The sequence below is a fragment of the Uranotaenia lowii genome, chromosome 3 (assembly GCF_029784155.1).
Source record: "Uranotaenia lowii strain MFRU-FL chromosome 3, ASM2978415v1, whole genome shotgun sequence".
Lineage (NCBI taxonomy): Eukaryota > Metazoa > Arthropoda > Insecta > Diptera > Culicidae > Uranotaenia > Uranotaenia lowii.
The window spans coordinates 343602059-343674147 of NC_073693.1; the positions used below are offsets into that span (position 1 = coordinate 343602059).

Consider the following 72089-nt stretch of genomic DNA (forward strand, 5'->3'; position numbering starts at 1 on the left):
TTTGTCATTTTTGTCATTTTTGTCATTTTTGTCATTTTTGGCATTTTTGTCATTTTTGTCATTTTTGTCATTTTTGTCATTTTTGTCATTTTTGTCATTTTTGTCATTTTTGTCATTTTTGTCATTTTTGTCATTTTTGTCATTTTTGTCATTTTTGTCATTTTTGTCATTTTTGTCATTTTTGTCATTTTTGTCATTTTTGTCGTTTTTGTCATTTTTGTCATTTTTGTCATTTTTGTCATTTTTGTCATTTTTGTCATTTTTGTCATTTTTGTCATTTTTGTCATTTTTGTCATTTTTGTCATTTTTGTCATTTTTGTCATTTTTGTCATTTTTGTCATTTTTGTCATTTTTGTCATTTTTGTCATTTTTGTCATTTTTGTCATTTTTGTCATTTTTGTCATTTTTGTCATTTTTGTCATTTTTGTCATTTTTGTCATTTTTGTCATTTTTGTCATTTTTGTCATTTTTGTCATTTTTGTCATTTTTGTCATTTTTGTCATTTTTGTCATTTTTGTCATTTTTGTCATTTTTGTCATTTTTGTCATTTTTGTCATTTTTGTCATTTTTGTCATTTTTGTCATTTTTGTCATTTTTGTCATTTTTGTCATTTTTGTCATTTTTGTCATTTTTGTCATTTTTGTCATTTTTGTCATTTTTGTCATTTTTGTCATTTTTGTCATTTTTGTCATTTTTGTATTTTTTGTCATTTTTGTCATTTTCGTCATTTTTCTCATTTTTGTCGCCATTTGTTCCGCCATTTGAGCCATTTAGTTCCGCTCAAGATCATTTACCCTACATTGAAAAAAATCATAAAGCTTCTCTCTAACAAGATTTCACAAAAACTCATATTTCAGAATTCAAACCTGTTGCATGAACGCTAGAAGGTTTAGTTGAAATTCCGCACTTTTTCAGCACGGAGACACTAAGAATTTCTGAACGATTTCAGTTACTCTTATTAACACAAATTCAGATGTTTTTGAATCGATAACCAAAAAGTGTGCCTAATAACAACATGATTTTGAAGCATAACTCACCCGAAAACAAACGCAAACGCCGGCTTCAAATCACAGAAAACACTCCACATTCCAGCTAATCCACTTGAGAGCATCAATTGACGTCATCAACCGAAAACAAACAAACATTGTGGATCGGAGGAAAATTCGGCCCACTCCTTTAGGGTCCAAATTCACAACAAGTAGGATGTACACGCACACATAAATCCCAATCCCATCAGCAGCGCTCACGTGGCTGGCCACTGTATATCGTGGAGTCCGACTAAACCAAAAGTCAATTGGCTGTGCAATGGATCGATCTGATGCCATCAACCTTCAACCGGGGAGCCTCGTGCCTCGATCGATCAAGCTGGACACGCACAATTTGCGATCTTCCTTCTCACATTCCTTAAGCAATTTGCTTCATCACTTCTTTTGATGATGAATCTTTTCGCCCCTTCTACATCCAAAAGGGGTCCCCAAGTTTCGCTCTAGAACCGATGTTGACAAGTTTCGCAGCGATCTGAAACTCTAAAGTTGGGCTTCGTCCCCGAGTTACAAGATATTCAACCGCTCGGTACCATGATAAGGTAATCTTACAACTTTTCGAGTGGATGGGGGAGAGAGTAAGGGAATGAGTAAAATTAAACACACCTGTGGGTTCAATGGATGCTTTTTAATATTTTTTTTCCTCCTCTTCTCTTGGAGTACCCTGAGCAGCAGGTTCAGATTGCGGGATTCCGGATCGGTATGCGCGAGCAAATTCCTGATGTGCAAAACACTTCACTCTCACACAGACACGCACTTGGAGCCTATAGGAATTTCCACGAGAGTAGTTTTTCCAGAGGTTTAGGACAATTGAGTTTTCACATTATTTCAGAATTTTTAGTATTTAGTTTTCAGTTGATCAGGGAACAAATTTGTCAAGGATTGATAAATCCAATCATTCCAATCATCGATCAATGGATAAACAAAATCCATCAAAAGCAAAACAACATGATCAGTACAACTTTCCGCTCACTCACACCCGAAAACCTACAAGAAACCGATGCTTGTTGTCAATCTTTACCGATCGCGTTGTCCAGTCCATTCTTGGGACGACCACTAACACAATCACACGAGTCCCGAGTAATCAATAACAAACATGTTTCACCAAAACAACCGCACGAAAAAAAAAGGTCCAAATACAGGACCCATAATCCCAGAATCCCGTAAGGCACTTTCCAATTCGATTTTCCCCGAACCGGAACACATCTTCACAAACACGATTCTTCAATGAAGGATTCGATCACTTTTCACTGGAAAATTAAATCCGAAACACACAGAAATAAAAACAAAACTAAACCGAACCTAACCGAGCAGCCGAACAACGTTCGAGGGGCTCACCAATACCCATGCTGGACAGTTGGATCGAAAAGAACGGGGGAGCGAGTGAAGTCCGACAAACGATTAAGACCCCCAAGAGTTGGTGGAAACGTGGTGCCTCCCCGAAATCCCTAAGAACTGGTGAAGAAATCGACCGTTCGTGGAGATCTTGGCTAAGGCTCTGAAGCGTGATCTGGCGGTGGTAGTTGGAACTAGTAGAATTTTTCCGGGCGAATTGGTTCTTGTCTTCGGTAAGCTAACCAAACATCGACTGGGTTCGATGTTCTTTCAAAAGACTTGATTGCAGGAAAAGACGACGAACCTGAGCTAGGAAATTTTATCTTTGCTGTGCTAACTGCCAATGTTGAATCTTTTAAAACCGTTTAAAATGGAATTTTTGATACAGTAAACTGCGAATGGAGGAGAAGTTGTAAGGGGATAAAACCCTCACCCCCAACACCCCCTCACCCACTCCCTTTTATGCTTATAATAAAATATAGAAAAGTAGTCTCATATAAAAATATTGATAACAAAAGAGGCAACAGAATTCCCATTTTCCGAGGTGCCAAGAGTTGAATAGCTAATTTTGATTAACTTAATGGCGCAGATTTCAAATATGCAATTGTTCTATCAGTTTTTGTTTTTATGATTCAAGAGTGAAGTGGGGAAAAATCAACTTAAAACTTTTAGCACTTCTTTTTCAAAACTGCAGAACATTACTAGGAACTCAAATAAAATGTTTTAAATTGATGATCCATTTTCTCGACGACTGTGGGTGATTTGGTCTAATATCTTTAGCATCAAAAGCTCAAAAATGTTTTTCAATTATGTCAGAGGTACCGTCAACTGGGACAACATGCAACAATTTTCAACTTCAATGGCTTCTAAACCTGATGTCCACAGATAATCATACCGCTTGTACATCAAAATTTTTATGTTCGAATTAAATTTTGAATTTTTTTCTGTCAAAAATGTTTTTAAGGAATAAGTGTAAATTTGCTGCATACATTTAGGGGTAAAAAATATCACAAAATATTCTATTAGCTTAAATCGTGAAAACAAATCTTAGGATGGGTGAAATTTTAAAGTAAACAAACGCATAATGCAAAACAATCATATCCCAAAATGAAAACGAGATTTATGAGGTTTAGTTCTGATTTGAATTATGAAAATATATATTTAAAAAAAACTTGGCGTTTGTCTGAAACATATTTCTACACCAACAGTGTTGGTATAGGATAGTAAAAGCAATATAAAGTTTGTAGGTGATATCATTAAGCCAATCCGTCTGGGTAAAGTTTTTTACGGAATCGAAAAATGTTGAAAAATTGTACATCTAGTGCTCGATTTTTTAAATTTTTTATTAGAACCAAAATCGATTAAAAACTCTTTCACGATGTTAAAAACTATGTCATCATCATTTTGTTATCATTGAATGATAATTTTATTACAGTATATTGAAATAAAAGTTGAATGAGTGTTGTGATATACAAATGTTGTATCTAACCCTGCTTTTGCATGATGCCCCGGTAGTTGCATTTCAACTTATAAATTTTCCAAAAATAGGGGAATATTAATTTTCTCAATCATTGCACTATGGTAAAAAATGGACATAGATCCCAAAAAATTCTAAGCAGCAGGTTTAATGCCTTGAAACAATACTTACCATATGTTAAACTTTCTCAGGAGAGATAATTAAGAGCGAAAAGGGAAAATTCATAACGGTACAGCAGAAGAGAGGAACCAAGCGGAAATCTGCAACCAAAAATGAACGTCGAATTTATCAAGATGGCTAAAAATCTATGATCCCATCATCTGGATGATTTGTATTCGTAACGAAGACCATAGGTTTGATGTGGCATTCAGCATACAATTTCGGCTTATGTTCATATCTGACGCACCAAATATCTCAAACTCACTCAAAATATACACTGCCGGACAAAAGTTGGGATCACCCCCTCAAAAACATGAAAATTTTTATCGGCCATATCTTATCACAAATTGAAATACTTTTGATCTCATTCAAGAGATCGTGAGCAAAACCTTATTTGTATGTTTTTGACAAAATGTTAATATTCAGCTTATATGACTTAAATTTAGCTAAAAGTTGGTACATTTTGCAATGTACTTAAAATGTATAAATAGCTACTTAAGTTATCGTCCGAAGTTTAGTATCACCCCGTAGTATGGTGTAACGGCCAAAAGTTTGTGATCAGTCTTCTAAAACATGCACTTTTATTTCACGCGTATCTCTCTTATCAAACAACGTATTGTTTATCTGGTAAGCTGATTTGGAAGCTAATGAGTTGAACTTGCTTTATGGATACTTAGTTGAAATATTTTTGAAGATTAACTTCTTAAGAACTAAGTTATGGTCAAAAAAATTTGAATATTTTTTTTTAAGGGCGGACTATTTGGTGAAAATCATCAGAAAATGATGAAATTTTAGCTATACTTCTTAAGAACTTTAGCTAAAATTTCATCATTTTGTGATTAATTTTCACCAAATAGTCCGCCCTTAAAAAAAATATTCAATTTTTTTTTTTACCATAACTTAGTTGAAAGCGTATGACCTGTTATGAAATCTTATATATAAAAATGGAGGCGTTTTCTTTGTAACAACATCACGTATGAATGGTCGGTCGGAATGAAGTGAAATTTGGTATCCGAGGGTTTTTTGGGTCAGAGATAGTTTGTATAATAGTTTCAAGAATCTCACTTTTTATGAAAGGGGGGTCCCAATACAAATTCAACTTTATTTGTTACGATTTCCATAAGAATCTATTCGCAAGCACGGTGCAGTTAAGGACGTGTAGATGAAATTAAACATTTATTACGATTTATACTTTAGAAGGTAAAACGAAGTTTACCGGGTCAGATAGTAGTTATTAAAAGCCAAAATTTATGACATTTCAACTCAACACAACTTCATACTCATTTAAAAACTAATGTTCTTATATTGGTTAACGTTTTGAGGATAATTATTTGAAATATATTTTTTTAACTAAGTCTTCCAAATGAAGTGCAATTTATAACTTTGCTAATAAGCCAATCCGATCTGCAATAACTTGTAAGACAACTAAGTTATGGTCAAAAAAAATTTGCATTTTTTTAGTGGTCGGACTATTTGTGGGCATTTTTGGCAGTGTTTGCATACTTTTCCACCATTCACACACAATAATTCTTTGAATAATCAACCGTTTTGTCTGCTATCAATTTGATAATGATGGATTTCGAAGGAAACTGCAAAAAAAAATTCTCTTGCATCGTAAATATCTCTAAAACTCGTAAATTTTAAATTTTGAGAAAAATAGGTCGGTGAGTTTTTTTCACAGGCAGCAAAAGGCTGTCAAAACTTTGAATGTCCGATTACTAGTAAGTGAGCTTAGTAAGTAACTAAGCTTTAGAGCATGGGTGACCAACTTTTTGTGGCCCGCGAAGCACTTTTTGGAAAAACCATGCTCTAAGAATTGAACGTTTTTCTTGGTCTGCATATATCATTTGGACAAATATATCTGAATCTAAAGTAACCAAATTTAACAAAAATCTGACAATCTCTTTAAATTGATGTAAGCCAAATAGGTAAAAGCACAGGTAGAAGTGTATAAAAACTGATTTCGATAAAACACGCTTTTCAATTGTTCGGTTTGGACATTTTCCATACATTTTTTGAACATTTGCTATTTTCTTTCAAACGTAAAAGTAAGCTTGTATAATTTATAAAATCTGAAAAAATACCAAATATAATTGAAAACATGGAGAATGGTTTGGCATTATTTACTGAAAATCGATCATTTTTACACTTATACCCTTTCGGCTCTAAAACTTCTACAAATTATGTAAAATGTAGAAAGTTTGCTCTGTAAATTTTTCCAATTTGTTATTTTTTGCTACGCTTTAACAGAAAAAGTTATACATTTTAATTGACAACGTGCTCTATATTTATGTACATCAATAATCAAAAACTAAACAGAATTTATAGTACGGTAGTATAATTCAACTGTCAAACTGGAACTGACAAATCTCTCAGAAGAACGACTTTTTGTAGAAAAATTTATAATTTAAAAAGGTGCAATGATTATAAAATAATCCAGTTGGAATCATTTCTAATTATAGATGGCCTTCCCAATACATTTATCAAATCGATATACTGGAAAAATTTAAAAGAGTTGAGATTGCGGTCCATACTTTGAAAAATCAATATTATTTATGATTTAACTAATGTTCGTTGAAAATATTATTCTTTTGAATGTCAAAAGCTTGTAAACGTTTTTTTCATTTTTCAACAATCCCATTCTGCGTTTTTTTTCTGTCAAATTTTCTTATGGAGAACGGTGAACATGAACATGTTGGAAAATGAGTAGTCATTTTTTAAATTTGGAGATCATAAAATTGACTTACCAAATTACCATTGTAGTCACGCAATTTGAGGACGATTCTGAAATAAATAAACCGAGGAGGTTTTAAATCCCTTGAAAAGATTGACGTGCATACATAAGTTGGGAGGGATAATTCATTTCCTATTGCGTAATATTTCTTATATTTTTCAAATGGAGAAAAATTTGTGAAAATATGCAAGTAACAAAAATAAATTATTTAGATGAATATATGCTCGATGCTCGATGATCTCTTTTTTTAAATTTGGCCCGCATATTGGAAATGCTGGGCACCCATGCCTTAGAGCTTTTTCTGCTAGGACTTCTACGACTTCTCGTCTCGTGAAACACTAACGGTTGGTGGTCCATGCTAGCCCGAGCACCTTGAAACTTCCATTTCACGACATCATAAACTTCGTCCCGTAAATGAAACAACTTGGCTGATACTGTGTCGGTTACGAGACAACAAACTGACGCATCTGCAATCTTTCAGCTTCAAATTTAGAATCCTACTACCAACATGAATGTTTTTATCGACACAGGTGCCGATGAGTCGTTCAAGACGATTGCCACCCGACAAATAAGCAGCAGCCCGTACCGATTTCGAGTTGTTGATGAAACTCGGAATTTGCCGTCCATCCAACAGCAACTGGTCGAGTCCGCTGCACATGGTGAAAAAGCCGATAGATTTTCATGACTCTGTGGGGATTAACTTGCTTTGCACGCTTAGATAGTTCCTGATGGATACCCGTTGCCGTTGCCGTATCTACAAGATTTTACAGCATATCTACAAGGAAAAATAATATTTTCTAAGGTCTATTTACAAAAAGCTTTCCATCAAGTACCCATAAACCCCAGAGATGTCCTCAAAACTTATATCCCTACTCCTTTCGGGTTATTTGAATTAGGTTTTATGACTTTCGGATTACGAAATGCTGCCCAAACCTTCCAACGTCTGATGATGTACCTAGTACGCGGTTTCAACTTTCGTGTTCCCTTACATAGATGACTTATTGTTCATTGCTTCATCCTCACCTACCGAACACCACCAACACTAACGAGGATTGTTCTTACGACTGAAGCAACATAAGCTCACGGTCAAAGTAGCGAAATGCGAATTCGGTCTTACCGATATCGTTTATCTCGGTCACTTACTTTCCCCCGAAGGATTTCGACCATTGCCCGAACGAGTAGAAGCTCTCCCAAAGCTCCAATTGTCGCACACAGTCCAAGAGCTCAAAAGTTGCCCTGTAATGTTAAATTTCTATCGAAGATTTATACCAGCTGCCAGAAATGCAAGCTCCATTGCTTTCGATGGTTTCTTGCAACAAGCGTAACGATAAATCAGAACTAGGATGGGGGGATGAAGGCAGGCAAGCTATTGGCCACTGTAAATAACAGCTTTCGCAAGTAACACTACTTGCTCATCCTTCATCCTCAAACACCTCTTGTTCATCATCAAAGTTGTTCCTTTGAGTAGATGCATCTGATTTAGCAGCAGGTTCAGTTCTGCACCAAATAGCTTACGAACTCTGTCAGTCTTTGGGATTTTTCTCGAGATCTGATCAATACCAACAGCGTTAGACGATCGAGAATTAACTGCAATGTATCTCTGTGTCCGTCACTTCGAATACATGCTAGAAGGACGTAAATGTCACATTTACACATACCATCAATTTCAACCAATTCTTCATTTTAATTAAAAACTTTTCCCGTTCCAAGCAGTACCAAACAGTTTATGTGTGACTGTTCAACAGGGAGGGCCAGGCCGTTTATCACTAAACTTTTTCGTGAACAGGCCCCAAGAACAACACACAACCTTTCGCATCCTGGGCCAAACTATGTAACTTAACGATTCGTATTTTCAGCTATATGAACGGACAGTATGGGCGATGGGCGCGCTCGCAATCCCGGTATACGATTTCTCAGGTGTTAAACAGAGAAAGCAATAGCCTTCACTCCAATTTCACTCCGATTAGCTGTCATACTTATGGAAATTTGTGTAAGAGTAAAGAGCAAGCTTTATTCTTTTTAGCAGGCCCAAGCCCAATAGCTGGTATAGCGTTCGCAAGGAACTGTATCGAACACACACATACAGGATCTCGGTGAAACTTCGTGTTTGTCTGAAGAGATCTAAATTCTATTCAACACTGAAGCGTGTACATTGTTAAAGGATAATGGCTAGAATCTTATAAATGCTGAAACCACCAACAGAAAGAGTACTATTTATGCCGTGATCGAGAAGCGATCTCATGCCCTCTGGCTTAGAAGACATAATCGCTATCCTCTAAGCCACGGTGTCGGCGTCAGAAAAAAAAATCATAGATACCAGATTCACCAGATGACCAAGCCACCTCAGTGATCTTCAGTTTTAGAACTATTCTCGCATAATCAATAGAGTGCCTAGGCCTAATACAAGGTCTTATGCCAAATTTGGGCCAGATCGGATCACGGGAAGGGGTCGCTCAACGAGCCTAAAGTTTGTATGGGATTTTGAGAGATTTTGTTCCGGAGGAACATGAAAATCCAGTATTTCATAAATAACTTTGGTCCCCTTCGGCCGATTTCTTTCAAAGACGATTTTTTTCTAAAACTATGACAAATATTTCATCCGAAGACTGCATTTCAATTCAACGTATGATAAAAAAGTTATAAGACTTCAAAAATGGGGTAATTTACTTCAGGGTGACATTCAACACTGTTAATGCTGCTTCAAAATGTTCGAAGCATTAATGTTCATTAATAGTGATGAATATCACCCTGAATTAAGTTACCCCATTCTTGAAAGCTAATAACTTTTTTATCATAAGTCAAATTGAAATGCAATTTTGGGATGAAATATTTGTCATAGTTTAGGCTTTAAGAAAAACCGTTTTCGAAAGAAATCGGCCGAAGGGGACCAAAGTTGTTCATGAAAAACTGGATTTTCATGTTCCTTCCTTTAGGCTTAAGCGGCCCCTTCCCGTGATCCGATCGGGCCCGAATTTGGCATGAGACTGTGTACTAGGCCTACAGGATCAAATAAGGCCTGCAACGCATAACATTTCACAAGCTTGAAATTTCCCATACAAATTTGGAGCAGTCTAATAATCAAGCTACAACTTTTTTTTTGCATTTGACTTCCGCTTAAAAAAGTCTAAGGTGAAATCAAGGTTATTTCTTTCTTATTCATGGTATTTAAAAAACGCACAATTAAAGTGACTGTGTTTTATTGCAAGCATTTTTTCCCTATATAGCTCCAGGTAGATGGGTGTCAATGTACGATCATTTTTTTTTTGTCAATAATCTCTATAGTTATGTTTTGCTAGCTTCTCAATGTATCATTTCACTTTGCCTACAGGAAATCTGTGTGTTTTTCTCTTTCAACATTGATTGTGGTGTAATTAGTTCAACTTTTTGCAAATTCAATAACCTCACCTGCTTTATCTTGATCATAAATATTTTAACCACACGGTTCAGTGTTCATAGCACGCGACGATTCTCTTTAGCCTAATAGTTTTCTGAGTTTCTTTTTTTTTAATATAGTTCATAGATTTCTTAATGTTCCTATTTTCTTTTATCAACTGAAATATATAGTATATATCCGAAAAAATAATAAAATTGTTTGGCTAGTAAACGGATGTTTATTGTATGTCTATTATTTATTTATATTCCTAAACTTATTTCTTAATGTTATCTGTCCGCCCTTAGGCTCGTTACTGATATTTGAACGCAGTTCTTACAGCTAGTTAGACAAGAGAGGAAATTTTGGTTACCATTGTTGGAAAAACGACGACAATTCAGCTAAGAATAAAAGAAGAAATCGTTATCGAAATTGATTTGCTGCTACGCAAAACTAGCGATACGAATGTTTTTTAACAGATTTTTTTTTTCAATTGCTTTGGGAAACAGATGTCACAGGACTGATATGAAGATGCTAGCTCGCTAGCACACTAGCGTCAGACAGTAGATTGTGGATAAAAGAGAGAAGAAAGCTATATGGTAGCGAAATAAATTATTATTAGCATACAAAACATATAAAACATGTACATTTAACTTGAATTTCTTATCGAAACTATTCAACTGTTACGTGCTAAATAGTGGATCAAGAATGATAAGCTCAGCTTCATTATTTTTGCTTTCGACCGAACCACTCCCAATTTTTCCTGCATTTCGTCGAATAACTCTTTTCACATTCAGAATTTTCACAAATCACATCTCAGTCATACCGAATTTTGGAAAGACCTCGTTCTTCAATCATAGTTTATCGAACGGGTTCCATCCAACAATCCTCATTCAAATCCGTTTCGAAAAATTTGAATCAGCCACCGTTTCAGGGCTAGACTGACCAGAAAAAAACACGAAAAAAATAATCAAAACTATAAGATACCCGGCTTATCGCACTGAACGATTCGGCCGGCTTCCACAACTGTTTGCTTCCGATTACTTTCGACTTCCAAAAGCGCTGGTGATGGTGATGCTACCTTTTCCGATATACTAGTCGTCTTCATTTTATCGGTTCAAACTGTTGATGTACATGTTGTAGACCTCGCAGCGGGGTGTGTTCTCGAACAGGGCGGCCCGATTCTGGCCCTCGCCCTTCTTGACCCAGTGGCCGTAGACGCGGAATGCGCAACCGTCGATGACCTGGAGGAGAGTTTGGAGAAGAAAGCGTTAGTGCAAGATTACATTAAACGAAAAGTTTTTAGCGAAATTGTTCCATTTTCACACATCTCAAGCACATCTAATCAGTGGCTTAAATCTTTACTTTTTAGAGGATTATAAAAACTTATAGACATTCGTAGATCATGCGAAGAACAGCCAGTAGCGTACAATTGTCTACATGTCTTACAAATCTATATGGCAGATCCCTGCTTGGCCAACTCTATAATACATACATTTGTAGCTCCCCTGAAAATCTTTCCAATTAGTCAATCAAGTGGAAAATATTCTTTATGAATTCTGCTCCAAACCACTTACAAGTTTGCTACTAGTGGTTCACGGAACGACTCATGGTATACCCGAGTATACTTCTTCCCCGTCTCTTCTTCTATATTCATTAAACTTGGGCTCCATCGGCAAAAGCGTTTAAGCTACGACTCGGTTATTTTCCGACGATTACGACACCCAAACTGATTCGGGAACCTCAACCGAAGACGCCGTAAGACTCTCTAAACCAGGGGCAGTGGAATATATCCTTCAAGACCCACACTGTGTGGAGGTCATATGGTTTAGCTTCAACCGTGGAAGTAAATATCCTAATTTGTGAATAGGAGTTACAGCACTACAGCACCCATTTTCCAAACGAAAAACACCATCAGTAACCGATAGATTGAAAACTATCCGTAATGGCTCGGCGAGCGAAGCTGCCATTTTCAGTATGAGATACGGAGGAATACCATCTGGACCGGGTCCTTTTGACGTATTAAAGGCTTTTAAGGCAGACAAAATATCATGTTGGGTGTAAATTGGATGAGGTAAAATGACGTCAGAGCTGGGCAATGCTGCAAAGTACTCATTAAAGGCAGGCTGTGATTGTGAAGAGTGGATTCTCTTGAAGAATTCTGGGAACAGGTTCGCGGATTCGGCTGCAGTTTCAGAGGGATGACCATCAAATGTAACTCGCGATGGGAAGCTGTTGGAATGACGTCAAGATTTGACAAACTTCCAGAAATTAGACGCATTACTGAATTTACAGGATTTTACAGGTTTGCCTGTCATCGGTAGGCTCAACCACAGTAAGGCACAGTAATGCGTGATGTTTCACAGGACCGGATCTTGCAGAAAACCTGCTGGGATCACTAAAATCTCCGACCCTTATTGCAGATGGTCATATACTGTAGCTCGTGGTAGTGGAAAGAAAGTTCCACTAGTCTGTAGAAATATGACGGGATTCTCATCACTCAAACACACTGTTGAAGGTGTTCTACCCATTCAGGGTAGCAACACGGTACTAAAGCGATCTCCTTTCCTGAGGTAATAGATCTATAGCAGCGGTCGGGGAACCGGGGTAAATTACCCCAAATGGGGTAAAAGTGAAATTCTTGGGGGTAACAGTGAATATTTTGTGAGTGAAAAGTGTATATTTTCATTTTACAATTTTATGAATTTGTTGGTGCATAATATGAAGATGTTGAAAAAATTTCGATTTCGCTTTTTTGCTCTTCGTCATGGGGTAATATCAACTTAAATAAAAATGTTTTGGGGTAATGATTCAAAAAGTTTCCCGACCCCTGATTTATAGTGATAGCTGGCATCACTGGCCGGTATACTGACGGATCTCCTGAAGGTTTACCCGAAAAGGACCTACTGCCTCATGCATGTATCTGGAATACTTCTTCTGTCGCGTAGATTTTGCTGTGACGACTGGAACATTTTAGGACACTGTAACCTTTGGTTGAGTCATTACTCAGCACTGTTAAGACTCCCCCAATGTTTGCCTCAGGGTCAGCTTTTCGAATTCAAAAGCTTCGAGGAATCTATAAGCAATTGAGGATTTGAGCTTTGCTCGCTCACTTTATTCCCCTTAATTGTGATGCCGATAGATTGATACTTCTTTCCAGATAGTAGTAAATACCTCCTACCTCAGTCGTCTGCTTCCCGATCCTTGCGCCCTGCGCGCACCTTCTCGTTACGATGTATCGGAGTTACAGCAACTCGTCGTGCTGCATATCGAAAGCGGGTTTGGTGGATTTGTATGTCTCCGTAGCTTGCAACGCATTGTCGTTGCCACACGACGCCGAAGATTAGGTCGCCGCCTGCCGTATCGGACAGCCTCAATGTATGGTAAGAGACGCTCACACTTCCGCAGCTCTAAACGGGAAGATGGGATTTCGAAGATAGGATTGACGCTTAGGAAAGCTGTTTCAGGTACTCTTACCGGACTTTAAAGCTTTAATTACGGGGTCCTGGCGATAGAGGGAAAGAATGGCGACATGGCGTTGGATCGGGTACTTTGATGGCATTGAGAGCCTTGGGTTACCTGGAAAACTTTTTCTGTGTACAATTATTGGCTTTTCGCTATCTCGAGCTTAGACCATTGAAGGTACAATGGGTTTTTAAATAGGAACTTAGCCTTTGGAACTTAGCCTTTGGCGCTTAACTTGCCGTAGTATTCGCTCAGAGTTGCAACGAAGAATGACTATTGTTTAAGATTTCATGCCCCGTTAATTCCTTTTTTCCGGTATCACATCAGCAGCTCAGCATCCATTGTCTGCGGCTATATGGAAACCCTGACCTCAGAAGCCTATCAGGTACTGCCATCTGTTGAGGCTTCGGGCGTTTATGTTGGTTGGCTCCGTACGAGGTTTTCTTTCGGAGTTCAAGGGCAGGTCCGCTCCACTCTACACTTAATCACCAGCACTTCGTGGACATTCACGCGACGAATCTTGACAATCTTGGTTAGAAACTTTTCCATGGTTACAACACTCCAGAATCGTTGCCTTCACTTCAACGTTCGGAATGCCATCCAGGTTGCGAGCTTCCTTCAGACGAAAAGGCTTTCCGATGTTGTCAAATTTGTTCATCGCTATACGCTCACCCTGGCTTCGTACCCCAAGCTTATAAAACTGAAGACCAACTGGTAACACTGTGCTGAGGAAACAGCTTATTAGTAATCTTTCGCAGCTTAACTGGGCACATTTCAGGTGGTGCGTGCACGCTTTTTGTTTGCCCAGAACTATCCAATAAACGTCCTGATTAGGGCAGTCTTTTGCATCCTGTCAGTCTTTCCTGAAATGTGCATTTTGTTGTGAAGAGCTATCTGCCTATGATTCCCTACTGATAGAGTCTGTGCATTAGAGCAGCTGGCACGAAGAATTGTTTCTTTCTTTGTCTATAATAAATGGGTGGCCTAGTGTGTTGGCCCTCTTTGACATCACCGCATCTCAAGCTCGTGCGAGTACTCTCGTCTAGTTTTCCATCGGAAGGTTGTCCATTAATGTCCATGCTCCTCTCCCACTTCAACACTTCGATAAAGACGTTTTGGCCCATGTGTATTGTCTTGCAGAGGCTATATACACACACACGATACCTAACTACAAAACGATCGCGATTCTTGAAGAACTCTCTTACTCCTTAATCATTCGTTAAGCCCCGGTTTCTAGCTGTTCAGACATGGCATGCTCTAACCTAAATCGCCCTGCTGCTGCCTACGAGTACGATCGTAGTACAGCTTCTTCACGGGTTCTTCACCGACCAAGGCGTTCCGGAGACCCCTGAGCACATCGACTCAGCCGCACTAATTCCCGTCGCATCATCAGTCGTCCCGACCCTGAGTTTGATTTTGGCGACGGGGTTCTCCAGCCTTACACTACAGTCAAGTATCCATTTTAAGTTGGCCTTCTTCCTCGTGATGGACTCTCCCTTTCCAGTGCACTGCAAGCCTATCAACGTGTTACGCTCACTAGCTCTTCGGCACGCTCTTTTCCGGGTCTTGAAAATGTAGCAACTTGTACTTGGCCTTCAGCACCGGGGCGCAACGTATCAGGTCTATCGGAGATCTCTTCACCCTTCGACTCAGTCGCGCTGTTTCCCGCCAGCGTCTTCCGTCATTCCGACCTTGAGTTCGTCTGAGTTTCCCGACCGATTTCCTCCGCCTGATGGTACTATTTTTTCCAGTGTTCGGGGATTTAGCTTTGCATCGGAAATCGTGGTATGAACTCGTGTTTAGCAGACTATATGCTAGCAAGCTTATGTTGCTGTTACGACGTCGTCGCTTTCATAGAAACATGGCTGAGCGACCGTACTCTTTCGAGTCAGATATTTGGCCCTGACTATGTAGTGTGTCGTTGCGATCGCAGTCCACGTAATAGCAAGAAGACCACTGGTGGCAAATGGTTAATGCCGTTAAGTCGGATCTCTCAGCCTTTCTCACCGAAAATTTTCTGGAGCGATCTGGAACTTGTATTGACCCAAGTTGATCTTGGTGACCGTAAGTTATATGCCTGCGCACTGTATCTGCCTCCTGATCGCACGAGAGATGTTGCCCGTGAAAAAAACTCAGCTACTTTTTTACACTCCATATCTGTCTGTCTGTCTCTCTGTGCATGGTTGCCATCGACTAGAAATCTGAGCTCGACTTATCTGATACCAGCTCTACTGAAGAGAATATACGGACTCCTTGGTTCACGACAGAACTACTTAAGAAGGCAAATAGATTTTACAACATCAACGGATGGTATTGATTTCCTACCTGCAATCGAAGCGCAGTAAATGCGCAGTCATAAGTTTTTCAAGAAGGCGGCAGCCTTTTTCCGTTGAGTACTTCATCAGAGATGAACCATTCGCACGCGTAGAACACATCAATTATCTGGGCGTAATTTTAGACTGGAAGCTGGAATTCAGGACACACATAAACTACGTTGTCAACAAAGCCTCGAGAAGTCTTAGATTCTTATTTCTAATGTCCGAGGACTTCAAGGAAAGTGTACTGCCTGAAAAGTTTGCGTTGCAGTATTGTTCGCTCTATTCTTGAATATGCATCAGCTATTTGGTGTTCCTAGTATCAGAAAGGAGCCGAACGGATCGAGCCTATACAGTAGCGCTTCTTGCGATTCACCCTTCGACACCTGTCTTGGCTAGACCCGTTTCACTTGCCAAGCTATGAACATCGATGTCGTCTCATAGACATGGACATTGGACACTCTTCAAGCCCGCAGGAACGCCGCACGAGCTTCTTTCGTCGCCGATCTCTTGACATGGCGAATCGGCTGCCCCACGCTCCTGAAAGCTGTTCCTCTAAGTGTGCGACCCCGTGGACTTAAAAACCATGATCTTCGATGGTATGTTCCCATTCGATTGAACAATTATGGAGCTAAAAGCGTTATCATCGGTGTTTTGAACACATTCAACCGTTTTCCTGAGCACTTCGACTTCGACGTTTCGAGAGATGTTTTCCGAAGTACAGTTTTCAGTGTATTGAGAACCCTGTAATCAGACTTAATACTCCTTTTATATTAATTTAAGTAATCATTTGGACCAATATGTGTTCCGTTAATTGGTAATAAATAAACAATAAACTACAAAAGCCGCCTCAACGATCCATGACCGTCACGTGGTGTTACCTATATATTATAAGTCTCTGGGGTTGGTTAATAGCGCGTTGTCTTCCCCAGCAATACTATAGGGCTCCTACCCGTGAGCTTTTCGACGTTCTAAACTATCATAGTACAAAACTTCGCCGCTTTGGTGGTGCTTAGAAGCCACAGAAGAAGATCTCGATAACTTTAGCTACTACACAGTCTTTGTTTTTTTTTTTGTCACTAGCCTTTCTGTTAGGTACCCATATCGAAGTCAGTACAGTCTAACACTATCGCAATTTTCAACTTTAATTGAACTGTGGTTGAAATTTAGATAAACGACATTTTTTGCCCTATACCCTCACTGGGTTGAACCGTGTTTTGGATTGTGCGCCCTTTTTTAGCACCAAATTTGCCTTGACAAGGAGGCTCACAAGCCACGAAGCCGCGTCCGCTGTAGTCGTACATTTTGGCTCACTTTTGACAACTTTAACTATAATTATTATTTCGGACCGGCCCTCCACAAATTCTTTTGGAGCTGGAAGATTCTGTAGGTCTGGATTTGGGATTACTCTTTCCTCTGACACTAATTCTTTGTGACTTTTCGTTTTATTCGAACACGCACTCATTTCTGCTATACTGGGTTTTAGTCTCAGTTGGTTACCTAGGAGTAAAGCATACAAAGATATAACTTTGCCTTCGGCGTTTTCCGAGCTATAATAGGTACTTCGCGGACGTAGTGTGGGATACCTACACTCCCGCGAAGTATCTAAGTAGAACGCACTCCTCACGACGCTTTTTACGATGCGGATATAAGAAAATACCTTCTCCGCAGCCGAACTCGCGGGGGGAAGAGTGTTTACGCCGCGGAGTACTCTCGGGTAGATTACTTCACGTCGTCGGTGGTTGAGTCACTCGAGTCGGTTTAGGATGACGTCTTTGCCGGACAAAGGAGAGAGGCCCTCGAGCCAAAACAAGCGGAGCCAAGACCTCAAGTCTTTAGAGGAGAGATCTCTGCTCTCAAATAGTGGACTCAAATTGAGGCGGCGCACACGATAGTTGTGGTAACCGAGCGAACCTCGAGTTACGAATAAAGGCCGAACCTCAAGTCGTCAGAGAAGAGGTCTTTAGTCTTGAATCATAATAAGAGAAAGGGTATATATGTTAGAGTTTGACTTGAAACGGAGTAAGCCGATGAGCGCAGAAGCGCGGACTTGGTCTCCTATCACGGGTTTAGCCTTAGTTGGTTTAGTGAATGGGAATTATGGCCATTATGGGAATTATGTGGACTTTATGGCGTAGGGGTACATAATATCTAGAGTCGTCCAATTGTACCCATGGACCCATGTACCCATGAAGTGCTTGTATACTAAATCTGTTCCGAGTTCCGAGTCGTAGCGTTCCAAGTCCCGAATACTAAATCTGTTTAAATATCCTTAAGATGCATATTAAGACAATACTTTATGAATAAAACTTGATACTCTAGAATAGTTATTCTCGACAAGCATAAACTGAACCTCTAAAACTCCAATCATGGCCATGTCAATCATTCTCTAGAACATTCCAGGGGTTATTTTCATACCAAATGGCATCCGTTTGTACTTATGTGGTACGTTCTCAAACTTTTTCTTTTTTTTTTTTGGGCTCCGATTACTTCTATAAGTATGGAGTTTGAGAGCATTAGAAGGTAGCAGTTATTGGACCTTTAAGCACCTCGATGACCTCATTTATCGATGACTTTAGGGAACCTTGATTTCCTAGTGACTGCTTATAAATTTTCGTTTACGACAAAGCGTATTTTTGTCGTATAATCTTTCTGGTTTCAGGTAAATGCTGTTATTAAGGGGTCTTTACTGCTCTACTCTACTGTTTGTGTTATAAACATTAACCACGAATATCATTCAACATTTATCGAAGCCACGAGTCAACTCGTTGTGAGCAAGAACTGTATAAAAAATCGCGTACTCCTGATCTTGCTCCCATCAACAAAACTCAAGAAAGATTTATAGATATGTGAAAATGGAACTTCATGGAATAAAAATTAAAGTTTGTTACTTTAATTTATCGGCCTTAGCGGTGAGGCCCGTGAGGAACAAACATTTGATATATGATAAATTCTACCCGCCCATTTTCACCATCTTTCATTTCATCTAACCTTCTATCCATCTATATTAAAATTTCATAATCTTTAGATGTCCCTACTAAAAAGGACATCACTTTTCACCGCTAAGGCCGATTTATTAAAGTAACCAACATAAATTACGGTGGATAATCTCTTCATAAAAATAATAATTAAATATCAACAAATAAGCAAAAACAAGACAAATTCCAACTCACCTTTCGCAGCACCTTGATGCGGTAGGGATCCCGGAGGGCGTCCTCGGCCCGCAGCGGTTCCGGCGTGTACCGTAGCCTCTTTATTCTAACCATTGCTCTAACACACAATATAGCGAATTGAAACTTTTTTCTAGCGTTAAACTGACTTTGTTTACGTAACTGTAAAATGAGAACAGAGTAGTACGAGAAAGAGAGAAAGATGACACGGGATGATAGGGAAGGATTGGAGAGAGTTGATAATGAGTTTGGAAAACAATACAAAAAAGGGAAAATCAATTGCAAAAAGGAATGATGGAGAAAATTGTAGAAAAGGTAGAAAGGAAAGGATGAAATATTCGGGAGGAAGAGAGAGAGAAAAGAAAAGCAATCCGTTAATATTGATCAAATGAGTTTGCTCTCTTACTCAGCAAGGTTTGGCTAGATTTACATGAAGGTAACAAGCTAAGAGATTCGGGAAACAAGAGCACAAATGGTGTTTGTTATTGGTATTATCGGAATAGTAGTTTGTTTGTTTTGCTCCCTGCGAATGGAACGAGAGAGAAAAATTGAGTATGTATCAAGAGAGAGGAACATTTCGCGCGCACAATCTCTGAGAGAAAGAGAGCGAAAGTGCGGTGTTGTGGCTGTCTATTATTTTTGTTTTATTTTGATCTACAAACTGTTGGAATTAATGCGCCTAAACAGTTGCTCGGAAATGATGAATGCTTTTTATTTTTATAAAAATGCATGAATGAAAAGCCATTATTGGAATTGCTGCTGTGTTAGTGCAACACTGTTTATATTTTCTAGTTTTTTTTAATGGAAGACATTCAAAGCCACTCGAGAAGGAAAACAAAACAAACAAACCGTGTTACTAGTAGAAGTGTACCTATCACTGGAGCGATGTAAAAAGTTTTGAAAAATTAGCTCAGGTTTTTTTTTTCATTTAAAAAGAACAAATCATGTTGAAGTATAACAAACATTGTTCTTCACAGAGTTAGAAACAATGGAATTTTGGCTATAAAATGGATTGGGTTGAGGTCTAGTAACGAAATATTTGTATTACCGAAATACAAACAGGAATGCAAACGACGCTGTCCAAAAACATCTGTCGGATTTCGAGAAACAATAGACAATGTTATGAACTATTAGTAAACTGTGTTCTCAACTGATTACAGCTAGAAACAAAAATACTTCAGCATGATTATTCGAACCTGAAACTAGTTTAATTCGAATTTGCGATTGCAAAAATGCTCTTATTTCCCGGACAAATCTCTATTTCTCGCAATGCATCGATTCTATTGTTTCGATTCAAGTTTTCGTTTTGGAATCAATGCATCACGAACAAAAGCTTGTATGTGGGTGCTAGTTTTTGTTCTACAAATCGAACGAACACACACAGATATAGTCTAGTTTTATTTTTGTTTAATGCAACAGAAATCGTTCGTCACAAGCACAAACACGCACAAACGTTACAGTTTGTTTATTGTTTTTGGGACAGCACAGCACTCGTGAGCGATCCCCCGGTCGCTAGATGTCTCACACTCACAGATGAAGTTTTATCGATGGCTCGTGTGTATGAGTTTAGAGTTAGTACAGTAAACAACTGGATGACGGCACAATTCGAATGTGTGTGTAGGTGTGAAGATGTTTTAATGTTTTGATCCCATTACCCCGAGTAAACAGAACAAAAAATGTTAGGGCAGAAACAAGAGACTACTCAACGCTCGAGAAAAAGTCTACAAATTATCCGGTACTGTACACGAGAAGCGCCAAACGGACGTTAATCGAAAGGATTCCTAAAAGCCAATTAGGGGGTGAGTGTGCTTGCCATAACCTCTTTATTCGGGTCATTCCGACAGGGTCAAATAGCAAGAATTGTTCTACTATTATTTAGCAAGCGAATATGTGTGCGGCCACTACGTTAAAATGGGGCATTCCAAGCAAAGATAGGTAGCACTGCTGGGTGTTACGGTCGTGAAAAATGCTCAAGGCTCGTACTTTATCCGTCACGTTCTGCGCCAGTTTCGAAATTCCAGAAGGTTTTGTTTGGGCCAAAGTTTGGTTGTGTGAGTGTGGGCAGTTTTTTTTTTATTATTTTCATTTGTTTCGTTTCGATTCGGGATGGCACGATAAAAAATGGGAGAGAAAAAATAGAAAGTTTTGATCAGTTAACGTAGCCGAAGCCGCTGCTGGTTGGCGAAATACAAAACAAATTCTGTTCTCAACTACTCGGCAGAGTGTTATAAGCGAGGGTTTTCCTTTAGTCCCTAAGGGAAGAGCTTTGCGCCGGGATTGGTACGCATTGAAAACGATAAAAATATCGTTTCTAAACTAAATTCTATATACTTTGGAGGAAAAAAAACAAAAACAGAATTATTTGGAACAACGTTAGTTATTCCTAATAAACAAACAATACTACTTGGAACAAAATTTGTTACGCGAAACAAAAAAAACATAATTTGATGTCTTAAAAACAGAACAAGGACTTTACAAGAGTTTTTTTTTCTTAGTTAGACCAAAAAAGGTTGCAAACATAAACAAATGATAAACGGAAACAAAACATAAACGGGCAAACGGAATAACAAACAGAAAAAATAAGGAGGAGGGGCTTAAAAAATGGATTAAAAAAAACGTTACCAGTGCCAGGGTGGCAATGTGACTGAAACGTCTCGATTTGACCGATAGGCTGCGTTTCAGCACGCCGATATTTTGCTCGAAAAGCTGGATCACAGCAGAAGCGATACGTAATTTTGATTGGTGTTTTTGATGCGGCCCGAATGAAACACAATTGTTTCAGAGTTGTGTTCGTTTTTTTTTTTTCGTTTGGTTCCATCCCGATAAAGCAGAGTCCGATTACATTGGTGTGGGTGTTGAGAGTAGAGATGAGTAACACAACCAATCGGTGGGGCAAAGCCAGGTTTCCAGATTTCCGGGTAGAGATTGGAGTAGTAGTAGTTGGAGTAATAATAACATTGTTTTTGGTTTTGGTTTTTAGTATCGAATATAGGTTTTCCAGCACCGTGCACGTTGAATTGATGATGTTTGTAATTTGGGTTTTTTGTTTTGGTTTTTACAAACGATGAGGTGTGCAGAGTAAAACGATTTGAAAATAAAAATTAAAGAAATTTAAACAGTTAATATGATGGAAGTAATAGAAACTAATCTATTCTGATGGAAAGAGAGATGACAATGTTTGCAGCAGTTTGTTTTTGACATTTAGACACGAAGAAAAACAATTGGAAAATTGAAATGTTTCAGAAAAGATAATAAGCTTAAAAATATATTCGATGAATTTTAAATTCTGCTTCAACATTATCTGAATGTTTAAAGAAAATTTGGTTTTCCATAATCTGTTCCTAAATTTGTTTTTCCTTAATTTGTTTTTTTTCACTCTTGCTATATTTTAAATATTATTTTTCATGTATCTTTGTCAATTTATGTCTGTTTTACTTTCAAACATTTTTTTTAATGTTTGTTTTTGAAATATTTGTGTTTTTTTATATTTCTGTTTTTTTTAATTTTATTTTTATCTTTCTTTTATTTTTTTTATAAATTATATTTTTTTTTTTCATTTATTTTTTAAATGCCTCCTAATATTTTTTTTTTGTTTTTTAAATTAAATAATTTTTCAATTTTTTTAATTATTGTAAGTTTTTTAATTTTTCAATTTTTTATTTTTTTTTATTTTTTATTTATTTTATTTTATTTTTTAAAGTGTTTTTCTATTTGAAAAAAAATATTTTATTTTATTATTTTTTATTTTAATATTTTTTTTTATTTTGCTCATTTTTTTTTTGTTTATGTTTTATATAAAATTTTTATTTTTTTTAATTTTTTCTTATTTTTTTATTATTTTTATCATTTTTTTTTATTTACTTTTTCCTTTTTATTTTTTTTTTCTTTATAATTTTTTTTTCTTTTTTACCATTTTTTTTTTCTATTTTTAAAATTTTTTTCAATTTTTATTAATTTTTTTTAAATTTTTTTAATTTTTTTTAAATTTTTTTTTTATTTTTTTAATTTTTTTTTTATTATATTTTATTTTTTTTAAATTTTTTTATTTTTTTTTTTATGTTTCATTTAATTTTTTTTTCAATTTTTTTATATTATTATTTTTTAGTTTATAGTTCTTATTTTTTAGTTTTTAGTTATTATTTTTTAATTTTTAGTTATTATTTTTTAGTTTTTAGTTGTTATTTTTTAGTTTTTTAATTTATGTTTTCATTTTATTTAATTTTTTCTTATTTTATTTTATTTTCATAAAATTTCATTTTTTTTTATTTTTTTTATTTCTTTTTTTTAGTTAATTTTTTTTTTATTTTGAATTTTATTTTTGTTTTTAAATTTTATTTTCAAATTTTATTTTTATTCTAAAATTTCATTTTTATTTTATATTTTTTTGTATTTTTAATTTTATTTTTATTTTTAAATTTTATTTTTATTTTTAAATTTGAGTTTTACTTTTAAATTTTATTTTTTTTTTAAATTTTATTTTTATTTTATTTTTTTTTTTTTAATTTTATTTTTAAATTTTATGTTTATTTTTAATTTTTTCTTTTATTTTTAAATTTTATTTTTATTTTTAAATTTTGTTTTTATTTTTAAATTTTATTTTTATTTTTAAATTTTATTTTTATTCTTAAATTTTATTTTTAATTTAAAATTTTATTTTTATTTTTAATTTTTTTTTTTTTTAAATTTCATTTTTGTTTTTAAATTTTATTTTTATTTTTAAATTTTAGTTTTAATTTTAAATTTTAGTTTTATTTTTAGATTTAAGTTTTATTTTTAAATTTAAGTTTTATTTTTAAATTTAAGTTTTATTTTTAAATTTAAGTTTTATTTTTAAATTTTATTTTTATTTTTAAATTTAATTTTTTTTATTTTATTTGGATTTTTTAATTCTTTTATGTTTTATTTTTATTTGAAAAAAAAATATTTTATTTTATTTTATTTAAATTTTATTTTAATTAAAATTAATTTTATTTTTATTTTATTAATTTATTTTATATTACTTTAATTTTTTTAATAATTTTTGTTTTCTTAATTTTCATTTTTATTTTTTTAATTTAACTTTTATAAAGTTTATTTGAATAATTTTTTTGATTTCTTCAATTTTTTTTATTTTTTTTTTTGAAATTTTTTTATTTATTTTTTTTTAAATTTTTTTTTATATAATTTTTTTTTACTAAGTTTTGAAAATTATGTTTGATTTCCTTTTTTTATTTCTTTTTTTTAATAGTTTAAAAAAATTATTTAGTTTTTTATTAATTCTACATATTTGTTTTTTTTTTGTTTGCTTATTTATTTCATTTTTTTTTTGTTTTTTTTTATTTTTGTTTTTTTTATTATTTTTGTTTTTTTTATTATTTTTGTTTTTTTAATTTTTTTTTTATTTTTTTTTTATTTTTGTTTTTTTTTATTATTTTTGTTTTTTTTTATTTTTTTTATTATTTTTGTTTCTTTTTATTTTTTTTATTATTTTTGTTTCTTTTTATTTTTTTTATTATTTTTGTTTTTTTTTATTATTTTTGTTTTTTTTTATTATTTTGTTTTTTTTATTATTTTTGTTTTTTTTATTATTTTTGTTTTTTTTAATTTTTGTTTTTTTTAATTATTTTTGTTTTTTTTTTAATTATTATTGTTTTTTTTATTATTTTTGTTTTTTTTTATTATTTTTGTTTTTTTATTATTTTTCTTTTTAGTATTATTTTTTTCTTTAGTTTTGTTTTATTTTCTTTATTTGCAAATTTGCTTTTTTCATTCACTTTTTTTCGTGATATATTTTTTTGTTTGTAGAATTTTTTTTTACTTTATTTACAATTGTGGTGCTTTATTTAATTTATTTTCCTTTAGTTTTTCTTCATTTCCTATTTTTTTTTCGTTAATTGCATTTTTATCTTTACTTACTTTTTTAATTTTTATTTACATTTTTTCCTTACTTACTTTTTAATTTTTTTTTCTTTACTTAGTTTTTTTATTTACTTAATTATATTTTTTTATTTTTTTTCTTATATTTTCTATTACTTTTTTTAATGTAATTTTAAATTTATTTTTTATTTTTTTAAATATTTTTTTTCTTACGGTTTTATATTTTAATTATTTTTTAGTAAGATTTTTTTTCATTTTCAGATTTATTCATTTTACATTGTTCTTAATAGGTATGTTTTCTTTAGTTAGTTTTTTTCGATTTTAATTTGTTTTTATTTTTATTTTTTATGAATTTCGAACCATTAGTAAATAGGACTGCCGGTTTTAAAGACAAACCTTGTCCAGGAATATGAAGGTTTTCAATATTTTTGAATCTTATGCATTGATTTTAACACTTGTCTTATGAAAATTTCGATTCTTTTAAATGTGTTCTGTTTTGTTTTTATCAATTTAATTTTTTTAATTGCTTCAATTAGGTTTTTGTTTTATTTCATTTATTGTTTAAAATTTCGGATTATTTCGAATATTTTAATTTTCTTCATTTTAACTTTTTTTTTATTTGATCTGTTTTGTTATTATCAGATTGGCAATTATGATCAAATAATTTTCATATCTTATTTACTAACTAATTATTTTTGCTTGGTTTGCTTTGTTTTTGTTTGTGCTAAAAGATAAATTGAAAAAAAAAACTAGAGGTTCAATTCAGGTAGGTGCGTTTCACGATAGCAAAAAATAATCGTCTGTTTTAGTACTCTTTCCCTGCTTTAAAAAAATTTGTCACCTTCATCAGGATGATAGACACCGAATAAATGCGATGCCAGACTATTTTTAAACCAACGCGAATATTTGTCACATCGTCACATGACTTAAGCAGACGTCTATAGTGACGAACAAATGTTATTTATGAATCCATTATATTTTTTTTCTTTGATGATTGTCTACAAATTTCTACTCTTAATGTCAGGTTATTAATTTGATATTTTTCTCGTTTTGAAATCAGCAAGAGTATCTGCAATATTAATTTTTGGACCCGATTATATCAAAACTCTAAAAACATACAATTAAGTCAAGTTTTCATATCTATTATACAGGTTACTGTTATTTTTAAAATGGTCAAGTTAAAACCAAATTTCTGCAAACATTTCTTTCTCTTTCACCGTATAAAAGTGTTGCATTTTTTCTATTCTACAGAAGATTTTGGATGGTGATGAAATCAGTGAAAACTAAATCTAAACGATCCGAAAAGCAATCTATAAAGCAAGAATAAAAAGAAGCTACCGAATAAAAAAAACCCTAAACAAAACTCTTCAAACGGTCAAACGAATGTTTGAGGTTAACTGTTGTCGTTGTTGTTTTGGAGCAATACTTAAATATAAGAACGGGGGAAACAATTAACAAAAAAACAAAATCATACAACTGAAACGAACGAGAGGGGTGAACTTGAAAAGCGCACTCACTGAAGCCCCACATATGCGTCGGCCGATTTTTGCCGGGTGGGTGTGTCTTTGTTTATTTGTACAGTAAAGTGGAAAGCTGTTTGAAGAGTTTGTTTCTAGAAGAGTCTTTGACCAATTAAAAAAAATTTAGATAATACTGAGTTCGACTACTAAACTATGCGTTCTACTGTTAAGGGTGCTATCTAGTGAGGAAATAGAAATGCATCTATCAGCAGTGCTTGTTGCGTTCTCTGCAATCGATGATCAGTTAACTTTTTTTCTCGATGCTTATTCGGCACCAAACTACTACAGTGTGCCAATCGGATCAACCTAGCTATAAGTTGAGGGTGCAAATTTTTTGATTTTCGCAACTGAAGATGCAACTGTTGAGAACGACGACGAAGACGTCGTTCTTGTTGTTGCTTCCGCTGAAGTTGCTCTTGGTGTAGTTGCTGTGATTGTTGCTGTGGTTTCTGTTGTTTTTGCATTGGAAGCGAACGAACTGTCAAGGTTCTAGTTGTTGTTGTTGTTGCAAACTTTGCGGGCATCAACCGCGGAGCAAAGATGCTCGAATATGATGGCGATGATTGTGGCGATGCTTGGGATGGGTTGAAGGCGCCGTACAAGAACGCTTCGTCCCTGGCCACGCCAACACTACTACTTACTACTGTATTGAAGAACGGGTGCTTCAAGGCCTCGGTCACGGTGATGCGCTTGGACGGATCCACCACCAAACACTTGCGGATCAGATCCTTCGGGTCCTCTGTGGATGAAAGGAAGAAAAAGGAGATTAGTATTTTTACTTAAATATTATATTTTAGCATTCTCAAATATTTTCAAGAAAAAAAAACACATTTAAGACATATTTCACATATGTGTGTGACAGTAATTGTCTCGTGAAAAAGATGTAAGTGGATGTGAATTTTGCTGAAGCATTCAAGTTTGAACTTTCTGATTGATAAACTGGATCAAATGGAACCCATAACATAGTTGATTCAAAGGCTAGAGTCATAGCTTTGAGGCAGATTGCACTCGGCAGACAGAGTTACATACATGTATAGAACTTTAAATTTATTTTTCTTGTGGAGTTCCCCAAGGATGTCACTTGAGTTCACTGTTGTTCAATTAATTTATGAATGACCTTCGTGAATTTGACTTTAAATTGGTTTTTTGATAGATGATTCTAAATGTTCTTCGTCAAAAGCACAGTTTTCTGGGTGATTGTTACTTCAGCATAACCTTAACAAACTTAGATTTTGGTACCCAAGTGATTGCTATGTAAGTAAAGCAGAGCTGGTCAGGATAACGTAATTATTGCATTTTTAACATTCCGAATAACATGATAGCAGGCTCAAAAATCAAAAGAATAGTTCTTGAGTTTAGAAGCTTATGCTCAATGCACAAAACTGATTTTTTTTTCTTGTAGGGGAGAGCCCCCTGCGACCAGTAGTTGATCTATTGTGGTATTTACCCCGCGTTACTATATGCTTTCAGGTTCACCTGCACTATTGATTGGAGTGACAGTTGATTGCTGACTAAGCATTTTATCCCAATCGGGTATGATATCAAACATGTATGATATAACCTGCTTAGGGCTGATATGCAACCATATGTCTTGTGCGCTTATTAACTTTGCCCCAAGTACTCGCTCTCTCCTATTTAGGAGGGCGCAGCAGTTGCATAGAAGATGCTCTGCAGTTTCTTTTTCGAACCCTCAGAACCGACAGTCATCGTTTTGAATTATATTTATCCTTTTGAGATGCTGTTTTGTTGGACAATGTCCGGTCAACCTGTGTAAGTACTTAACTCGTGCTTACTTAAGTTCAACATGTTTTTGGAGAGTCGTGCGCTAGGTTCAATGAATCTTATTGCCTGAGTTGCTCCCTCTGCTGTTTTCCAGTTGGAAACAATAGTGGTGCTTTCCCAGTTCTTGAGCTCCATAGTCAAGGCACTTCTCGATACTCCGCAGAAAGGTTCAGGTCCAATCAACAGTCCCTGAGATCCTTCCCTAGCTAGTTGGTCTGCTTCTTCGTTCCCTTGGATACCGCAGTGGCAGTACCCGCAGTACCCAGAATAAAGATACTCTGTTCCTTATGGCCAGGTTTCTTAGTGCAACTATACACCCCCAAACTAGTTTGGAGTAACATGTGAACGTACTTAGTGCTTGAAGAGCAGCCTGGCTATCAAAGAATATGCAGATACTTGTGTACCTGTATCCCCTTTTCAAACAGTCTAAAGTGCATTCTAGAATTGCTTGAATTTCAGCTTGGAATACTGTTGGCCAGTTTCCCATAGGAATTGAGATCCTGAGTCTAGGTCCGAAGACCCCTGCCCCAGTTTTATTATCCATTTTTTACCCATCAGTGAAGAATAGGATCGATCTGGGAGGAACCGCAGGTCCACCTGATTCCCACACATCCCTATCATTGATAGTTAAATTGTTTGGTATGTCTAGGTTAAAAATGGGCTCCATCCAGTCATCATTTTTCACAATAAGTGAGTTTAGTTTAAATTTCTTTAGGATTTTGAGGTGTCCTGTAAGATCTTCTTCATAGAACGTTTTGTGTTTGGAGAGTCTCAAGGCACTACGTTCCGCTTCTAACTCAATGAATTGATGTAGAGGCAGAATATTTAGTAGTGCATTTAGAGTCTCATTCGGTGTGCTTCGCTTTGCGCCAGTTATAGCTAGCGTTGCTAGTCTTTGAAGCTTCGCTAGTTTTTTCTGGGCTGTAATTTGCATAGTTTTGGTAAAACTGATGCTCGATCAAAAATCGACTGGTATGTAGACTCGAGAGCGACGAACCAGATGTTAAACTCCGAGGCCTAACGAAATCACGATTCAAAACTACGGCACCTCTCTCATTCTGGCCCTATCTTTCGGGTATTGCTACAAATGCGCCTGAAGAAAACATTCTGCAGTTTGTGCATTCAGAATAAGGTACCGATGAAGTCCAACTCAAAAATTGGTTCCCCTGGACAGAGAAGTTAGCACCATGTCATTTGTTCCTTACAAAGTTTGAATTTCTCTCGACCTGAAAGAGAAAGCTTTGTCATCAGAGATCTGGCCCGCTGGAATTCGTTTTCGCCAGTTTGTAGAGAATACCTCCGAACGTTTTTTTACCAACCCGAAGCAGCCCCGTTTGGAATTCAAACCGAATCAAATGACACCTTTCGCGACTCCTATTTGAGCGAGGCGACCAATTTCGATAATCAACCGTATCTAGAAACTCAACCCGCCACTGCTGCTCCTTCTACATCAGTTCTCGCTCATTCCGCCCCAATGAACTCAAACGCCCAGCTAATGATGTACTACCAGAACGCCGGTGGTATGCGTACCAAAACTAATGAGTTTTTTTAGCACTGTCTTCATGTGACTATGATGTCATCAAGATAACAGAGACTTGGCTAAAGAACGACATCGGCAACAGTGAACTAGCCTCTAACTTTAAGATCTACCGTAGTGATAGAAATGCTAATACAAGCCATTTATGACGTGGAGGAGGTGTGTTAATTGCAGTTCGACATGGTATAGACGTAGTCTCGGTGGCAAAACTAGGCTGTGATCGCCGAGTCGTAGCGTTCCAAGTCCCGAACGTGTGCCGAGACAGGCGCGATTCCAGGACAAGCTGCTCTCGATCTGGCACACAACGGGCAGGAAAATCGGCGGGACAAAAATCCTAGGGTTGCAGCCAGCTCCACCTTCGGGAAGTTTCCGAGTAGGGCGATTCTCAACGACAGAAGCTGCGGAGATAAGACTTGACCTTCTTCCCAGTGGAAATCGTTGGGAAAGGGTTATTCCACGTTCGGGGAATACCCACGGGTAGAGTGGCTCTCGACGCCGGGTGAGCCATTCGAGTCGGAGTAGGATGACGTTTTCGTCGGGAATCATCCGAGTCGTTGCGTTAAGTCCTGCGCGTGAGCCGTGACAGGCGCGAGTCTAGGATAAGCTGCTCTCGATTAGGCACACGACGGGCAAGGCGACAAACCTCGAACCCTGAAGATAAGAGGTCGGGCCTCGAGTCGTTAGAGGAGAGGTCAGGCCTCAAACCTTCAGGCGAAGAGGCTTGTGTGGTCAACCCCGAGTCTTTATGATAAGGGGTCGGGTCTCGAGTCGTAAGAGGAGGGATCAGGACCCTTATCAACAAGAGGAGGGGTACAAGTGGTCACCTCGAGTCATTACGAGGACAGGTCAGATTTCAAGTCGTTAGAGGAGAGATCAGGTCTTGAATCGTGCAGAGGAGAGGTAAACCTCGAGTCGATGCGAGGAGGGGTCGGATCTCGAGTCGTTAGAGGAGAGATCAGACCTCAAGTCGCGAAGAGGAGAGGTTTGTGTAGGAATCTCGAGTCATTGCGAGGAGATGTCGGTTCTCAAGTCGTTAAAGGAGAGTTCAGGCGACGAGTCGTAAGGATGAGAGGTTTTGCTGAAAGTGGTCTCGTTAATGAGTATTGCCTTGGAGCGCATTAGCGCGAATAGACCTCCCACTATTGAAGCATAGTGTACTAAACAGTTCGAGGTGGGAACCAGGTCTGCAGCCCCAGGTGGAGTTTAGGGAGTAGGGGGTTTACACGGAGTATATCTTGAGTCTTCTCATTGTACTCATGGACCCAGAGTAGCAAACTGGGGGGAAGCGGTGGCTCACCGTGCCTTGAAATACAATCCGTAAACCGTGATTTACCACCTGTGGTTGCCAACTAAAAAAAAGGCTGTGATCGCTTGTTGTGAAAGATCGGAATCGGAATGTCTATTTCCGCTGTGCCTATTTTAGGCCAAACAGCGAAACTGTTATGTACGCGTCTCACATGTCTGTTCTCGATTTCCTGATGAATATGGTTAGTAGTAATGATATAATCGTCGTAGCTGAGGATTACAACTTAGGGGCCGTTCACATACCACGTGGACAACTTAGGGGGGGGGGGGGGGGGGGGAGGGGGGGTATGGAAATGTCCACGCTTGTCCACGGAGAGGGGGGTAGGGGTTTGGGTCATGTCCACGTGGACATACTTACTTTCAAAATATTTTCTAAATGTGAATAAATATTAAGGTGTTTAAATCAAAATCTTAAAATTGCAAAGCTTTCCAGTTTAAGTTTTAACAATTAGTTGCTGCTAGAAAGCAAGTGATTAATATGAGAATTTAGAAATCATATATTTATATCCGGAAATCCTTATTCGTTTTTTTTTTTTCAAAATCATCCATTTCAATAACAAAGAGGCAAAAAGTGATGTTTCTAACTTTCAAATTATTGGTATTTAAAAAAAAACTATTTCAAATCTGTCCACGTGAACATCCGGGGAGGGGGGTAGGGGTTTGCCAAATGTCCACGCTTGTCCACGGAGGGGGAGGAGGGGGTCAAAAATCTCATTTTTCTGTCCACGTGGTATCTGAACGGCCCCTTACTGAATTTGCTACTGCTTTGCTCGACGAGGATGCAGATGGATTTTTACCAGTGAACGCCTCCACCGAGCAGGAGCTTGCTGTCATCGAATCGACGATTGCCTGCGGGTTGTCTCAGATGTGTTCACTTGCGAACGCCAATGGTAGAATTCTAGACCTTCTGTTTGTGAATAGACCTGATTCAGCAGATATTTTACACCCTCCAAAGGTAATTTAAATACCGACCAGCATCATCATCCTACTGTTTAACTGCTCGACTATTTTTCTGACGAGCTTACGGATCCCGTTAGCCCGCATACACTAAATCTAGATTTTATGCATTGTGATACCGACCGTGTTATGAAAATGTTACTGGACACACACTGGCAAATACTTTTCGGATATCTGAACATCGATGTTGCTGTATCAACCTTCTATGATCATCTCTGGGACGTCTCAGGCATTCACACGCCGCCTAAACGACTACACCGACACCAGCCTTACAAGCTCCCTTAGTGGAATTCTGAGTTACGGAGAAGCCGGAACTTAGTTCGCAAAGCCCGTAAACGCTACCTTCGAGACCGAACGGACCAAAACAAGTCAATGCTCTCAAGGCTAGAGATTGAATATTCGACTCTTCGCAACGCTGATTTCAACCAATACATTTCTAACATCGAACGCAACGTGAAACAAGATCCTTCGACATTCTGGAAATACATCAAAGGCCGCCGCCTTACTAACTGTATCCCATCGTCTGTGACGCTTCAAGGGCGCACATCGGAAAGCATCAAAGAGTCAGCTGACTTGTTTGCCGGTTTTTTTTTAGCAGCGTGTATAGCCCAGTCACTCCTGATTGTAACAATGTGTACTTTGATACACTTACTAGCTATGACATCAGTCTACCGCAACCCGTTTTAAGTGAACAAGAAGTTCTAAAAGTGCTAAATTCTCTTGATCCCTCGAAAGGATCTAGGCCTGATGGGATTCCAACATCGCTTGTTCTAGAAATAGTTAGCGGCTTCGCATGTCACACCGCTGTGCATGATTTTCAATCGATCGATCTCGGAAGATACTTTTCCTACTCCGTGGAAATCGCATCAATCTCACCGATCCATAAGTCAGGAAATGCTCATCGTGTGGAGAATTACAGGTCAATATCGGTTCTTTGCTGATTTTCCAAAGTGCTAGAAGTCCTGATATACGAGAGAATCTATTCAGCAGCCACTCCAATATTCACCGATGTCCAGTACGGGTTCATCAAGAAACGATCAACCTTGACAAAACTAATTACCTATGCCAGCGATTTGCATTCTGCAACGGGAAAAAACTGCAAGTGGATTCGATATACGTAGATTTCGCCAAGGCTTTCGACAAAGTACCTCACAGAATCGTAAGAGGAAGTTGACATTCACTGGACTCATCTGAGACGAATTCTGGGGTATCTGGAAGCCACTTCGGACATTGGTTTGGTATATCGACGCCATAAAACTTTAGTTGTTACCAGACTACCAAACACTTCAAACGTCTTTTCAATTACTGCGTTCATCAGAAATATGATCAGGAAACACTTTGGACTATTGCGATCAAATATTTCTAGTCCTTTTCTCTCTGAATCCTTTTAATTGTGATTTTTTTGTTTAGTTCTATATATCTATAAATATAGTCTCTTAATCTTTACTACTTGAGGTTGTCAAAAAACGAAGAGCTGTTTGTAATTTCCCAAATCAATCTTGATGTTATTTATCACATGCTCATTCTCACGGTGGTCGAAGGTGTGAATCAAGCTATTGTTGTGGTATTCGGGCAACTGTGTAAGAAGTACAAGTATTTTGATACCTTCATATCAAATTGAAGTCTATTCAAGTGAGTGTCGAAGATGTGATAGGAATCAAATAATTGAATTGCTGTTCACTTATTCATATTCATATTACCACCAATCATTTTTTCCGAACCAACTTATAATAAATACCCAATAACCTGCAAGCTAACATAATACACAACTTGTACTCACCGGATATGTCAGCCCACTCCGGGGAGGTGAAGCTGTATTTGCCTTCCATGATGTTCCGCAACATGACCATCTGCTTCCGATGCCAGAACGGGGGACAACCGACTAACAGTGTGAACATAATGACACCACAGGCCCAACTGTCGGTGACAGGTCGTCAAAAACGATCGATACGTCGTCGATGAGTCCAAGAAAATGCCACCAGGACGAAGTCAAGCGAGTTCAAACGCCCAGGGTTCAATAGAAAACGCATGAAACGATAGAACGAAAAAACAACGTTCAAATTGGAAAATCATAAACCGTGAATCCGCTCCTTGATGGTGGCGATCGTCGTCGACGAACGCGAACGATCACGAGCTGCAGTTTTTTTTTTTGCTGTTTTAGTTTCTAACAATCGTAAAGCTTCTTGCTTTAATCGAGACCGATTTTGAATAGTGATGCTTACATGTCAACTTCCTTGGAATAACCCGGTGCATCGTCAAACATGTTGCATTTCAGCGTTTCCGGGGCTAAGTAACCGGGGGTGCCGCAGAGATCTAGAAGAATAAAATAAGATCGATTAGTAAGAGAAACTTTTTAAAATACCAATTGAAACCAACCGTACAACTTTTCGCCCTCCTTGAGCTTCCGGGCGAAACCGAAATCGGTAATCTTAACGTTCAAACTGTCGTCCAGCAGGATGTTTTCCGGCTTCAAATCACGGTGCACGATGTTTTTCGAATGGATGTAGTCTACACCCTCGAAGATTTGCCTGTGGAGAGTTAAAAAACATTATCGAGAAAAATCCAAAAAACACTACACGAAATCTATAATACAACAGTTGTTCTTTGGTTGACGACCAGCCAAAAACGGTTTCGGTCAGCCACACGCCAGTAATTATCAGCCCGGGTCCAGCGTTTACCGCATTCGTCTTCTCGAGGTGACAATTGGTTGTCACGAATGACATGTTTTTAAGGAGGGTGGTCCTTCCAATTTGTTACAATTTCGGCTTCTTTCAACGGTAGTACCTAAAACATTTTTAGGTCAATCGTAGGTTATTGGTATAAATCGAATATTTCAAGTTGTTCGGCAAGAAGACCGTTTTTTTTTCTCAAAAACCACAAAACTGTCCAAAATCGAAAAGATTGTCACTCGAAATTATTTTTTCTCGTTTTAATTATTTTTGGCTTTTTGTCAATTTTGTCTTTTTTGTCGTTTCTGCCATTTTAGCCATTTTTGTCATTTTTGTCTTTTTTTTATTTTGTTATTTTTGTCATATTGTATTTTTTTCAATTTGATAAAATTTATCATTAGTCAATTTATGTCAATTTTTTCACTTTAATCACTTTTGTCCTTTTTGTCATTTTTGTAGATTATGACAGTTTTGTCATTTTTGTCATTTTTTGTCATTTTTGTGTTTTTTTTTTTTGGCATTTTTGTCATTTTTGACACTTTTGTCTTTTTTGTCATTCTTGGCATTCCAGTCAGTTTTGTCCTTTTTGTCATATTTGGAATTTTTGTCATTTTTGACATTCTTCAAATTTTTGTCCTTTTTGTCAATTTTGTCATTTTTGCCATTTTTGTCAATTTTGTATATTGTGTCATTTTTGTAACTTTTGTCATTTTTGCTATTTTTGTAAGTTTTGGCATTTTTGTCATTTTTGACATTGTTGTCATTTTTGGCATTCTTGTAATTTTTGTCATTTTTGTCCTTTTTGTCAATTTTGACATTTTTGTCATTTTTGGCATTTTTGTCATTTTTGTCTTTTTTGTCTTTTTTGTCAATTTTGTCATTTTTGTCAATTTTGTCGTTTTTGACATTTTTATCATTCTCGTTATTTTTTGGCATTTCTGTCATTTTTGGCATTCTTGTAATTTTTGTCAATTTTGGCATTTTGGTCCTTTTTGTCATTTTTGTCATTTTTTGTAATTTTTGTCATTTTTGTAATTTTTATCATTTTTGTCATTTTTGTCATTTTTGACATTTTTTTAATTTTTGTATTTTTTGACATTTTTGCCATTTTCGTTTTTTTTGTCATTTTTGCCATTTTTGTCATTTTTGTCTTTTTTTTTTTCATTTTCGTCATTTTTGTCCTTTTTGTCATTTTTGGCATTCTTGTCATTTTTGTAGTTTTTTTCCATTGTGGCATTTTTGTCATTTTTGTCATTTTTGATATTTTTGTCATTTTTGTCCTTTTTGTCCTTTTTGTCATTTTTGTCATTTTTGTCATTTTTGTCATTTTTGTCACCTTTGGCATTTTTTTCATTTTGTCATCTTTGTCATTTTTGTCATTTTTGTCATTTTTGTGATTTTTGTCATTTTTGTCATTTTTGTCATTTTTGTCATTTTTTGTCATTTTTGTCATTTTTGTCATTTTTGTCATTTTTGTCATTTTTGTCATTTTTTGTCATTTTTGTCATTTTTGTCATTTTTGTCATTTTTGTCATATTTGTCACCTTTGTCATTTTTGTCCTTTTTGTCCTTTTTGTCCTTTTTGTCCTTTTTGTCATTTTTGTCATTTTTGTCACCTTCGGCATTTTTTTCTTTTTGTCATCTTTGTCATTTTTGGCATTTCTGTCATTTTTGTCATTTTTGTCATTTTTGTCATTTTTGTCATTTTTGTCATTTTTGTCATATTTGTCATTTTTGTCATTTTTGTCATTTTTGTCATTTTTGTCATTTTTGTCATTTTTGTCATTTTTGTCATTTTTGTCATTTTTGTCATTTTTGTCATTTTTGTCATTTTTGTCATTTTTGTCATTTTTGTCATTTTTGTCATTTTTGTCATTTTTGTCATTTTTGTCATTTTTGTCATTTTTGTCATTTTTGTCATTTTTGTCATTTTTGTCATTTTTGTCATTTTTGTCATTTTTGTCATTTTTGTCATTTTCGTCATTTTTGACATTTTAGTCATTTTTCTCATTTTTGTCATTTTTGTAATTTTTGTCATTTTTGTCATTTTTGTTATTTTTGTCATTTTTGTCGTTTTTGTCATTTTTGTTATTTGTGTCATTATTATGATATCGTTATTTTTGAATTTTTTTGTATGTTTGTCATTTTTAGAATTCCTGACATTTTTGTCATTTTTGGCATTCTTGTCATTTTTGTCCTTTTTGTCAATTTTGGCATTTTTGTAATTTTTTACCTGTTTGTCATTTTTGTCATTTTTCCCATTTTTGTAATTTATGTCAATTTTGAAGTTTTTGTCATTTTTAATATTTTTGTTTTTTTTTTGTCATTTTTGGCATTCCTGTCATTGTCATTGTCATTGTCATTGTTGTCATTTCTATCATTTTTGACATTTTAGTCATTTTTGTCATTTTAGTCATTTTAGCCATTTTAGTCATTTTTGTCATTTATGTCATTTATGTCATTTTTGTCATTTTTGTCATTTTTGTCATTTTTGTCATTTTTGTCATTTTGGTCATTTTGGTCATTTTGGTCATTTTGGTCATTTTGGTCATTTTGGTCATTTTGGTCATTTTGGTCATTTTGGTCATTTTGGTCATTTTGGTCATTTTGGTCATTTTGGTCATTTTGGTCATTTTGGTCATTTTGGTCATTTTGGTCATTTTGGTCATTTTGGTTATTTTGGTCATTTTGGTCATTTTGGTCATTTTGGTCATTTTGGTCATTTTGGTCATTTTGGTCATTTTGGTCATTTTTGTCATTTTTGTCATTTTTGTCATTTTTGTCATTTTTGTCATTTTTGTCATTTTTGTCATTTTTGTCATTTTTGTCATTTTTGTCATTTTTGTCATTTTTGTCATTTTTGTCATTTTTGTCATTTTTGTCATTTTTGTCATTTTTGTCATTTTTGTCATTTTTGTCATTTTTGTCATTTTTGTCATTTTTGTCATTTTTGTCATTTTTGTAACTTTTCATTTTTGTCATTTTTTGTCAGTTTAGTCATTTCTGTCATTTTTTTGCCATTTTTGTCATTTTTGTCATTTTTTTGTAATTTTTGTCATTTTTGTCATTTTTGTCATCTTGTCATTTTTGTCTAAATCTGATCCAGACTCATACTGATCCATATCCTGATCCTTCTTAATTTGCCCATCCAGATTTTTAACCAACACGATTGGTAGCGCAAAGAATGAAGACAACACGAGAATGTTGATGTGGGTTTTTCTCTTGAACGCGGTTTCCTCTTTTTACATGACAATAACATAAACACAACATATTCCCAGAGGTGTCCTAAAAAGCTGTGAAACACGATTAATTTTTCTTTTTCAATTTCAAATGTTTTTCCGTTGTTGTAATTTCGTGGCCATTTTGCCATTTTATTTTTCCTCTCGCTGGCCATTTCGTTTTCAGCGTTTCTTCGCAATGCAAACTAAATTTTAAACAATAATTTCGGTTTCGGTTAAATTTATTAAAATTTTTAGCAATAATTGCGAACGATTCGAAGCTGTTCAAAACTTTTTCCCAATTTGGGCCATATTATACTTCCAAACCATTTTAAGCATTTTGTTTGCAAATTGGACGGACCATCGCTCTTTTTTTTGTATTTTAAAGCATTTTTACATTCTACTCATCGCTATGAAAAATGTTCCATTATCTTATTCATTTTTGCACATTTAAACTGTTAAGAGCGTTTTTAGGATCAAAATTCGAATTATTTTGCTTTCGAATGTATGCTAAGTTTTACAAACTTCAGTTGGGAGAAATAAAAGAAAATTAGTATAAAAACTCTGTAGCACCAATTTGAGGTATAAACTGGTCGGTAGTTCTGTTATATTTTTTCTTTTCCACAGCAATTTCAAAATAGATCTCGATTGTGAATCTGGATATTTGATCTTATATTGAAACCAGATTATGAGTCTAAATTTCACAATTCGTTACGTTTTTTCTTTTTTTTTCCTAGAATACTGTAGAACCTTCCAAAGATTCTAAATTTAGAACTGAGAACGTAGGCAATATTGTTATTGACCTGACAGCGTAGAAATAGCACAAAATTATTGTGTATCTCACAATACCGATAGACATTATTTCGGTCTTTTTACGGTCAATCCCGCTAATTGGGCCACCCGACCGGTCTCACTCACTCACTCTCTATTTGGTCATAGCTGATTGATTATTGACGAGGAATCGACAGTTATCAACATTCTTCGAATCACATGAAAGCCTCTCGCGTCACCAAAACGGGTAGACATCTGATGTCCGGCGCGAGACAACTTAACTGGACCGGGTAGGCCATTCTCTAAAAGGGATCTAATTTCCGTTCCTACTTAGAATAATTCACGTGCCCTGGCAGGTGCCAACATACATATTTGTACAACTTGTTAGTTCTAGCGCGTTTATGGTTGAATAAATCATTCAGGGGGCCTCTCACTTACCTCATAATATAACGTGACTTTTTCTCGGACAGTGTCACTACCGATGTCAGATAATCGAACAGCTCACCCTGCCGGCAAAGTTCGAACACCAGAAAGATGAAGGCATCCGACTCGAACACATCCTGCAGCTCGACTGTTTGGGCGATTTGGTGATGGTGATGTTGATGATGAAAGTGTCCGGAAGATTCGGGGAAACAAAACAGAGAACAAGACAAGAGCACGTTAAAAGCTGCACGTATCACCACTTTGGAAGATCGATGACTGCCCGGATCGAAGGCAAGTACCCAACAACTTTCGGCAATCTCCCAGAAGGTTAACCCCCCACAAAAATGTCTTCGGTTGCAATGTGAAGCAATTTCACAACTTTCCGATAAATTAGCAACTAACGCCAGCCGGACATGAATTGCATCAGCATCATCAACCTCATATTCATCACCCTCCCACCAACAACAACACTCACTGATGAATTTGTGGCCCATAACCTGCCGGAGGATTTGGATCTCCTGCCGGGTTGCTTCGAGCATGTGGTTCGAGTCCCCGGATTCCGCTGCTCCGAGGTCGATGATTTTGGCCGCGAACTCCTTGCCAGTTTCCTTCTCGATGCATCGTCGCACCGTGGAACTGATGCCTCTGGAATGGGGAAGTTGAGAAAGAATGAAAACGTTTAGTTAATTAGAAGCACACAAATTCAAAGCAAAAGATTCGTGAAATTATGAAATATAATATGCTTAAAATAATATATATAAATTGAAAATTTATATTCTTAAAAAGCTTAAGATATTAAAATGTTTGTTTATTTAGCTTTATATGGTACTGGTGAAGAATTCTTGGTAGCGTCAGAAAATTTTGATTCATGTCTTTCTAGATTTAAAATTGCTGGTTAGGTCAGAAGAAATCTTAATGTGTTTGAAGGCGAGGTTGGGACAGAATGATAAAAAGTGACAAATATGTCCAATATTTGGGACCAATATAGTACAGAAATTAAGTTGTTCAGCTCATGTGTTCATGATTTTTTTTTGAAAAACTGATCTGAAGTTGTAGGTATATAATCATAATCCTTTTAATCATAATAATAATAGAAATATTCTTCACTCTTCAAAAACACAAAGGACATATGAAACGCGCCTCCATGTGAGGAAAGATCTAACCAAGACCTAAGATTCCTTAGACGGATTTTTTTCTCCTAAAGCTTCTGGCGAAAATTGTTAAGCTTATTATCACCGAAACTGATAACACCAGTATACCATTTTTTTAGTTTCATAATATTCTTCATGATAAGTTAGTAGACTTCGTTAAAATATTTTATAATCTAAATATGATTTTGATTTATCGGTTCAACCTAACTCTTATTGGAGTAGTATGTTTTGAGTTATCTTAAAATCAGATGTGCCTAAATAAAAGGTAGGTTTAAAGAAGTAAAATCTGCGGAAAAAATATTCTTCCTTTACAAGCTCATTAATTTTTAGAGAAATGCTGATTTCCTGCTGATAATCAATTAATCTAAAATCATATTGCAGAACATGCGTGGTCCTATGGGGGAGGGGATTATCGGGGTGATCCCAATAGAAAAGTTAAAAAATTCGAAACAAAGGGATTTAATTAGGGGGTTTTCTTGTGATTATTTTTAAATATATTTCAGTTCTAAATATGTGGATACACTTTTAATTGTAAGTCCTGATTTTGGCATGAAGCATCTCAAAAGTCCATCATTTTTCTTTTTCATAGACAATTGAGGCCCTCAGAATCAGAGGGGTGCAACTTCCAAAATCATCAATTTTGAGTTAAGTATACCTTACGATTCTTCATGTTTCAATGTACATCTGGTGCAAAACTCAGATTTTTTTTATAATTTTTTTTAACACTGCAGCCCGTGGCGTAGATACCCTTCAAGTCTCCTATGCCAGCGGGCATGAGATCGAATAACGGTCACGGCATACATAGTACGCTTTCAGTTGGTTGGTGATTTTAGCATTTGTAAGATGCTAGCCTTCATATTCTCGAAAGATGTACCTACGCTTAGAGTTAAGAAAACAGAATCAAGCTTCATTGAGATCCTGTATGTGTTTGTGTTCGTTTTCAAAGATTACTGAATCCAAGTCAGTTTTGAAAGCACACCGTTAATCACACTCAAACACTCTTTTAAAACTGCTCGAATTCTAAAAGTATATGGAAAATCGAGCTCCTTCAAAACTTTGAAGCGCATTTTCTCGAAACTATCATTTGGGCACTTGCACCCCTTTGACCCCAAGCGCCTCAATTGATTTAACTAATAAATTTGAATTGAGAACATGCATTTCAATTTTAGAATCACACAAGTAATTTAAAAATGTCCACAACACAAAAGCCCTAGCTTACATGCGATTCTTCTGCCAAAGGTGCTTTAGCGATGATCTTCCCTGAATCAATATGTACTTTAATTTTTGTCTAAGAATTCAATTTTTTTATTCAATATTTGGCCAAAATTCCTAACATTAAAAAAAAATATTGAAAAAAAAACAAACAAATTATTATTCAAAACATCAACTCGGAGTATCAAAAATAATCGAACGATTATGGCTTTTTTTGAAGACATAGGGGAAAACTGTACAAGACGCACCAGTTAGGAATAATCGCTATTTACAGCGATACCCATCAGCTAAGAACCAAATTCAAAGTTCACGACACGACGATTCAGGGATCAGATAAACGTCTAATCAAAAAGAAATAAGATGTTAAAAACACGATTTTCATTACATTTTTGTAGAAAACTAAAACAGCTAGAAAACAAGCCGCGGTGTAGAACGCCAAAACTAGTGGGCAGAACGCACCATACCGAAAGGGTGGTGAGAAATGGAACATTATTTATACGGAATATAATAATTAAACATCAAATTTTTAATTACATTTTCATCATATTTTTGTAAACTAACCATACTTTGGCAAAAAACCTTCATTATTGCTTAATTTACTGAATATTTTGCTATTCAAAATTCGCCTTTTCATTTCCTTAAAGGTAAAACGCCTTCATATTTTTGCTAAGCATTGCACCGCCAATGTAGTTACGTCACTAGAACCAGTATGAAATTTTCTTTCTTTTGCATATAATTTTTGTGCCTAATCCTTACGATAACATACTCAAAATCCAGTGCAAAGCTGAATTTAGGCGTAGGAATTGTATCAAAAATCCGAATTGATGAAATGTTCGAAAAACAGCTAGGGGAGAGCACCCAGGGCATAATGAGCACTACTCTTTTCTACGAAAGTACGTATTTTCTTAAATAAATTTTCATGAGGATTTGTTTCGTACTTCCTATAGTATTAATTTTTCACAAAAAAGGAATCTCCTTATCATTTTTACAGAGATATTTAAAAAAAACTAGCTTGGTTCTCAAGTTATGAATATAGAGCACCATATTATCGAGGCATAATGAGCATTTTCTGCCGTAGAATCTAGCAGCGAATTAAAATTGATTAATAGCGCCACACCTTGACTAGTTTTCATCCGACGATTTAGCCTGTTGGTAAGGTGTCGGAGAGGTAATCAAAAGACTAGCGTTAGATTTCTGTTCGAGGTGATTTTTTTCCATTTACAATTCATGTTCGATTTTTTTATTGTTACATTATACGGCTAGTAGCATCATCCTCCGAACAAAGCACATAATGTATGAGCGTGCGTGAATTGTTTGTATTCTACAAACAGACCTAGATTATTTTGGTATTGCTTTGTTTAATGAATCTACGACTCACCTGACTTCATCGAATTGAATTCGCTGCTAGATTCCCCGGCAGAAAACGCACATCTTGCCCTGATTAATGGTGCTCATACTGCCTCAGGGGGGGGGGTCTCATTATGCCTCCACAGTGGCTGGTTTTCAGCTTTTGGCAAAAATTTTTAAAATGCATTTTTTAACGTTTTCATCTAGTTTTTCACGTTTCAGCCCGTTAGGGAATAGGCTTTTGAAGTGTCTGAACACGAAACAATAATGTAACCTCCATACTATAGCTCTTTTCTATGGTTAAACAACCGTTTTCCTTAAGGTGACCATTATGCCCCCATCTCCCCTACCTTTGAAAATTCGTCATAAATTATGTATTTCGTATTTCACAAAATCTTAAGATGCCAAAATGTGACAAATTACGTCCCCTTTAAAATTCAATTTTCTCTACTGTAACAGGAACAGCTTTGGCGGTTGATTGATTGAAAAGTACGGGTTTTACACAACTTTTTTACGTTTTTTGTGGGCATGATCTTAAAAAAAATTTGATAAAAATTTCCGTATGTGCAACATATAGCCTCTAACTTCAGCTTTCTCAGGCACTAAGTGAAAAATTTTTCGAGCACTAAATAACTGATTTATAGCAATTTTCCTGAAGCATGTTTTTTCATAAAAAAAATTCTTGGACTTAAAATAACTTTGAAATAATTGATTGTAACTGAAAACTGTCTGAGAAACATATTTGAGTCACATTATAAGCTTTTCAAAACTATAAATTTTAAAGAAATCGGTTGAGAAACAAGAAAGTTATAGCGAAAACAGTGTAAACCGTCATTTAACCGCTCGCGGTATGAATAGGTATATACAAAGTGTCGGTATGTTCAGTGTTAATAAAATTATACGCAAACATTGAAAGTGTTAATGAAATATAGCTTAAAACATAAATAGAATCAAGATAGCCGGGTTGTCGTTTTTTTGAACAAATCGTTGGCGTCATCTACACAATATTTATGGTGCTGCCGCCCTGCGAGATGGGATCCAAGCTTTGCCGCTTTCCACACAAGTATTGCAGCTTTGCATTCAAGCTTTTAGTGGAAGCACATCATCACACTAATACTTAGAAAATCAAGCGTAGCTTCACTCACACAATGTTTATGTTTATATTGTTTGCACTGGTGCATGTGTGTGCGTGAAAAAAGTTCAAATTCGAGCTTGGATCTCAACCCGTCAACCCTAATTTGGCGCTAGTGTTTTGTCGCCAGAATTCCGTGCAAGTCGATAGCGCCTGCTATTAGGTTGGTTATTTTTGTTTTTTTTTATATTTTCAAAATTGAAAAAAATCATGAATCAAAATATTGTAACCTATATTTATTAGTTATGAATAATTATTTATGAAACTTGAAAAAGAAAAATATCATGAAATCAAAAACCATAGTTTAAATTTTCATTCCAACTTACATTTTTTTCGTTTTTAATATTTTTAAGATCCATATAATGTTCATATAAATAAAAAAAAATACAGCTATTGCAAAACTGATCAATACAAATCAATAAAAAAGCTCTTATTTATATTTTGCTTCTAGGAAAAAATGTGAGTTTTGTTGGCTTGTGCTTTCAGATATTGGACTTTCATTTCAATATTTTTTTGAATTATTTCTTAAAAATATTTTTAAAAAAATTGGGAAGAATGTATCTTTCAAGAAATTAAAAACACAATTTTCCACTTTATTCATAAACTCTTTCTTGCAAATTTTTAAACAATTACAAACGAAGAGTTAAAATTCATTTCAATCGTTCTAGATCAACCCAAATATTTTTTTCGCTAAAAGATTAACATTAGTTTAGTATTATGATCTACAAACAGTTTTTAGCTGCGAAAAACTTCAGATAATATGATAATATTTCATTAGTATAGATTGTTAGATGAACGTATTTTGAAAAGTTCTGTGCAAAACTGAATAAAAATAATTGGATTTGATGTTACACCAACTTTAGTGAACCCCGTCTAAATGCGGGATTGGGTTGTAGAGAGATAATTAATGTTCAAAATCAAGAATGAGAACTGGAAATTCAAGAGCAAATCAATGGTGATTTCGAAAAGCTCCAGACTTCAGAATTATTTTTTATAATTTTATTTCTTAATCAATCATCATGAATTTAAACATGGATAAAATTTATTGGCCACAATTCGCAATGATAAATGGATTAAGAATTTATAAAAACAACACAATATTTCCGAACCTTCATTTAGAAAAAAAACAGTTTAGAATAAGAATAAAATATCAGAGTTTTAAATTCATAGCATATGTTATCAAAAAATTATCTCAAATAGTCGCTTTTTCGAACGTAAAGCTTCCAGATGAAGATAGGTAATTTCAATTTCGTTTAGTAAACCTTGCGCTGATATGAAGATGCTCAAAAAAAATGATAATTTATTGATTTCATAAAATTTCCTTTGATTGAACAACATTCAATTGAAAGACATTTATAACGAGAGATTCTTTAATGAACTTATTAGTCGATATTTTTAACCCCCTGGTTTACAAAATACTGAAATCAGTTTATCAAAATTTTCTCGCATGAAACATAATCTATAATGTTTCAGCTTTAAGTTGTATCAAAGCATATCATAATAAGTATAAATAATAGTTAAAAAGTTCTAATTTTATTTTCTACTAGCTGACCCGGTAAACTTCGTTTTACCTTCTAAAGTATAAATCGTAATAAATGTAAAATTTCATCTACACGTCCTTAACTGCATCGTGCTCGCGAATAGATTCTTATGGAAATCGTAACAAATAAAAATGAATTTGTATTGGGACCCCCTTCCATAAAAAGTGAGATCCTTGAAACCATTATACAAACCATCTCTGACCCAAAAAACCCTCGGATACCAAATTACACTTCATTCCGACCGACCATTCATACGTGATGTTGTTACAAAGAAAATGCCTCCATTTTTATATATAAGATTTTTGAATTTTTTCAAATACTTCTAATTTATTTCAATGAGATTAAATTGAAGGAGACGAGTGTAAAACGAAAAAAATGAGATCTTTGAAAATGATGAAACGCTAAATTTAAAAGAAATCGGTTCGAATCCAGCTGAGTTACAACAGCGCGAATGAATGAATTCACGTCACAAATTTGGATTTTTTGTTCAATTTTATAAGGGAAATATGCTCTTAAAACTTGTTTAACCCTACGGAGGGTCGGATTTTTACGAATCGAAAATAATTCAGTTTTATTTTTTAATGAGATCGTTATTTTCAAATTTAAATAACAAAAGTATTAAAAAAGTTAATTTTTTTTTTCGGTGATTCTTTAAATGAATACTATGAGAAACAGTAGTAATTTTAACATATGGCTCCCTAATATGTTGCTAATCAAGTGCCAGTCAAAATAAGGAAAAAGTAAGGAAAACATACTGAAAATTTATTACCTTTGAAAGTGTACATAAAATAGCCTTTAAGGCTCTAAAGAATGGTTCGGAATAACTTGAAATTTCGTGACGTGACACTACCCTTTTCTGTTTAAATTCAATTTGTGACCGTTTGATACTATTTTTATTTTCATTTTCAAGCAAATTAAATCACTCTTAGAGTGATAACAGTTCAGGAAGGTCCGGAGCAAGTTTTGCAAAAATAATCATGAAATTTTTTTTTGGAAGCTTAAAATACGATTAAAAAACTGTCGATGAGTTTTGATGATTTTTTTTTTCCATTTTGTTTTCTTTATTTTTTTAGTGATTTTTGGGTTTTGACCAAATTTGACCGGATATTGCCCGGATTTTTGGTCGTCAACGCCAGGTGTTAATATAAAATTGCCCGCATTTGTCCGGCACGGATACGTGCTGAAAGAATTCTGGCAACCTTAGTCTATAGTCTTTTTCATATTATAAGCAGCGATGATTGGTTTACATGTAAAGTAAGATTACATTTTTCTAACTGTAGATAAACATTTTCCATACTTGGTTTCTTTTGCTCAATGAGTTTTCGAATTTTGCAAAAAAAAAAAAACCCTTCCTTCTTCCTATCTACCCACTGGAAGATGAAAGTTATATCTATTAAATGACGTCTAGCATCTAGAGTCTTCTAGATATCAGCATACTCTTTACACATTTGAAATCTTATGAAAGACACTTCAAATCACTAAGAAATGTTCAGCAATTTTCAACCCTTTTGACGGACGGAATTTTGTAAGGATCAGTAATTGTGAGCCCGGAAACTTATGCCACTTTTTTGCATTCAGTACAAACAGGAATCTACTGTCTTTTAAGCACAATATTTATTGGACTAGATTCTTGCGATAAATTCCAAAAAGGTAGTCGCAAACTATATTACGCGCGATGAAAAAAAAAAACGTAGAACGTGTTCGCTCCACCAGATCCCGGAGCTTAAAGCGTGCAGCGTAGAGATCAAATAAGAACCCAGAATCCTTGATCATACTGACTGGACACACGATTTCATTTATTGGATATTTTTTCCAGCAGTACAAAATATCGACTCCAGAGTGCGCTTCGATCACTTTAGATGAAATGCTATCCGAGTAGGAAAGTGCTACGCAACTTTCAAGGAAAATAGGTGATGCCACCGAGCTAAACAGGTAAATTTTTCCTACAAGGGTTTTTTGTCAAATTTTGCAAGGTTCGCTATACCGACGATAGGTGGAGAAATTAGACAGAAAATGATTGGATTTTCATTAGAGGTGTCATGTCAGTATGGCCGGTGCCAGAATCACGACTTCCTAAAAGCATAAGTTCATCGATCATAAGAAATTCAAATAACCGGCAGCCCAATCTGAATTCTCCAAGTCCATAACCCGGAAGGGATCATCAATTGAAAAAATTGACTCACTCAGTAGTTACATTCTCAAGCACTTATTGTCGGAGTGAGACCGATGTGCCGGTATAATCAGAAAATAAATTTGCATTTCCTAGGAGGGTAGATTCAGCTAAGTCGTCTACAACCAAAGGGACAACAAAAGAAATTTTAATCCGCAAACAAGAAGCTTACACTAGGAACGAACTACTGATTCAGAGAATATGTTTAGTTAGATGATTTTTGAGTTTAGAGAAGAGAGTGTTCCCCAATTAGGTATTATCTAAGTAAGTAAATCCGTGTAAGTGGGCACTCTCGTGGGGTGGATGGCAGCTGATTATGCCGTGATTCGGTCGTGTGCGGGTGGCATTTGCCTTTATATTAAGATGGCTTGAGTCATATAATTTAGAACCTAGCTAGATGAACAAAGTTTAATTTGAGATCATGATGTGATAAGAAAATTTATAAGGTTCTTTCTCATACCTAGAACTTTTTCTGAAGAAACGTTCTAATACTACTGAAAATTCCGTGCTCAAGACGACTGTCATTACAATCACGGACAAATGTCAACGACATAACGTTGGTGATGAGTTTCACTTTCGAACGTTTGGGGGCGGCAGCTTCTGGTGTGTAAACAATTTGCTGTACGTTTCCGGATTCAGTTTACAATCTACTTTACACCGGGACGGCATCGGCATACCCGGCATCGATCATGTTTTGCTGCGTCATACTGAACCGGCACTCGAGTCGCCTGCCGGACTCTGCAAAAATCGCATTCCATTCAAGTTCATCAATCCTTCAACCGTTGATAATAATATCGGGCACCATCACATCAGCCAGTTTTGTTTGTTTTTGCAAAATCACACAATTGATTTGCTGAATAATAATTATTTTGCTATCGATGTTCTCCATTCAAATCCAATTACGGATTCAATCAAATGTGCGCTGCTGTTCCAAAAATATCCGTTATAAATACACAGTCGCGTTTATTATATACGTGTGCCGAGTCAGGTCACACAAGAATCGATCCGTGTTGTAGTACTAATAGGTGTCTCGGGTTATTGTTGTTGGAGGCCTGTTCGCCGACTACCTAGTAGTCGTTTTAATTACTCAGCTTAGTAGATTGTTTTCTTGTTGATTCCGCTTGTTGTTTACATTCAAGCTGTGGGTCAGACTACCGTCCCCTCTGTTCTTTACCCGTAGTTTTGAGTAAATAGCTGACTATACGCTCTACGCCATGAAGTCACATGAACCGTTTTCGGTGACCGGCTTGGCTAGGACACAAATTTTAACATACTAGTAGGTACAGGCTAACTACGCGTCGTCCATTGGCACTGAGCTTGTGAGCTGAGCTGGTGGTGCGATTTTCGGTTTGTTTGTGTGTTTGGAAGCCAGCTATCATAATATCGTTTCAAATTTGTAAGCGCTTTTCCTCGAACGCCAGGCACGTAAACTCGGTCGGACCAATCAGCACGTAGCGTTGGCCTTTCGTCAGCTGTCCGATTGGAGGTTGGGCCACTGTCGTCATCAACCAGACAACCCGTGTTCCGGCCTCCCTCTTTGCCTCTCCTAATCTCTACTGTTCACTCACACCCTCCTCTTCTTGACAAAATTTTTCTTTCATCGTCCCAGAAAGTTCCTTCGTGTTTGAAATGTACCCGAACAGCTCAGGCGATGTGGATGGCTACCTATGTACCGAACAATTTCGCTGAGCTTTTCGCAATTTGTCGATGAGACAGACAACCGTCTTAAAAGTTTCAATACATATGCATAGTACTTATATTGAGTTGTTATACATATGTCGTCCAAGTGCCGTGTTGAACGAATTGTGGGGGCCAAAACGGTTTTTAACAACTGCCGATTGGCGGCGCGTGGCCGCCCAATGTATCGCGACAAATGCTACTTTTTTTTTGAAAACCGATACTCTCGGTGACGCTTGTTAGGCCGACGACGACGACAACGTCTTATTGAATGTTGTAGCCGATGATTTTAATAATAGAACTGTGAACTGGGTTCGTTTCAATTAGCGACACACGAAAAATCCCTTGATACATACGGCGAAGTTCGCATTTTCGCGAACCTGAACATTCTATACGAATAAGTATACGCAAATCTGAAGAACGCAAGAATGGAGCTTTCCTAAGCACTTCCAACATCGTCGTCGTCGTCCTCGTCCATCGTTTCGGGTAAATAGATGATGCAATAGTGCCCTTGTCCGACTGCTCCTTTCCCTGGTTAGCCCATTCATGGCGCTGTATTTACTTCAGTGCCGGCGTTTCTGGGGACACTTGAGAAACCCGAAGAGTGCCGGGAACTTGCCGCAAACAAACTTGACCATCGTTGATTGGTTTTCGTCGAGGCGCCTCAATTGAGTCCAATTGGAGTAGATTGATCGATGCTTCCACCAGCAAAACCTCATTCCGGATCCCTACCACATCGTTTACCCGTATGTCTCTTTTCTGTTCTGGTTCATGGATAATGAACGGTTTCAAATACGCGCTCTTGCTTCCTCGAAATCACTCTGTAGATGTAACGAGAATGTAATGGGACTAGGTATACTTACAAATTTAGGCGTACAGTGAAAGTTGATCTTCCAGTCGACACCTTCATTTATTGAACTCGGCGTGGCCTTGATCGCAATTTGTACTTTGTCAAATATTTTTCGTGGAAGTGCCTCGGTTACAAATCCAATCATTATGAGTGTTGGTAAAATATTTCTTATTACCTACACGCATTTAAAAAGTTTTCAGTGAAAATTCTGCTGCTACTGCTAAGGGGCCGTTCAAATATTACGTAACGCAATTTTCGAGCATTTTCAACCCCCTCGCTCCCCTACGTAACACATTCGTCTTAAAATTTCAAAGCAAAATCCACAAAGCGTAACAAACTGCAATACCCCCTCCCCCCCCTAAAAGCGTTACGTAATATTTGAATGATCCCTAATTAATTGCAAAATTAATCTGCTCTGGATGATAAAGGTTCGATGTGTTTCTCGCGTAACAATTTCCAAAATCACAACTAATCATGATGTAATAACTTATTCTGTGCCATCTTCTGCCGAGAAATGTAACCTGTTTGCCAGTCACTTTTCTAGTTTTTTTCCGATCCAATCGTTAAGTACAGATCAAATCAATGCAGTGGTCGTACTATCCCAGAGATTTCTCAGACCTTGACGTCTTCGCTATTCCGAAAAAATGATTCTTGATGCTTTCAGCAATTTGAAGTGTTCTACCACAACCGGAAAAGATGGCATACTTTCGTGGGTTTTGAAAAGGTGTAGCGCCGCACTGGTAAAGCCACTAACTCACATATTAAACCAGTCCATCAAACAACAAAATATTCCTGCCACCTGGAAGAGATCATGAGCCCTGTCTTTAAAAAGGTGACAAATAGGATGTGCGTAATTATCGAGGTGTCACGTCGCCTAGCTGTCTGCTCAAAGGTTTGGCCGGAGTTGGATTTCTGAATTTTTTTCCGAAAAGATCAGTAACCTCAAACCGTCGTCTAGCTGTCAGAATTGGCTCCGCTGAATCAACCGATTTCATTCCAACTTCAGGGGTACCACAAGGCAGTATTTTTGGCCCATTACTGTTTACGCTGTTTTGCAATGATATAAACATGCTTCTTGTTGAATGTGGCGTACTCCTGTATGCGGATGATCTGAAAATATTTCGGATCATATATCATTGGTGTGCTGTCAACCGTCTAGTTTTAAGTGTTGTATCATAACATTTGGACGCAGGAAACAACCTTTCTTGCACGAATATTATGTTGTTAATGAACAACTGCATCGTGAAGACAGAATTAAAGATGTTTGATTTCGTTTAGACAGTCATATGACTTTCAAGCCCCACTACTCTGCTACTCATTTTAGTAGGTTGTGCCAACGTAAGAACTTTTAACTACACAATTAACACAAATTATCTTTTTGTCGATCGGTTTCGGGCTCGATGTTGCCCATCTACAGGACGATGTTGGGTTGATTACCTAGAAGAAAAACACTAACAGAGCATCATACTATCCTACTACAGCATTTGTCGAAGGGGGGTTGGTTTTTTAAACATTTTTGTTTGCCAAGTTGAAAAGCAGCGAAATGATTGACGCGCCATCCTCGTTCTTATAAGGCCTCTCTGAAGTCGTGATGTACATCGATTCCCAGGCATTTAAATGCGACGCTTTTCGAACAAATTATTTGAATTTCACCTATTCCCAATCTATGGAATGGTTGAATTTTGATGCGTGGGCGGCTACACTGGATTCGTTGGATCTGTTGTTGTCTACGGCGTTTTTATGATCCTTTATCCGTGTTTTAAATTTGCGCCTTGTTTGGTCAATATAGACTGCCGGCCAGGTCTTGCAAGGTATCTGCCTCCTCCGGAGGCACCTTATCTTTTAGTTGACCAAACTATCTTTTAAGGTATTGGAACTTTTGTATGCCACTTTCAAACCATGGTTGGAAAGGATCTTCCGAATACCATTAGTTAGAGGTGAGTGGAAGGGCAAACTGACCCTTTGGGATTCTTCCTTTTTTGGTTTGAAAGCGGTAGCATTACTTCGGAACATTTTTTCTTTCATGTTTGCGAAGGATTTTATACACGAATTCTTCATCATAACCGTTCAGATTGGCCGCCAATAATATCCTTTATTTTTCGCTTTGTATGTTGAACAGTCGGTGTGCCATTGAATGATACGCAGCTTGTTTTTGTGTCAAAATGATTTGAATCTACCGTTATGTAGCGACCGGTTGATATCGGTAGATCGCCTCCGAAATCGCTCATGACCAGCTCAGCGAGCAAAGGGGTTAGTTTGCTTCCCATACTGAGGCCAAAGGTTTGTTTGAAGAATCTACCCCGAAAAATGAAATAGTTCTGGTTCATACGTACCTCAGCTATGGTGACGTATGCTTCTATACAATTTGATGGTACTCTGCGTCTTTCCAAATGTCTCCCAAGGCTGCGTAAAGCGTCGGGGATGAAGTTTTTCAATTTTTCAACTAGCTCCACCGAATTTTTGACACTCTTTTCGTGTTTGATCGAGTATTTTCTCACTTCCTCGACCAGCCACGCTGCCAGTTTTTCAGTTGGAGTGCAAATATTCGAAGAAATAGGCCTCATCGCAATCGGGTTTTTGTGTATTTTTGGAAGGCAATACAGGGAGGGGACTTTTGGGTTCGGGACTAGAAATTATCTTTCCAATTTATGTTCACCCTTTAAATGGTTTACCCAGCCAACATGAAATCGTAAAATAAATAATCACCAAACTCGTAAACGGGTGCAATTCAAATCGGATTCGTAAATGTGTATACTTAACATTCGAATATATCGTATATCCATCGTAGAAGATGTTGGATCCAAAATGAAATACGATTTAGTTACGATGTGTTGAATGAAGTCGTATATACTACGATCAATGAGGAATAAAATCTTATAACCATCGCAAAAGAATTCTTAAGAAACGTTTTATTTGAACATAAATCAATTCTGTATCGAAATCGTAAATTACTTCAGATAGATTCGTGAAGAATATAACGTCTATCCCTTCACTTTATATATTGTATAGAATGCCACACTAAGAGGTAAATTAACATCATGTCGCTTCGATATAGCTACAACATTTTCACGAGTTTAACCAGTCGTATAGATCGCCGTTCCGATTCGTAATAACTTAAACCTAATGTACGACTTCATATATGAGTATATTGATATTCATCGCGCATGACGCCATATCGTTCTAATTCTTGTACGTTATTTTAGCAGACATATTGTACAAGTCCTTCATCCCACCTCGTATAAAGTGTCGCTTAAACAGTCAGTCGTGTGTCATATTGCTTCAAGTCGTACTTGAGTACAAAACACCTCGCAAAAAGGGTGACTTAAATCGCCAATCTATCATCAGATTGCTTCAAGTCGTACAAAAGTATTACAAACCTCGCATAAAGGGAGAATTAGATCCAATGTGATGGAAAGAGAGGTGATGAGAAAGAAACGTTGCAAAAGTAGAAGTAAAGTTTTTTCTTCGTAAACATATGCCATATTCGTTTTCATCCTGGTGGTGCACCGGCAGTGCACCAAGTGCTGTCAAAACGTTTTTTTATATGAAGATGACAGCAGTTGGTGCACAACCATCTTTCCACCAGATGAAAACGAATATGGCAATAGTTACCATGCCAGAAGTGACGTCACTACCGACCATTTTTGCGACGAATTTTGCCTAGGATAAATTAAGCTTCTTGACAACGACGCGTCGCGACGCAGGGCTTGTTTATGTTTATTTTTCTTTTTTCCCTCCGACGTGCAATAGTGTGCGTTCCTTTGTGCCACCTTAGTAAAAGTGTACCTCATTGACTTAGATCACCAATTCATCGTCAGATCGCTTCAAGTAAAAGAGTAAAACACACATCGCATAAAATGTGGTTGGAACTGTCAATCATCCCATCATCGTAGTTGTGCTTGAATCGAATCCTTTAATGTAACGTACAGAAGGCTGCCAATGCGACATAAAGTATCAACGCATTTCTGGCAACGTAAATAACATCATATATGATGTCGAAGTTGTAAACCAGAAAATTTCGAAAACATGTACGTATATCGTCTCCACTTTTGGTAGGTATATGCTTTTTTCTAACGTCTTATACGATGATTAGTGTTGACATAGACGTACGTATATCTTTTGATATACCAACCAAATTGTTGGCTGGGTACTTTTTGCCTCGCGTTGTTTGCCTTCTCGATCAAAGAATTAAGAAGGTCTTTAGGCTTACCATTTTTGAACATGCAGGTTGTCAAAGACATCAATCAGATGAAGGCCTGGTGGAATAAGATAGCTAAAACGATGGACGAAGAAGGTGTGCGCCGCCTAATGAGCCGTCCAAAGCATGTAACATATATAATTGGATGAAGGCTTTGGAAGTTACATATTGGCTGACAAAGAGAATCAACTGCCCAATTTCCTTTAGTGAACTTTATGTACTCATTAATGAACTTGAAAGTTGAAAAAGATGATTAATATGTACGTTGTATGTGACTTATTTTGCCCAATTCCCATGAGCGAACTATATGTACTCATTAATGAACTTGAAAGCTGCAAAAGTGATTTATATGTACGTTGTATGGGACTTAAGTCACATAAAGGCACAAAAGTTCTCAAAATGGGATTTACTAAGTAACATAAAGGGCTCAAAACGGGATTTGGTAAGTCACAAAAAGTGCATTGATGTGCTTTCAAAATGAAATCACCACTTCGGGTTTTAGTTTCAGTTAAAACAACATCTTGGCGTGGTCTTGTGGTAGCGTGTTCGATTCTCACCACGAAGGTCGGGGTTCGATCCCCAAGCCGGGCAAGTTTTTTTTCGATAAGTAATTTGGTAATTGAGTGACCATTCTGAGGCGATATATGTAGGAAAGCAGCAAATGAGCAATTTGTCGAGTTTGAAATCCGGCGCGTGGCATCATGGCGGCACCGGTATAGAACACAGTAAATAATCAAGAGAAGTTGATATGAACCGAGGCCTGTGGGTGCTGTTGAGATAGAGAGAGATTTTTTGCTTATTTTGCGATTTTTGAAGCTGAATTAAAAAGCCGCTAGAAGCTGAATAAGGTAAAAGGTACGAAAAAGCTCACTCAACCCATCATTGATCTGAAGTACGTGCTATGCAGCTCACAATTAAAGTTCTTATTGATACTTTCAAGTTCCAAAACAAGTCTATTCAGCAAAGCTTAAAAAACCTCTTTCTATTTCAATTTCACCCTAGACATCAGCTTATATGACTTTTTCTTAATTATTTGGAGCCGCCATGTATTGAAATTCAACAAATCTCTCTAAGAAAAGTAAACGACGAATCTCTCACTTAGCTTCATATGCAGTCTGCAGATATCCTCCGGAGCTCCAATTTCTAATGCAATTATTACACATGTGCAACTTGTAATTTCCAATAGATGCCTCATTGGTTGATATTCGGAATTTTGGAAAAGGCATTCCATTACTTAAACAAAAAAGTTGATTTTACATATTAAAAATCACAAAGAAATTCAAACGGAAAAATATCATATTTCTACCAGCTTTTTCTCGGTTACAACTGGACTGAAGTACACAATTTTATCAATTTTGAGTTGCTCGAAGTTTCGAGTTTAATTTTTTTTTATTTAACTGTTAGTTTCATAATTTTTTAGTTACTTTGGAGCATTCAAAGCACTGAAAAATATGCACTGAGCAGCTAAGCCTAAGATTCTTGGTTCCTTGGAGGAATCCCCGACTTTTTCCCGAATGAGTGGCCACCCTGGGAGTGATATGATTTCGTAGTAATATATAAACCTGCATGCGCACCCGCTTGACCAGAAATCCTGCCAGCCAGGCAGAAAGCACCTCAATGCACTTTTTGTGACTTAGTAAATCTTATTTAGAGTACTTTAGTGCCCTTTTTTCGACTTAACTCTTTTACTACGTACATATATAGCACTTTTGCAACTTTCAAGTTCATAAATGAGTTCATATAGTTCACTCACTCAAGAGAATTTGGCAGTTGTTTCTCTTTTTCAGCCAATATGTAATTTTCAAAACCTTCTTTGAAGTGAATATGTGACTTCTGGTTGCTCGGGAGACTACAGACTTTAATGGGCCTGGAAAGAAGTTCATCCCATTTGGGCTTGCTGATGAACGTGTTGAAGAACATTACCAGATTGTTGGGTTTGTACCTTATATACATAACTCAATGTTTTTCAGTCAATATTTCCGACTATTCCAGAAAAAAGAATAACTTTGAATAAACACTGTTAAGCCGAGTTGGACTCATTGGTCTTAGGCATAAGTCGTGTAATATATGCGCATACAAATAAAAAAAAATGTTTATTTCAGACCAACCGAGTGTTACAATGTAAACAAATAGTTTAGAAATGGTCAAAAGTTTGACATGATGCAACATTACACTATACCGCTTTGAGACTTTCATTTACCAATTACGTAGGTACATAGGTATATCAACTCATCGTAGGTTATAATAGGAGTAGGAGATAATAGTTCACAGACCGAACAATTTATTGAATTCATTAATTTTTGGCGATCAGTTTAAATACACCTATCGTTTAACATATTTCGAGCGTATGCATGTTGGTAAGTTATGTTTTCCTAGGGTTCAAGATGCAATGCAATTTTCATTTTGATTTTTCACAAGATATTAAACGTGTTAGGGTGAAAATAGTTGAACATCGACATACCTTCCGAGAATTTCCTTGGGCTCGTACTTGGCATAGAACCCCTTGGCCGCATCCTTATCCGGCAGCAGATCATCTTCCTCGTCTTTGGCCATCCTTTTCAACTGACTTATCTTCTTCCTCTTGGCCCTAGCCCTCGCCCAAGAGGCTCCTCGATCGCTGGTTTAGCCGGAATTCGGACGTGGGCAGGAAAAAAAAAGGAAGAATAGAAACCCCCGAAGAAAGGGTGTCGTAACACAGAAAAAAATGCACAATCTAGAATTGGTTGGCTTCACAACACCATTCGAGTTTTGATTGGTGATACTCCGGTTTGACCACGCACTACCTAGGATTTTTTTTCCGATTGGAGTCCCTACTACAGGTAGCGCCAACCTTGGTTCCCCGCACAGAGCAACACTCAATTTTTACCGAACTTGCCACAACCGATTCGCACAGAGAAGTGAACCCACAGCTCGCAGTTTCAATGTCAGAAAGGTTAAAGCGACTCCCGACTACTGGTGGGTTTTGGTGGTGTTGGCGATTGACCAACTGAAGCGAAGCAATCCTTGAAAAGGATGTGTCAAGCGATCCTGAAAATTTTCATTAGTCTGATACAAACTCCCGAACATAAAAGATCACTTTTTCTTCGTAATAAACTTTTTGTTAATTATTACTCAAAGCGTTTCTCTGGCCACTGCGGATCCCAAGTCTTCAGGTTATGGGCTCCACTTCAAGAGAAGGCATTCCGCAGTTGGTTGGTCCCAATTACGAGAATTGGAAGTTCCGCGTGAAGCTGTTCCTGGATGCAGCGGAGGTCTCGGAAGTCCTGGAAGAAGGTGCCATCCCTCCTCAAGACGGAGCAGCGCGGACCAAGTGGCGGCAGGCGGATCGGAAGGCGAAATCCCTGTTGGTGTCGTTCGTTTCCGATGAATGCCTGGGTATTGTACGGGAGAAGGAAACGGCTAGGGCTATGTGGAAAGCCCTGGAGGAAACCTTCGCTACAAGATCAGTAACGAGCCAAACGTTGCTCCGGAAGCAGTTGGCTCGCCTGCGGATGAAAGAAGGGTCCTCGATGCAAGCGCATTTCCAAGCATTCGACGATTTGGTCCGGCAGTTGAAGTCTGCTGGGGCGAAATTGGAAACAAGCGATCTGGTGTCTCAACTTTTTCTGACTCTACCAGACAGCTTTGATCCTCTGGTGACGGCCCTCGAGAATCTGGACGAGAAGGATCTTTCGATGGAAATGGTTAAACAGCGACTGTTGGCGGAAGTATCCAAACGAGAAGACCGGATGGAGGAATCGAACGAGGACAAGAGCACGGTGTTCGTCGGACGAAAAGGAAATCGACCGAAGAAACCCAAAGGACCGAAATGCTACCGATGTGGCAAGCTTGGCCACGTTCAAAAGGACTGCCGAAGTCGACAGCCGGAATCTAGCGCTAACACGGTGGTATGCGACCGAAGGACTGTTTCGTTTATGGTCAATCCTACAGCGAGAAAATCGAGCCACCTTGAAGCAATTTTCTTCGTTGATTCGGGATGCAGTGACCATCTTGTTAACTGTCGGAGTTATCTGCAATCAATTCGGAAATTGAAGGAACCATTCGTTGTCGATGTGGCAAAAGAAGGCGTTACCCTAGTTGGTCATTACGAAGGCATTGTACGAGGTTATACTTCTTGTGGTGTCCGGTTCGAGATGAAGAATGTGGTTTATTTGCCAGAATTGCGAGGTAACCTGCTGTCAGTCAAAAAGCTAGCGAGAAGTGGAATAAATGTTTTATTCACTGGCTCCCACGGTCGGGACAAAGCGGTTCTTAGCAACAGAGATGGTCTTATCGCTGAAGCTCCTCTTAAGAACAATCTGTACGAGTTGCACCTAAATTTGGAAGCTGGAATGCCAACCACAAACTTATGTGCTGCTGAAGTTGGCAATCTGTGGCATCGTCGTTTGGGCCACGTAAGTCAGCAGGCGATGGATGTCATGGTAAGAAACAAACTGGTAGACGGCATGTGCAAGAAGATTCCTCTGGTTGGTTTCTGCGAAAGCTGCGTGAAAGGAAAGCAGTGTCGAGAGCCTTTTGATGGAACGCGAAGCCGTGCTTCAAGACCCTTGGAGCGAGTACACTCGGATGTTTGTGGCCCCATCGATCCGGTGGCCTGGGATGGCTCCAGATATTTTGTGAGTTTCATTGACGACTTCACACATTGTGCAGTTGTTTATCCGATGAAGAAGAAGTCCGAAGTATTTGCTTGTTTCAAACAATATGAAGCCATGGTTACGACGGAGTTGCAAACGAAAATTTCCAAGCTTACGGTTGATCAAGGTACGGAATTCAATTCGAATGAGCAGCGAGAATACTACAAGGCCAAAGGGATCCAGTTGCAACCAACCGTTGCTTACTCTCCGCAGCAGAATGGGGTTGCAGAAAGATTCAACCGTACCATCGCAGACAAGGTAAGAGCCATGCTGGTTGATTCTGGTGTACCAAAATTCTTGTGGCCGGAAGCTGTCCAAACCGCAAATTTCCTCATCAATCGAAGTCCGACGTGTGCTGTGGGTGGTAAAGCTACCCCAATCCAAATGTGGTCGAATAAGAAGCCGAATATCGAGAAGCTACGAATTTTTGGTTGTCAAGCTTTCGTCTGGGTACCAAACCAGTTGAGGAAGAAGTTCGATGCGAAGAGCAAAGAGGCAATACTGGTTGGTTATGCTCCCAATGGGTATCGACTTTGGGATCCGGCTATTCGAAAGGTTATCATTGCTCGAGATGTGAAATTTAATGAAGCCAGATTCCCCTTTCGAGATGAAGTAGTTCCAAAGAAACCCCCCTTGGTCATTCCTGTGCAGCATGAGCCAGAGGTGGCAGTTGAAAACGATGTTGGTGATGGATCAGTCCCCGATGAATTTCATCCTCTGGTCAGTGATGACGAAGTGGAATTCTCAAGTCCTTTGGCTGTGATCAATCCAGAAGAAAATCCTGGCGCGCTCCCTTCGCAAGAAAGACGTGGTGACTTTTCAGGGTCTAACACGAGGCGTGGCGAACGGGAGCGCAGGCTCCCAGGTAAGTTCCTTGACTTCATCACTGGTTTTCGGGCAACTTCTGCTGGTGTGAATTCTTTCCCAGATGTACCGAGTACATACGACGAAATCCGAGGCCGGCCAGACGAGTCCAAATGGTTGGCGGCGGTGCAGGACGAACTTGATTCCATGAGGACGAATGACGTATGGGCTCTTGTAGAGCGGCCCGTTGGTATCAAGCCCTTACACTCCAAATGGGTGTTTTCGACGAAGGAGAATGAGGACGGGCAGGTTGTGCGCTTTAAGGCAAGATTGGTCGTGAAAGGATTCCTCCAGAAACCCGGGATCGACTATCAAGAGACGTATGCCCCGGTAGCGAAACTAACCACGATACGAACAGTGCTGGCCGTCGCTGTTCAGATGTCCTTCCACATCCATCAAATGGATGTTAAAACAGCTTTTTTACATGGCGTGCTACAAGAGCGGATCTTCATGGTCGTTCCTGAAGGTGTCAAGGCTAATCCAGAGTCGGTTTGCCAATTGAAGAAATCACTCTATGGATTGAAGCAGAGTCCCCGGTGCTGGAACGAGAGGCTGAATGAGACTTTATTAAAGGTAGGGTTCCAACGGTCTCAACACGATTATTGCCTCTATTCACGTATCGACGAGAGGGGGAGAGATGAAATATTTCTGGTCCTGTACGTCGATGATCTGCTTGTGGCTGGAAGGAACTTGGAAACTGTTTTGAATATGAAGCAACAGTTATCAAATGAGTTCCAAATGACGGATTGCGGGCAAGTGCGAAACTTTCTTGGCGTCAAGATCGATTATGACATGAAGCGTGGTGAGATGAAGTTGTCGCAAACTGCTAGTATCGAGAAACTTCTTCGTAAATTTGGCTTGGCTGAATGCAACCCTTGCAAGACTCCGATGGAAAAGGCGTTGCAGTTGGAGAAAAATGAAGCTGAAACAACAAGCGAACCGTACCGAGAACTTTTAGGAACCATAATGTACCTTATGATGTCCACCCGCCCTGATGTATGTTTTACGATTGGCTATCTAGGACGTTTCCAGCAGAATCCTGGTGAGCATCATTGGGGTGCATTGAAGCGAGCTGTTCGATATTTGAAGGGTACAAAAGACGTTTTTCTGAGGTACTCCGTCAACAAGCAGACAGAACCACTACGAGGTTTCGCGGATGCGGATTGGGCTTCTGACACGGAAGATAGGAAGTCTGTAAGCGGTTACATGTTCCAAGTCTTTGGTAAAACAGTATCCTGGTGCAGCAAGAAACAAACAACGGTAGCTATGTCGTCCAGTGAAGCTGAATATGTGGCTCTGGCAGCGGCGGCGATGGAAGCGATATGGCTGATCGGTATTTTGGAAGACCTGGGATTCCGGAAGGTATCACCTGTGACCATCTTTGAAGACAACCATGGGTGCATTGGAATGGCAAGAAACTGTGAATCCCGACGTGCCAAACATATTGACATAAAACATCACTTTCTTCGAGATCGAGTTGCTTCTGGTGTGCTGAAAATCGAACCAATCAAGAGTAATGAACAACTGGCTGATATTTTCACGAAGTCCCTAGATGTTGGCCGGTTTGAAATCCTTCGGAGATCTATTGGATTGGCGGATCGAGAGGGGGTGAAGCGAAGCAATCCTTGAAAAGGATGTGTCAAGCGATCCTGAAAATTTTCATTAGTCTGATACAAACTCCCGAACATAAAAGATCACTTTTTCTTCGTAATAAACTTTTTGTTAATTATTACTCAAAGCGTTTCTCTGGCCACTGCGGATCCCAAGTCTTCACCAACACTGCTACACCGCCTTGTTATTATTATTTTTGCTTTTATTATTTATCTGCTGATCATGCAAGCATTCAAGGGGGTGTGACACTTATACGAAACACGGGTAGGGAAATTGTCACTCACAAGATATCAAACTACACACGATGCGGGCCACCGAATTCACGGAATCGAAGTCGGACTAAATGTTCAGTACCACTAAGAGCAATCAAAGAAAAGTAATCACACATCACACTCTTCAACGAACGAAGACACCATAAACGAGATTGCCCGAGAAAGGGGCACGACACTCTCACCAGCGAAAATCAACGACAGTGCGGTTAGAACACACGAAAATAGGAAAACAAAAAAAAAATCAAACGCACCATAAAAAAAACTTCTGTCACATCACTCCGATCCGCGTATACAAGCGTTTAAACAACTTGAATCAACTCTCGATAGACATGCACAATCCGTTGCAATGTGCGTTCCAATGTTTAATGAAATGGCGACCACCAACTTCGAACGATGAATGATGATAATTTCCAAGAAAAAAATTATGTAAATAGACGGATGTTCAGGTGTGTTTGCAGTCGATTTTGTGATTGAATTCAGTAGTCGTCTCCGCAGAGAGTTTCACGAAACCGTATCTAACGGAATGATAGATGGGGAAAAACTGCAAAACTGCCAAATCGGAACGAAAGAACACGAGCAAGTAAAGAAAGCACATGCCAGCTCTACGACAGGGACCGGACCGATACATGTGCAGGCGAAGATATATCGTGAGTGTGGACAGAAAAATAAACAAAACAGAAGCAAGTGCGAACTGTCAAATCAAGAAAGCTGCCTACGGTAGTTCTCGGAATCGACACCAGAGGGTGATGATTCTTTAGGGTTACCTAGGTATATGCAGGTTCAGCTAGAATAGCTATGCAACATTGAAGCTTCGCTAATATTCCATGATCTGGGTAATTGAATGACTTTTTCTTTGAAAATATATTGGCAGATACACATAATAAATTCACTCAAAAACAATTCATACAAAAGGTCGAGTATGGTGCAAACAGCATGAAAATGACCCGAACTGATAGGCGATGAGCGCACACGCAATCATTGTTTAGAGCCATCAGCAGGGAGCACTTTCGGAGTGGAAAGGAGAGAACAAAGTAACTGTTTGAAGGTTAAAACTTGAATGTAGAGATGGGCAAAACGGCTCATTTCAATGAGCGGCTCAGAGCCGTTCGCTCAATTCAATGAGCCGGTTCATTTGAGCGGCTCAAAATTGAACCGTGTCACGCAGCTCAACACTGGGGCCGTTCACATACCACGTGGTCAACCTAACAGGCAAGCGATAAATATGATTATTTATAAATTTCAACATTTTTCTCCTAATATATAAAATGTTTATTCATTTTTCAAATCTAAGGTTTTCTAACTGTAAAAGGATTAGAATAAGGCAAAATAAAGATTTCGAATCTGTTCACGTGGACATGAGGACAGACAGGAGTTTGCCAAATGGTCACTCTTGTCCACGGAGGAGCTGGTCAAAAATCGCATTTTTCTGTCCACGTAGTATCAGAACGGCCTCATTAAATCAAAATTTAACTGCGGCTCGCAACTTCTAATTATGTATAAAAAAAGACTGGCAGCTCAACACAAGCATTTGAAGCTGCAGTTCAATATTCGAATCAGTGTTGATCTGCGAGTCGCGGATCTTTTAAATAGAGCCACGGTTTTTTGGTTCAAATAAGCAGCTGTTGGTTCATAGCCCATCAAATTACAGGCAACATAGACTGAGGAGCCAAGAACAGCAGAAAGCCGTTCGATCGTTTTCTCGAGCAAAAGAACCGTGATGGGTGGTGGTTCAAAAAAGAGTCGAAAAACGGCTCGGAAAAGAACGGCTCGAAAAAGAACCGCTCAAAAAAGAACCGCTCAAAAAAGAACCGCGACTCGATCAACTCTGGTTCACAATCTGAACAGCAAGAGCGGAGTATGGAGAGCCGTTCGATTTGATCAAATGAACGGCTCAGCTCCCATGCTCTGTTCGGTTTTTTTCGAGCCGTCCTGTAGCTCTTTTTTAACCACCCACCTCCCACCTCGGCTCGTTTGGTTCGGGAGAGCGAACGAACGGATTTCTGCTGTTCTCCGCTCTTCAGTTTGTGTTGCTTGTTTAGTGATGGGAGAGCAACCAAGAGCTGTTTATTTGAACCGGCTCTTTTGGAAAGAACGGACGGCTCTCCACTCTCCACCCTTGTATATTGCAGCGGTTCAATATTTCAACCAGTGTTGAGCGGCGGGTCACGGTCCACGGTTCATTTTTGAGCCGCGGCTCTTTTTTTAAGAGCCGCGGGTCGTTCGTTCTTTTTGAAGAACCGGTTCAAACGAGCGGCTCTTGAGCGCTCGCGCATCACTACTTGAATGGCTTTATTTTAACTTTGCGTTCTATTTATACTAGTCTGCTTCCTAGAGGTTCATAGGGAACCATAGTTACAATAATTTGTTTGTTAATGATAACACCAACATGCGTTTGTTGTTATTCATCTCATCGATTACTTCAATGAGACGAATTTCAACAATCATGTACAACTTCCCATGTGTGAAAGTGAGAAACCAATAGCCTTCACTTCAATTTCACTCAGATCCAGCGATGCCATAAAAACTCTGTATCATTAGTGTGTCCTATTCTCGTCCATAAGAGTCCCAATGAAACAGAAAGAGATACATTGATGATACAGACAAAAATATGGCATCACTGCTCTGATCTGCTGTCATGCTTATGGAAGTCTGTGCTAGAATAAAGAGCAAGCTTTATTGGGCATGGGCCTGCTAAAAAGAATAAAGCTTGCTCCTTACTCTTACACAGATTTCCATAAGAATTACACCTAATCGGAGTGAAGGCTATTGCTTTCTCAGTTTAACACATGAGAAATCGTATATCGGGATTCCGAGCGTGCGCATCGCCAATTCGAGGCGCAGGAAAAAGGTTCAAGCCGCAGTAAGGGAGACCAGAAGTCAGGCTGGAGGGTCGTCGAACCAGGAGCCAATTGGAAGGTTATTTTAGGAGGTCGTGGTACCTGGAGGCTAGTTGGAGGACGTCGAGACAGAAATTCGACGGGCTGGAGCCACTAGATCGTCAAACCGGAAGCCAGAAGAAAGGTCGAGGAGCTACAACAGTAGCAGGGACGTTGTGCATTGAAGGCTACGGATGAGGTCCGATGCGTGCGTTGAAGAGGAACCCCAGCTTTCCTTTTCGCAAACTACGTAAAACCGCTGATAACCACTGTCTTCTAATTTCGAATACAGAATGACATGCTCTCACCCTTCACCCAAATCTCCAACGATCCCATCTTTCAAATCGCTCATACACACACACACACACACACACACACACACAACCACACACACACAACCACACACACAACCACACACACACACACACACACACACACACACACACACACACACACACACACACACACACACACACACACACACACACACACACACACACACACACACACACACACACACACACACACACACACACACACACACACACACACACACACACACACACACACACACACACACACACACACACACACACACACACACACACACACACACAAACACACACAAACACACACACACATGTTCCAAAAATCACGATAAATTTGAGCAATACTCGGGACCAATCTGTCTAGATAACCAGGTGCTGAAGATCAATGGGCGCACACAAGTTTACATTTTATACAGCGTTCATGCATACTCGTGTAATTTTTACATGGCAACCTACGTCATCTGCCGAATTTCCTTGTAAGACTTTGTTCCTTCTTGCTTGCTTTGTTCATGAAAGATATTTCACTTTAAACCTCAACTGGATAATATCAAAATTCTATAAATCAGTAACTAATTTTGAATACATTGAACCCATCGGAGCGATTGAACAGATTGTTTCAATACTGAAAACAGTTCGGCCGCAACTTTCTGCAATAAACAAGAAGAAATTAATTTAACATACATATTAGTTCTTTTCTGTTGCAAGTATTCCGAGCACTACCTACCACATCTTTAGGAAGAGCCCCCTGAGATGCATAGCAACACATGTATGATGTTCATTTATCATGTGTAAATGAAGTATTCCTCGCTGTACCAGAAAGTAGAAACGAACTCTCCTTTCCACGAACGGGGGGGCTTCAACAGAAAGGGTTACCTACCTTGTGACAAATCCTTCTTACCATACCGTACATGGAGTTTGCTTCCAAATCCTAAGAGCAAGTTCACTGGTGTTGGGAAAAAGTGGAAGAAATTTAGAAAATTTTACCATGCAAAAATGTTTTCAAGATCTTTGGGCGTTGTATTTTTTACAGCACTGTTTCTGTTTCAGCCGTATGTGATAGAAACATTGCTATTTTAGCATCACTGCATGCGAAATTACAACACGTGTTTTTAAAAAACTTGAAGGCTACAGATCTTAAAAATGTTTTTGCATGGAAAAATTTTCAAAACGTGCAAAAAGTGACAAAATTTCTACCACTTTTTCCCAACACCAGTGAACTTGCTTTAACCGACTGAGTTCTGCATCCAACTCGACACCTACAGTCAATCGCAAAAAAAATCGTGCACACATGGTTTTCCAACTCTTTTCATTTATTTGGTGTGAAAATGTAGGAGGCGTAGATGTAATTATGATCTTATCTTGGTAATCCGTGCCTAAATAGTTGTCGGGCGATGCCGTTATCCTTCCTGGCATCGTTAATGCTGGAAATGAAGTTGCTGGTGACGGTGCCGGATCTGCCGAAAATGCGCTCCCACCACAAATTCAAAGACCAGCTAATGAGCTAGGGTTGAGGCGCAGCGGTCGGGAGCGCAGGTATCCAGGCAAGTATTCTGATTTCGTTAGCTATGGATCCTTTTCTGGTGAAAGTGTTTCCCCTCAGTTGCCACCCGAGACGGCCGATGATACGAAGCAGATGGACGATCCAACTACCTACGACGAGGTTCTGTGTCGGTCCGACAGAGAGCATTGGGTTCGAGCCATGGAAGAAGAGTTGCAGTCGTTGAGCGAAAACGAGACGTGGGTGCTGACCGATCTGCCCGAGGGGCGGAAAGCTATACGGAACAAGTGGGTTTTCAAAACGAAGCGTGGACCCGATGGAGTTGTTCAGCGGTACAAGGCTCATCTCGTAGTCAAGGGCTGTTCCCAGAGGCCAGGTCTGGATTATGATGAGGTGTATTCCCCCGTCGTGCGGTACGCGACGGTCCGATACCTCATGGCGTTGGCTGTGCTTTATGATCTGGACATCGATCAGATGGACGCCGTGACGGCATTTCTACAGGGCGAGCTGAAGGACGAAGAAATATACATGGTGCAGCCGCAGGGTGTCGAGAACCGGAGCGGCAAGGTTTGCCGGCTGAAGAAGGCACTGTACGGCTTGAAGCAGTCAAGCCGCGTTTGGAATGCTCAGCTGGATGATGTACTGCAGAGATTCGGACTGAATCGTTCTTCAGTCGATCCCTGCCTGTACTGGATGGTGCGTGAAGAAAAGTTAATGTTCGTCACCATCTACGTTGACGATTTCTTGATCTTCACCAATGACCGGAAGTTGAAGCAGAAGCTGAAGGCGTACTTGTGCGAGCAGTTCAAGATGAAGGATCTCGGTGAGGCCAAGTACTGTCTACGTGTCCGAATTACGAGGGATCGAGAAGAGTGAAAGCTCTGGCTCGATCAACAAGCATACGTCAAGGAGATTACCCAGCGGTTTGGCATGGCAGATGCGAAACCGATGTCCATTCCAGCAGATCCGAGCGTGAGGTTGGGCAAGTCCATGGGTCCCAATGGTCCGGAAGAAGAAGCTGAAATGAAGAAGGTGCCGTTCAAAGAAGCGGTGGGATCTTTGTCGTTCGCAGCTCAAGTAACTCGTCCAGATATTTCCTTTGCGGTCAATGCAGTGAGTCAATTTGGTTCGAATCCAGGACGACAGCACTGGGAAGCAGTCAAGAAAATCATCCGCTACCTGAAGGGTACTACAACGAATAAGCTGGAGTATCATCTGAGCTGGTCGGTTTTAGCGATGCCGATTGGGGAGGAGATCCGGACAACCGAAGGTCGACGACTGGCTACGTGTTCACGATGCAGGGAGGAGCCGTTTCGTGGAACGTCAAGAAGCAGCTGACTGTCGCCCTGTCATCTTGTGAGGCGGAGTACATGGCTCTGTCTCGAACCATCCAAGAGGCCATGTGGTGAACGAACTTGCGGTCGCAGATTTTCGAGGAGGAACCAGTAATGATTTATTGCGACAACCAGGGAGCAATCAACATCGCTGGAAACGGAGCGTACAACCCCCGAACGAACTACTACTGTAACTTACTAGTTGTCAATCGATTCGGACGTGTTTTTTCCGCTCCTCCGTACTCTGCGTTTAACTTTTTTTTTTTTTTATCGCCCGCTGTTTTTAAATTAATTAAAATGAAGTGTGAAATTTGTTCTCTGGACTCTGCCACTGATTCAATCATGTGGAAGTGCATTGGTTGCCCGCGAGTTTTCCATGCATCCTGTGTGGGAGTTGTTATTCAAAGAAACACATTGAGGAGCAAAAAAGTGGATTCCAGTGCTTACCTCTTACCGTGCTGTCAAACTTGTCAGGAGCTCGTTAATGCTAAGCTAGAAATCAACAGTTTAGCTGAAGAACAAAAAAAACTAGCTGTCAAACATGATCTTAGAGGCGATCGAAGGGCTAGAAATAGCTATGCAGGCCATTAAATTAGAGCTCACTACAATTCATAAAAACAGCACTTTAGCTGGATCTGTCGCTGCGTTGAAAAACCATGCGACATCGCTTTTCGACACGGCTATGTTGACTTCGCAGGAATGCCTAACAAAGTCAATTAATTCAGTGACGTCAGGTCTTTCCAAAGACCTGTGCAACATAAATGAGGAACTCAGTCAGCTACAACAGCTGTCGATGGAAATCGCCTCAAGTTGCACGATTACGTCAAACCCAGTATTGGAGCTTGATATACTGGATGAGTTAAAAACATTATCAGCCAACATAGCCTCTGCCCGTTGTCGTTCTCCCTCACCTCCGACACCAGATTACCCAAGCCTAGATATCGAGCTAAACAGAAAATTAAAATTAAATGACTCAGGTTGGCGACTTCTGGGTACAAAAAAGGTGTGGAAAGCTGACTGGGCAGAGTTCGATATTCGCCAGTCGCGTCGCAGAGAGCAACAAAAAAACGCTGATAAAGCGAAAAAACGAAGAAAACGTCAACGTCAAATCAAACCGATCAAAAAGCCTTCCACTGACAAAGAACTGCTTGCTGCCGCCAAGGTCACGTTTAATAGGAAACCTCAGCCGAAAACAAAGATCCCGACCTTCATCAATTTTCAACGTGGAGATACTCTAAACCCTGGACCCTCTACTGTATCATCAAATACACCACCACTGGACCCTGGACCCTCTTCTGTGTCACCTAATACGCCACCACATCATGATAGGCTACCGGCTAGGTTCCCGACTACTGCTGCGGCAACGACTTCACCGTACCAAGCAAATATGTGCACACATCATCCATCGACTTCCATGCCGCCATATGCAACGTTCAATCCGTGTCCCACTTCATTCAGTGCACCCTTTGCCGGCCCCTGCTACCACCATGGCCCTAATGCATTTGATTTCAACAACCCGGTAATGTATCCATATTTTCTGCCCCATCGACGCGTGCCACTATAGGTACTAGCTCTTTGATTAATGTTGACCAAGCGGATCGCGTTACAATTCGTTCGCGCGACCATAGAACATCTTCTGCCCTGAATACATCCGCTATAGTAAATAATAATGAAATTGTGGCTTATTGTCAAAATTTTAACAGAATGCGAAGTGCATCGAAACTGAATATAATTTATAAAAATTTAGCAGCTAGTAGTTATACTATAATTTTGGGAACAGAAACAAGCTGGGATGTAAACATAAAGAGCGAAGAAGTTTTTGGTTCTAGTTACAACGTGTTTAGAGATGATAGAAACTTTCTTCTTTCTGACAAGAAATCTGGCGGTGGTGTGGTTGTGGCAATCAGCTCTGTCTTCGATTCTGAGCTCATTCCTACGACTAAACACAAAGAATTCGAGCAGGTGTGGGTCAAAGCCTGCATCTTCAATGAAACGCATATTTTTGGGTCGATTTACTTTCCGCCAGAATATGCCACTAAAGAATATTTTCAAAAGTTTCTGTTTGACATTACTGAAATGTTCGCAAATTTTGAGCCCGAATTTAAAATACACCTTTATGGCGACTTTAACCAATCAAGTCTCCAATTCTTAATTGATGAAGATAATGAAAGCATTCTCTTGCCGATCTGTGGTGATAATGAAACACTGCAAATTCTTTTTGATAATCTGGCTTCTTTGTGTCTTAATCAAATAAATCATGTAAAAAATGCCTGTAGTCGATATCTGGACTTATTATTTTCCAATTTGACTGATGATTTTTGTGTTGTAGAAGCTTCAGATCCAATTTGGAAAAACGAGGTCTTCCACACTGCTATCGAATTCTCAATCATATGTCCTGATCAAAAACGTTTACCAGATGATTACGAGTTTATAGAGACGTTTGACTTTTTTCATGCTAACTGTAATATGATTAAAACAAAATTACAAGTTGTTGATTGGCAAACAATATTCCGAGCTGAAAACTCAACAGACAATCAAGTGGAGATTTTTTTACAAAATTCTTGGTAATATTCTCAATGAATACGTTCCAACAAAATTAAAGCGACGAACAAATAATAACAAAAATCCGCCATGGTTCACGAAAGAGCTTGTGCATTTAAGAAATAAAAAGCAGAAGGCACATAAAAACTGGAAAAAGAATCCATCATTAGTCACTAAGTTAGAACACCAAGAAGCCAGTAATCGACTAGCAATACGCTTAAATACTTCTTTCCAAGACTATAATATAAAAATTGAGCAAAACATAAAATCGAACCCAAGAAACTTTTTTAGATATGTCAATACAAAATTAAAAAATAATAGTTTTCCATCTCGCATGCACTTTGGCAGCATAGAAGGTCAAAATTCCGACGAAATTTGTAATCTATTCGCCGACTTTTTCCAAAATGTTTACACTAGTTTTTCCGAGCAAGATCGTGATACTTCGTTTTTTAGTTATCTCTCTGATTCAACGGTACTTACTGTAGTAGAATCAATTTCCTTTGAAGAAATATGTAAAACCATTTCTTCCTTAGACAGCACTAAAGGGCCCGGGCCTGATGGAATTCCTCCACTTCTTTTAAAAAATCTAGTAAATGAACTGAGTATGCCATTGTTTCTTCTATTTAACTTTTCATTGAAATCAGGTGTTTTTCCTCAAGTATGGAAAGAATCATTTCTTGTACCCATATTCAAGTCAGGAAAAAAATCTGACATAAACAATTACAGGGGCATAGCCATTTTATCGTGCATACCAAAACTTTTCGAAGCTATAGTGAATGCAAAAATATATAACCAAATTAAAACACTAATTACTGAAAAGCAACATGGATTTGTTAAAGGAAGATCTACAGCCACTAATTTACTCGAGTTTGTTACCTATAATATTAGCTGTATGGATCGCGGTAATTCTGTACAGGCTTTATACACGGACTTCAGTAAAGCTTTTGACAGAATTGACATCCCCATGTTAATTTTTATATTAAATAAACAGAGTTTCAGTTCACACCTACTGAAATGGATAAGGTCCTATTTAACGAACCGCTCACAAGTTGTTAGATTTAATGGTTCACTTTCAAAAAGTATCTCCGTTACTTCTGGTGTGCCTCAAGGCTCCCATCTCGGCCCCTTATTATTTATTTTATACGTAAATGATATAACTTGTCTTCTCAAGCAGTCAAATGTGCTAATTTATGCTGATGATATGAAACTTTATATGAAAGTGAATAGCGAAGAAGACTTTAGAATCTTTCAAAACGAAGTTAATGTATTTAACAAATGGTGCATTAAAAGTCTGCTCAAACTTAACGTGGCAAAATGTTCAAATATTGTATTTACCAGAAGAAAATGTCAGTCATATGAAATTGTCAAATTGGGAGATGATCCTGTCGAGAGAGTCAACAAGATTAGAGACCTTGGAGTTATATTGGACTCAAAACTTACCTTTGTAGATCACTATAACTCAATAATCCAGAAATCAAACGGTATGTTAGCATTTATAAAACGTTTCAGTTATAATTTTAAAGACCCATACACAATAAAAACATTGTACACAGCTTATGTTAGATCTATTCTTGAGTATTGTAGCGTTGTGTGGTCGCCTTTTCAAATTTTACATAAAAACCGTTTGGAATCAGTCCAGAAACAATTTGTTCTATTCGCTTTACGAAATTTAGGATGGTCTCAGAACCAATTACCTAGCTATGAATCACGTTGCCTGCTTATAAACATGGAAACATTAAGTGTAAG

At 37.8% G+C, this 72089-nt stretch overlaps 2 protein-coding genes across 7 annotated transcripts; one reads left to right on the plus strand and one right to left on the minus strand.

The window, feature by feature from the left end:
* Positions 1–9928: 9928 nt before the first annotated feature.
* On the minus strand, positions 9929–57359 carry LOC129750773 (phosphorylase b kinase gamma catalytic chain, skeletal muscle/heart isoform-like). Of its 6 annotated transcripts, XM_055745803.1 has the most exons (11): positions 56846–57356; positions 39582–39751; positions 39122–39254; positions 34402–34553; positions 34248–34338; positions 33806–33942; positions 27086–27183; positions 21691–21774; positions 21052–21066; positions 19072–19230; positions 9929–11362 (listed from the first exon to the last, which is right to left on the minus strand). In XM_055745803.1, exons 1-11 carry the CDS (start codon positions 56935–56937, stop codon positions 11228–11230), a joined length of 1266 nt encoding a protein of 421 aa, XP_055601778.1. In that variant the 5' UTR covers positions 56938–57356; the 3' UTR covers positions 9929–11227. The 6 variants fall into 6 exon arrangements, with proteins under 6 accessions (XP_055601778.1, XP_055601783.1, XP_055601780.1 ...); XM_055745808.1 differs by lacking the exon at positions 19072–19230 and having other exon boundaries at positions 9929–10519; positions 56846–57358; XM_055745805.1 differs by lacking the exon at positions 21691–21774 and having other exon boundaries at positions 56846–57355.
* A 10039-nt stretch (positions 57360–67398) lies between these two features.
* Positions 67399–67877, plus strand: LOC129753909 (uncharacterized). Its single transcript, XM_055749758.1, has 2 exons — positions 67399–67594; positions 67672–67877. Exons 1-2 carry the CDS (start codon positions 67399–67401, stop codon positions 67875–67877), a joined length of 402 nt encoding a protein of 133 aa, XP_055605733.1.
* Positions 67878–72089: the final 4212 nt, after the last annotated feature.

Excerpts from the sequence above, each read along its gene's own strand:
- LOC129750773 (XM_055745803.1), bottom strand. The coding sequence starts at position 56,937 with ATGGCCAAAGACGAGGAAGATGATCTGCTGCCGGATAAGGATGCGGCC. Across the intron at positions 33,943-34,247 it reads TATTCCAAGGAAGTTGACAT|TTGGGCCTGTGGTGTCATTA; the intron begins GTAAGCATCACT and ends TGTCACCGACAG. Across the intron at positions 27,184-33,805 it reads GGAGTGGGCTGACATATCCG|AGGACCCGAAGGATCTGATC; the intron begins GTGAGTACAAGT and ends TTTCATCCACAG.
- LOC129753909 (XM_055749758.1), top strand. The coding sequence starts at position 67,399 with ATGGCAGATGCGAAACCGATGTCCATTCCAGCAGATCCGAGCGTGAGG. Across the intron at positions 67,595-67,671 it reads CAATGCAGTGAGTCAATTTG|CTGGAGTATCATCTGAGCTG; the intron begins GTTCGAATCCAG and ends ACAACGAATAAG.